Source organism: Somniosus microcephalus, unplaced genomic scaffold (assembly GCF_052327205.1).
Source record: "Somniosus microcephalus isolate GS21.2 unplaced genomic scaffold, FLI_Smic_1.0 unresolved_chr1, whole genome shotgun sequence".
NCBI classification, from domain to species: Eukaryota; Metazoa; Chordata; class Chondrichthyes; order Squaliformes; family Somniosidae; genus Somniosus; species Somniosus microcephalus.
This window is the reverse complement of record NW_028225179.1, coordinates 165,397,234-165,463,111: the sequence shown is the minus strand read 5'-3', so window position 1 is coordinate 165,463,111 and position 65,878 is coordinate 165,397,234. Positions and strand designations below refer to the sequence as shown.

General features: G+C 49.0%; 2 protein-coding genes and 2 long non-coding RNA genes across 4 annotated transcripts in view; 2 read left to right on the top strand and 2 right to left on the bottom strand.

Annotated features, from left to right (window-relative positions):
- Positions 1-2,190, bottom strand: part of LOC147096478 (cytochrome P450 2K1-like) — a 42,837-nt gene extending 40,647 nt beyond the window's left edge. The window contains exon 1 of the mRNA XM_085975268.1: positions 1,978-2,190. Coding sequence (XP_085831394.1) covers positions 1,978-2,175 — 198 coding nt within the window. The 5' untranslated portion in view covers positions 2,176-2,190. The remainder of the gene's footprint in view (positions 1-1,977) is intronic.
- Positions 2,191-10,359: 8,169 nt separating this feature from the next.
- LOC147096477 (uncharacterized) lies at positions 10,360-15,553 on the bottom strand. Its single transcript, XR_015074927.1, has 2 exons — positions 14,859-15,553; positions 10,360-10,396 (listed from the first exon to the last, which is right to left on the bottom strand). It is a non-coding gene; the product is annotated as an uncharacterized LOC147096477 (long non-coding RNA).
- Positions 15,554-30,979: 15,426 nt separating this feature from the next.
- Positions 30,980-42,752, top strand: LOC147096476 (SLAM family member 5-like). The gene is made up of 6 exons (XM_085975274.1): positions 30,980-31,088; positions 32,571-32,696; positions 33,562-33,924; positions 35,491-35,766; positions 36,480-36,593; positions 38,046-42,752. The coding sequence occupies exons 2-6, from the start codon at positions 32,648-32,650 to the stop codon at positions 38,144-38,146; spliced, it is 903 nt and encodes a 300-aa protein (XP_085831400.1). The 5' UTR covers positions 30,980-31,088; positions 32,571-32,647; the 3' UTR covers positions 38,147-42,752.
- Positions 42,753-52,993: 10,241 nt separating this feature from the next.
- On the top strand, positions 52,994-60,136 carry LOC147096475 (uncharacterized). Its single transcript, XR_015074928.1, has 2 exons — positions 52,994-54,580; positions 57,795-60,136. It is a non-coding gene; the product is annotated as an uncharacterized LOC147096475 (long non-coding RNA).
- The last annotated feature ends 5,742 nt before the right edge of the window (positions 60,137-65,878 follow it).

The window sequence follows — 65,878 nt, the reverse complement described above, 5'->3', positions numbered from 1 at the left end:
GCTCTACCAAGGAGGGTATCACAGGCAGACCTGATTGTTCTCACCCAGTGTTGGCCTCCAGCTAGGATTTTGACCTTCCAGGATTGTCCCGGAGTCGCCAGGAATAAAACATAAATCTGGACACTGCTGCGAGCAATTTGGGGCAAAAATCATACGGGCCTTAAAAAAATAGTTTTTTTTTTCATTTTCATTGCACACTTTTGTTTATTAGTTGTGAAAATATTAGACAGGGGGGGGAAAGGCTGTTTGACAGACAATCAAGCAGTGAACCGGGACCGGCTGATGTGCACCGAGCGTGAGATCCTATGCAGGCCGCTCACCATTACTGTCACTGGAAGAGAAATGGCGCAGAAAGGGCCCGCGCAGGGAAACAAGTTAGAGGGAACATTGCGTGGGAGCCAGTATTCTCTGCAGTTCCAGAATGGCAGCAGCAGCAGTAACATAGTGAGTGGGAGCGGCGCCGAGAGAATCTTTATACAGAAAACATACTAGTGTAACAGAGGGTCCGTGGAATTTTATAACATGGGAGGGGGGCCTCTGAAGTAAAAAGGTTGAGAACCCCTGCTCAATGGTACTCAGACTCTCACACCAATCTTCAGTGAATATTATGGGTTATATATTTATTCTGTGTTACTCAGACCAATCTTCAGTGAATATTATGGATTATATATTTATTCTGTTACTCAGACCAATCTTCAGTGAATATTTCATGGATTATATATTTATTCTGTGTTACTCAGACATAGAAACATAGAAGATAGGAGCAGGAGTCGGCCATTCGGCCCCTCGAGCCTGCTCCGCCATTCAATGCGATCATGGCTGATCATCCAAGTTCAGTACCCTGTCCCTGCCTTCCCCCCATACCCCTTGATCCCTTTAGCCTTAAGAAATATATCCAACTCCTTCTTGAATATATTTAATGTATTGGCCTCTACTACCTTCTGTGGTAGAGAATTCCACAGGTTCACCACTCTCTGGGTGAAGAAATTCCTCCTCATCTCTGTCCTAAATGGCTTACCCCTTATCCTTAGACTGTGACCCCTGGTTCTGGACTCCCCGACCATCGGGAACATCCTCCCTGCATCTAGTCTGTCCAGTCCTGTCAGAATTTTATAAGTTTCAATGAGATCCCCTCTCATTCTTCTAAACTCCAGCGAGTACAAGCCCAATCGACCCAATCTCTCCTCATACGTCATTCCTGCCATCCCAGGTATCAGCCTGGTGAATCTTCGCTGAACTCCTTCCATGGCAAGAGCATCCTTCCTCAGATAAGGTGACCAAAGCTGCACACAATACTCAAGCTGTGGTCTCACCAAGGCCCTGTATAACTGCAGCAAGACATCCTTGTTCCTGTACTCAAACCCTCTCGCTACGAAGGCCAACATGCCATTTGCCTTCTTAACCACCTGCTGCACCTGCATGCTTACCTTCAGCGACTGGTGCACAAGGACACCCAGGTCTCGTAGCACTTCCCCTTCTCCCAATCTATTGCCATTCAAATAATAATCTGCCTTCCTGTTATTGACACCAAAGTGGATAACCTCGCATTTATCCACGTTATATTGCATCTGCCATGCTTTTACCCAATCACCCAACCTGTCCAAATCATCCTAGAGTTTCTCGGCATCCTCCTCACAGCACACACGCCCACCCAGCTTTGTGTCGTCTGCAAATTTGGAGATATTACATCTAGTTCCCTTGTCTAGATCATTAATATATATTGTGAATAGCTGGGGTCCAAGGACCGATCCCTGCGGTACCCCACTAGCCACTGCCTGCCACTCGGAAAAAGACCCGTTTATTCCAACTCTTTGCTTTCTGTCTGCCAACCAGTTCTCTATCCAAGTCAATACCTTGCCCCCAATCCCATGTGCCTTAACTTTACCAATCTTCAGTGAACATTATGGATTATATATTTATTCTGTTACTCAGACACTTGCACCAATATTCGGTGAATGATGATCCTTTCAATCTTACCTTCAACAGATATTTGTAAATATTCTTCAGGTCCATTTGGTGCAGGTTGCCGATCAACGGAAGAGGAGTTGGAGAAGGAGGCAAGTTCAATGAAGATTTTGTGTTCGACCCATTGATGAAGACAATCACAAGGAAAGCCAGAACGATTAGCAGTAGCAGTGAGGTGGAGCCCAAAGGGAATATGTTCAACAGATTCATTGTGAACAGACTAACCTGCAACTTCAACAAACCCTGCAACTACCCTTTAGCTCTTTGCCAGCTCAGTTCAGTGGTCACAACTATTTGAAGAGCAGGATCCACCTCCTTCTCCTGCACTGCTCACTTGTTAACTCTTTCACTCACACCTCGCTATACAACTGACAACAACTGAACAATAATTATAGGGCCAATTCTACGAGTCCATGTGGCCGGTGGAAAGCTATTCCCACATGTCGGGAATTTGATTGCGCATTTGATGGTTGGAAAATCACAGGATGTATATGCCAAATTTTCTGAAATTCACAGCTGAGCCTCTCAGTAGCAAAGTAGACTGTTGAAATTACCCTTTCTGTTTGCTATTGACCAGCAGCCGATTTCTGTAGACACATCACTAAATTCAGAAACAGGCAATGTTGTCATTGTTTGTATGTGTGTGTGCGTGTGGGAAGGCCGGAAGATCCCGGGAGTGGGATTTGCACTTTTTCCTCATCATGATCACAGTATTTTTTACACAGTGAGATAGCACTGTTGCTGCTCCAGACTTCAATGGAACCTAAAATCGGAGTGTAAATCAGCGTCCCAACCGAACCTTCTGAGTTAGGTTACAATCAGGGGTACGATCTTAAACAACAACAACAACTTGTATTTATATAGCACTGTTAATGTAGTAAAACATTCCAAGGCGCTTCACAGGGTTACTATCAGACATAACATTTGACACCGAGCCACATGAGGTATTCGGGCAGATGACCAAAAGCTTGGTCAAAGAGATAGGCTTTAAGGAGCGTCTTAAAGGAGGATAGAGAGGCGGAGAGGTTTAGGCAGGGAATTCCAGAGCTTAGGGCCTAGGCAGCTGAAGGCACGGCCACCAGTGGTGGAGCGATTATAATCAGGGATGCTCAAAAGGGCAGGATTAGAGGAGCACAGATATCTCGGGGGTTGTGGGGCTGAAGGAGATTGTAGAGATAGGGAGGGGCGAGGCCATGGAGGGATTTGAAAACAAGGATGAGAATTTTGAAATCGAGGCGTTGCTTAACCGGGAGCCAGTGTAGGTCAGCGAGCACAGGGGTGATGGGCGAACAGGACTTGGTGCGAGTCGGGACACGGGCAGCCGAGTTTTAGATGATCTTAAGTTTACGTAGGGTAGAATGTGAGAGGCCAGCCAGGAGTGCATTGGAATAGTCAAGTCTAGAGGTAACAAAGGCCCGGATGAGGGTTTCAGCAGCGGATGAGCTGAGGCAAGGGCGGAGACAGGTGATGTTACAGAGATGGAAATAGGCAGTCTTAGTTATGCAGAGATGTCTTCACACTACCCACCCCAGCCACAGTCTGTTCGCCCTCCTGCCATCTGGGAGACGCTACAGATGCATTCGCACCCGTACGGCCAGATTTAGGAACAGCTTCTTTCCCAGGGCTGTCATCCTACTGAACTCCACAAATAAACTCTAAAGCCTGCACATCTGCCAATGCACTTTATTATGGTTATGTTTATGTTAATGTATTACAAGACAAATGTATGTGGAATGTTTAAATGTCTTAATCTAAATGTACACTCTCGGGAGCCGCAAGCCTACATTTCGTTGTACTGCACTTGTGCACTAACAATGACAATAAAAGTTGATTTGATTTGATTTGATATGTGCTCGGAAGCTTATTTCAGGGTCAAATGTGACACCAAGGTTGTGAACAGTGTGGTTCAGCCTCAGACAGATGTTAGGGAGAGGGACAGAGTCAGTGGCTAGAGAACGGAGTTTGTGGCGGGATCTGAAAACAATGGCTTTGGTTTCCCAATATTTAATTGGAGAACATTTTTGCTCATCCAGCACTGGATGTCGGAAAAGCAGTCTGACAATTTAGAGACTATGGAGGGGTCGAGAGAAATGGTGGTGAGGTAGAGCTGGGTGTCGTCAGCATACATGTGGAAACTGACACTGTGGCCGCAAATTTAATTCTGGAGGCGGGATAGGGGTGGGTCAGCTGGTTTCCGGGTTCCGGTCCCGCCCCCAGCTGCCTCCGCTCTGCAGATGTGATTTTCCCTTGTCAAACCCGCCCTGCGGGCTTACTGGCCAATTAACAGGAAGCATGTCTGATGAGGCCATTTGATGATGCGTCATCTGCCGGTTCCTTAAAGGGACCATGCACAATTTTATTTTGACAATTGATCTGTCATTGTTTGACAGCATTGAGGTGCTGCAAACAGACAATCACTGCACAAAGGTGAACACTTGCACCCAGGCTCTCCATTGACTCCCTCCATATGCTTATGGTGGGGGGGGGGGGGGGGAGCCACAGCATGCAGAGAGGTTCTCTTCCCTTCCAAGGGTGGAAGAGACCTCCCCAGGACACCAACTTACCTTGAACCTCCACCCAACACTATCTACATTATCAGTTCCTCATCTCACTAGCCACCCCTCACACTCACCCTCATCCTACTGCAAGCCTACCAACTAACAACACACAAGGGTAGGCACTTGAGAGGTTTAGCCAATGTCCATGTGAAGTTTCTGGTAATGTGATATCATACAGTGTAATATCTTTTTCCAAAAGTGCCCCTTATTAGACAGATCAGAGCGCACATTGAGAAGTGTCTTACTGAGTTCCAGTGATTGTTCAGTCATAACTCCACTGCCCTCCCCCCCACCACCCACTATAGTGGTGTGTGTGCATGGAATGGCTTGGACATTAAAGGGATGCTTCACGGTGCTGGTGTGGGATGGTGTCAACCTGGCGCATCATGTGGCAGCCAGGGTTTACAGCAGCCTGTGAAGAAAATCTGGCCATGGTGATGCTATCGCTAGCCTCCCGGCCAGCAATTTTGTCAGGGGCTGATGCCCCGTGTCCAGTACAGCTTCAGGTGGGTGAGGGGGAGGTTGGCGCTCCTGGTGCTGGTGCGGCTGTTGTGGCTGGTTGTGGTGCTGCCGCGGTTGCTCTTCCTCTGAATCTGATGACCAGGATGCGAGGATGTAAATGGTTCCCATCCGGTTGCTTTTGATTTCAGTTGGAGGCAAGAAGCTTACAAGCGCACACTCAAAGTGGCCTGAAATTATTCCAATCAGGTAACACTGCAGATGGGTGTCAGCTTGAACAGTCACAAGGTCAGTAGATTTGCAAAATCTTATCCCAAACCTCCAACAACAAAGTTAGTTGCATTTGAATGTCAGCCATGTTACAGGAGCGCTTTTAAAGTGCTGCACCAATGACTACAAATCATGTCCTCGAGAAACTCGTCTCCTTGCAGCTGACGTGTTTCTGACAAGACGGGAAACAAGAGCCAGAAGCACGAAAATGGGAAACCACTATAAAAATAGGATTAGCAAGGCAGTTAACAGGCTCTTAACTGCCTTAACTACCCCGTCGGGTCAGTTTGGGAGCGGCTGACCCGACACTCACGAAAATCACGTGGGGGCGGGATGGAGGCGGGTTCGCTGTCTGAAGCCATTTTTTCCGATTTTCGCTGCTGACCCACCTCCTCAGTGCTATTAAAATCGAGCCCTGTGTTTTTGGATGATGTCACCAAGGGGCAACATGTAGATGAGAAATAGGAGGGGGCCAAGGATAGATCCTTGGGGGACACCAGAGGTAACGATGCGGGAGCGGGAAGAGAAGCCATTGCAAGTGGTTCTCTGGCTACAATTTGATAGATAAGAATGGAACCAGGCGAATGTAGTCCCACCCAGCTGGACGATGGTGGAGAGGCGTTGGAGAAGTCAACCATGTCAAAGGTTGCAGACAAGTCAAGAAGGACGAGGATGGATAGTTTACCTTTGTCTCATTTGCAAAGGATGTAATTTGTGACTTTGATGAGGGCCGTTTCGGTACTGTGGCAAAGGTGGAAACCTGATTGGAGGGATTCAAACATGGCGTTGCGGGAAAGATGGGCACAGATTTGGGAGGCGACAACACGTTTGAAGGACTTTGGAGAGGAAAGGGAGGTTGGAGATGGGGCAAGGACGGAGGGGTCAAGGGTTGGTTTTTTGAGGAGAGGGGTACAGTTCATGAGAGAGAACCGTTAACAATGTCAGCTAACATGGGAGCCAGAAAAGGAAGTTGGGTGGTCAGCAGCTTGGTGGGACTAGGGTCAAGAGAGCAGGAAGTGGCTCTCATGGACAAGATGAGCGAGTAGAGGCCATAAGGGGAGATCAGTGAGAAACTAGAGAAAAATGCGAGTTGAGGGCTAGCACAAGAGAGAACCTTAGAGAAAGTTTAGCCCAATGGGCTAGGGGAAGGAAGGGAAGTGGCAGAGGCAGCTGGACGGATGGTATCAATCTTAGAGACAAAGAAGTCCATGTGCTCCTCACACTTGTCAGAGGTGAGGGCGGAGGAGACGGGAGAGGGGTTTAAGAAGACAGTTAGCAGTGGAGAATCGAGCCGGGGCTTCTATGAAAAAAGATAAGGAGACAGGAGCTTGCATGGGTGCTGGTGGGTGGGGAACATTGAAGCTTATGGCATTTAATTGCAACATAACTGAATAGAACAGACTCGAGGGACCCTTTTCTTTCCATCTCTTTCATATGTCCATAAATTGAAGTCAGTTCTGAGCACTTGTCCACTGTCCAGCGATAGAATGGGGTTTGTGTGCACCAGTAGTAGGAACAGGCAATGGTTTCTGGGTGCGTTAAGGCATTATTATGGATGCAGCCACAAAATGGAGCTGTACTCTCAGCTGTCTAGCCTCTGAACTCTGGAATTCCCTCCCTAAACTTATCCTCTCTCACCTCCTTCAAGAAGTTCCTTAAACCCTACCTCTTTGACCAAGCTTTTCATCATAACCCTATCTTTTGATTAAAATGAATACCAACTAAAATTTTCTTTTGGCTTCCACTCAACTACTTGAGTCGGGCGGAGGCAGCGCAGCGCAATGAGCAGCAGCAGCAGCCACGACGTCCCGCTGCAGCACGTCGGCCGGCAGCTCCATGGCGGGAAGCTCGCAGTCCGACTGGGAGGAGGGGAACCGAGCATGGCGGCCAGAGGTCGGATCGCGAGCGGGAGAAGCAGGCCACCACTTGGAGCCGGCAACAGTGAGGAGGAGGCCGCGGTGACGAGGCGGACGGAGCGGCTGAGGGACATCGTGCTCCCACTGCCACTGGATGCCATTGAATTGACTTTCTGAACGCGGCGCTGTAAGAATAGCTGACGCGTCCCAACGGGGAGTAAGCATTCCATTGTAATTGTACTTGTACTGGTTACATATGGCAAATAAAAAAATTGAATTGAAATTGATCTTTGGCTGTGTCAATTTTTGTCTGCTAATGCTCCTGTGAAATGCCTTGGGATGTTTTACTATGTTAAAGAGGCTATATCAATGCAAGTTGCTGTTGTTGTACTTTGACCTGATGGTACCCAACAATGGGGCTGTATAGTGGGATGTGAGGTGGGGGAAGAGCTGAGGAATAGTGATCATGGGTCATAGATTTGGAATAAAAAGATAGGGAAAGAAAGGACTAACAATAGGAGCGAGATTTCAGCAGAGTGTGACGTGGGCAGAGTGTGGCAATTTCTAGAGCAAAATACTGCGGATGCTGGAAATCCGAAATAACAACAGGAAACGCTGGAAAAACTCAGCAGGCCAGGGCAGCATCGGCGGAGAAAGAAACGGAGTCAACGGTTCAGGTCGATGACCTTTCGTCAGAACTGGAAAAAAAGCAGGAAATGGAAAGCAAGTTTGGGAGCTGGGAAAAGGGGGAGGGGAGGAAAGAACAAAAGGGAAGGTCGGTGATAGGATAGAAAGCAGGAGAGATTAAGAGACATTAAGAGATATTCAAGGCAAGAGGAGGTGGAAATGGGACAGGTTAAGAAATAAAGGATGGCTCTAGATGGGGTGTGAATTGCGCTGGCAGAATGAAGGACCGCTGAATGGAGGGAAGTAAAAACAGAAAGTGTGGATAAAAAAAAGAAAATATATATACTGTATGTGATAGGGGCCGAGGTTATGATCTGAAATTGTTGAACTCTGTGTTGAGTCCAGAGGGCTGTCGAGTGCCTAATCGAAAGATGAGGTGCTGTTCCTCAAGCTTACGCTGAGCTTCCGTGGAACAATGCAAGAGGCCGAGGACGGTGAGGTCTGAGTGGGAATGGGGCGGAGAATTAAAGTGACAGGCGACCGGAAGCTCGGGGTCCCCCTTACATCCTGAAACATTAACTCTGTTTCTCCCTCCACCGATGCTGCCTGGCCTGCGGAGTTTTTCCAGCGTTTCCTGTTGTTATTGTGGAAGTAGAAACATACATAGAAACATAGAAGATAGGAGCAAGAGTAGGCCATTCGGCCCCTCGAGCCTGCTCCGCCATGCGATGTGATCATGGCTGATCATCCAAATTCAGTACCCTGTCCCTGCCTTCTCCCCATATCCCTTGATCCCTTTAGCCTTAAGAAATATATCTAACTCCTTCTTGAATATATTTAATGAATTGGCCTCTACTGCCTTCTGTGGTAGAGAATTCCACAGGTTCACCACTCTCTGGGTGAAAAAATTCCTCCTCATCTCTGTCCTAAATGGTTTACCCCTTATCCTTAGACTGTGACCCCTGGTTCTGGACTCCCCGGCCATTGGGAATCTCTATCTGGGAGTTGTGGCTTAGGGAGTTAGGACTAGGGGGAGTAAATTGTATTCCTACTTGTTCTGTCTATGTCTTTTTTCCTCTTTCTTCTGAACAGATTTTCAGTACTTAAGGATGGTAAACCCTTCGCCTCTCCCAGGAGATCCCCTGGTATTGGGTTGGGTGGGGAGTGTACGTATTGTGATACACAAGGTATCAGTGTGGGACAGGCTCGATGGACCAGAGGGTCTTTACCTGTCCATCATTATTCTTATTTTCATAATAGAACATTAAACCTTGGGCAGGCAGTCTCACATGAGTAATCAATAGAGCTCTGGCTGGACCGCGTCTCTTGTGCTGTGTTCAGTTCTGGGACTGGCACCACTGGAACGGTATATTGGCCTTGAACGGGGTGCAATGCAGATTCACTAGAATGATCCCGAAGGTTAGAGGGTTGAATTATGAGGACAGGTTGCATAGACTAGGCTTGTATTCCCTTGAGTATAGAACATTAAGGGGTGATCTAATTGAGCTGTTTAATATAATGAAAGACGTTGATCGGGTAGTTAGAGAGAGAAACTATTTCCTCTGGTGGGGGGAGTCCAGAACAAGGGGCCATAACCTTAAAATTAGAGTTAGGCCGTTCAGAGTGATGTCAAGAAGCACTTCTTCACACAAAGGGTAGTGGAATTCTGGAAATTTCTCTCCCAGAAAGCTGGGGTCTCAATTGAAAATTTTAAAACTGAGATTGATAGTTTTATTAGGTAAGGGTATTAAGGGTTCCAGAACAAAGGCGGGTAAATGGAGTTAAGATACAGATTAGCTATGATCTAATTGCATGACAGAACAGGCTCGAGGGGCGGAATGGCCTCCTCCCCTTCCTATGTTCCAATATTCCTATTATCAAAAGGGCAAGGTAGTGGAGTACTTAGAGAGATAGTACATGAATTAAAAATGAAAGTAATTCCAGAACAATTTAATTAGAAATACTTGATAAAGCACTAAAGATGTGGGTAAGGGCGAGACTGTGGATAAAAATCATTATACTGTATTTCATCAATCTAAAGAGAATTCTGTTACACAAGCTACTTGTGAAGATATCTCTCAAGCACACAGTCATGTCTTAGACTGTTGTAACTGTCAGGTGAGGGAGATTGAGCAAGATAGTATAACAGAGTGAAGAACTTTCATTACATAATTCCCTCAGCCCTACAACCTACTGGTCCCCAGTTCTTACCCAAGCTTCAGGCGTAAGACTTACCGATTCCTCGTTCTTATCGAAGCCCTCAGTCATAAGATAGTGTTTGCTTGTTCTTAGCTACGCCTTCATGCTTCCTTTTAGCTTACTCAAGCCCGAGGTTGCTTGACCCAAAGAACAAGTCTTTCTTTGGCCAACATCACTGGCTTCTAGATACAGTGAACTGCCACCTGATCCGAACACTGAAATCACAAAGGGAATGAACCTCTCTTGTCTGGTCTGAAAAGGTCATATTCAAACACCCACCACCCCCCACCCAAAATAATCCTGCCTTGGACACTGTTCTTACAACTGAGCCGTTCACTGCCGTCATCATTTCTCCTTATCTAATCTTTGCGGATGGTGAGAATCCTTCAAAGTGTCTTAGCAACTGGTTGCCTGCAGATCATGTGGAGGGAAAAGTAGACTTTTATTTTTTTTTTAAAGATTCTTGGGCCTAGAAATTCAGTTGGCTGCGCCAGCCGTTAGCGCCTTAGGAGGAGCAGATCTCGAGCGCTAGGCGCTTAGCGCCCGGGCGCAGCGCGATCTGCACCTCGCCCCAACTTCAGTAGACATTTAGCGCCGGCGCAAAGTCATTGCGTGCGCTCATCTGCGCGCGCAGATCATGACGTCATTTCGTCGTGCAACGCCCTTTGTGCGCCCGGAACCGGAACTTCACTCGTGCCGCCCCATTGTGCGCCAGGCGGCCCTAACGACTGTGAAGTGGAACGGTACACAGCCGAGGCGGGCCGCGGGGAGCACAAATTAAAGGGCACTTACCCTGCACTATAAAGGGCAGCCATTTTGCAGCACTCACTCTTGTGCAACGGACTTTTGGAGCGAGACCAAGGAAGAGAGCTTACTGCTTTGGCCCAACACTAGGACAGGTATTTTTGGCTTCAGGCCAGTGCTTTGCAATTCTCTTTGCCTTCATTGAGATCTCAGTGTTTGCCAGCATATTATGGGGGCTGCATTGGGTGCCAACGCTGAGTTCCAGCATTATGTCGGAAGGGCTTACAGACGCCGTGAGAGAGTGGCAGCCCTGGCTAGACGCAGAGGGGGCAACAGGCGTCACCAAGGGAGGCCTTGCCCACCCAGGGTATACTGCCAGCAGTTCTCCTATCTCAACATGTCTGCCGCCGCAGTGTGTTAGGAGGCTGCGATTCAGAAGGGAGGTGGTTGCAGAGATCTGCCAGCTGCTTCACAGAGATCTGCGTCCACAGCTGAGGCGCAGGACGTCTCTGTCGGTGGCAGTGAAGGTGACGGTGGCTCTCAACTTCTATGCCACCGGCTCCTTCCAATCCGCTGCTGGGGACATCGCTAACATCTCCCAGTTCGCCGTCCATTGCTGCATCCGCCAGGTGACCAATGCCCTTTTCAGAAGGAGACGTCAATTCATCTCCTTCCCCATGACCCTGGACAAGCAGCAGCAGCGTGCAGTGGGATTTGCAAGAATAGCGGGCTTCCCCATGGTGCACGGCGCCATTGACCGCACACATGTGGCTTTGCGGGCACCTCTGGAGCATGCCGAGGATTACCGCAACCGGAAGGGCTACCATTCCCTCAACGTACAGCTGGTGTGTGACCACAGGCAGCGCATCCTAGCTGTCAATGCCCGCTTTCCAGGCAGCAGCCACGATGCCTTTATCCTGCGACAGACAACTGTGGCTGACATGTTCCAGGCACAGCCTCACCGAAGAGGATGGCTTATCGGGGACAAAGGCTATCCTTTGTGTACCTGGCTCATGACCCCGCTTCGCGCGCCCAGGACCCCTGCTGAAGAGGCATACAACGAGAGCCATCAAGCGACCAGGAACATCATCGAACAAACAATCGGTGTCCTGAAGCAACGGTTTCGCTGTCTGGATCGCTCCGGTGGAGCCCTCCAGTATTCGCAGGAGCGAGTCTCCCAATTCGTCGTCGTTTGCTGCATGCTGCACAACCTGGCTATCCGCAGGACTCAGGCACTGCCACCTCACGTTGGACCACCACCTCAGGAGGAGGAGCAGGAGGAGCATGAGGAGGAGGAGGAGGACGAGGAGTACCAGCCCAGGAGGGAGGCAGAAGGTCCAAGGGCCGCCCGTCGGCGGCTTATTGAACGTCACTTCTAGGCCCCCTGTCAGGGAATGGCTTGTGCCAATGAAAGAACATGATTGCAGCCGCTCCGCAAGCCCTCAGCCGGTTAAGGCAACAAACACTTCAAAGATCAAACATGGACAATCTGAATAAATAAAATGGTTTATTGTACAAACTCAGGGCCCTTCCCACATGAAAATGAAAAACAGACGAAACCCCCAAAAAACACTCACACACATGACTCACTCCCACAACCTGGGGAGGATTAACAAAAGATGTAAACAAAAATGGCCTTCATCCTCGGCCTTCACAAAACACCCATTCCAAAAAACAAAACATTTGGCCACACCCTCTACTTTGTGGCCCGCGAGGGCGATGCCTTCTGCAAACTTTGGCGGCCCCTGCACGCCCTGCTGCTCCTCCTCAAAGTGAGGCCAGTGGCTGCTGCAAGGCTGGGGGAAGGCTCCTGAGGGGCACATGTCGTGATGGCAGATGCCCTTGGGGGTCGGCCTAGATGAGGTCTGGCCCTCGAGGGGCCGGCTGGTGAATGCTGCAGCTGTGGCTGGGCAGCATCAGTCGCTGCAGCAGCTCGTGGCAGCTCCACTGGGGGAGTGGCAGTGGCGGCTGGAGGAATGGGGGCAAGCTGGCGGATGGCAGGCGCTCGCTGGTCGCGTGAGACACTGGCACTCGCCCGGGCCAGCACTGCAGCATGCGCAGCAATCTGCCGAGGGACAGACCGCTGTGCTGCTGCAGCGCGGCGGGTGCCCTGGCGATGCCTGGCTGACACAGCGAGTGTGGCAGCAGTGAGTGCCCGTGTTGCCCTGTTCTGTGACCGCATCAGAGCAGCCAGTGACTGCACGGCACCACTGATCACCTGGCCAGCCGCTGCCTGAGCTGCCCCGAATTCCGCCCGACTCGCTGCCTGATCTGCCCCGAATTTTGCCAAACTGGTGGCCTGTGAGGCCCCGAATTCGGTCACACTCCGAGACAGGGACTCGATGGCCTCAGGCATCCGTGCCACTACCCCCATGAGCTCCGTGTGCCGGCGCTCCGAGTCCGCGGACATGTCCTCGAGGAGGCGCAGCTCCTCGGCGGTGACCGTCTCCGGACTGGAGGCCGGACTCTCCCTCTGGGGAGAAGGCCGCCGAGCAGCCCGACCCTTCCTGCGTTGCTGGACGCCGCTGGGCCCAGCAATTGGACTCCCCTCCAACCCTTCCCCCCTCTGGGGAGAAGGCCGCTGAGCTTCCACCCCCCTCCCGCGTTTCTGCAGGCCGCTGGTCCCAGGAGCTACACTCCCCTCCGACACTTCCCCCAGGCTCCCCTCCAGGGAAGACGTGTCCCCTACATTGGCATGGCTTGCCGCGGCTGAGGGTTACCCTGATGGGCCGCCTTCCTCTTCCTCCTCCTCCTCCTCCTCCTCCTCTTCTGAGGGGCTGTAACTGGCAACTTCAGGGACCTCCTCCTCACCATCTGAAAGCAGGAAGGCACAAGAGTAGCTTTAGAGTGAGGAGAGGGCGTCAGCGAGGGATGCATGAGTGGTGGCATTCAGAGCATTGGTCGGACAGTGGCAAAGGATGTAGATCTGATGCGCAAGTGGGACGAGAGAGGTCCAAAAGGTGATGTCCTTACCATTGGTGCCCAGATCAGGGTCGGCATCTCCAGATGCAACGGGGCCAATCACCCGGGCACCCATGATGCGCTCCACGCGCTGTTGCAGCTCGGTGAGCTGCTGGATCTGGGGTCCGCCTCCCCCGGTCTCAGTCCGGCTCCTCTTATTATTGGCCAGCTTGGCCTGCAAGAGAAAGGACGGCCTCTAAGTACAGTGTGTAGCCCTGATCTTGTGTGCACTGCCTCCCATGGTGGAATAGCCTGGCCAGTGTGTAGCCCTGATCTTGTGTGCACTGCCACCCATGGTGGAATAGCCTGGCCAGTGTGTAGCCCTGGTCTTGTGTGCACTGCCTCCCATGGTCGAATAGCCTGGCCAGTGTGTAGCCCTGATCTTGTGTGCACTGCCTCCCATGGTGGAATAGCCTGGCCAGTGTGTAGCCCTGATCTTGTGTGCACTGCCTCCCATGGTTGAATAGCTTGGCCAGTGTGTTAAGTGCAGAATGTGCAATTGATGTTCATGACTGTCCCATAGCTGCTGCATGAGGGCTGGCCATTAGGGCTTTCAGGTCCCTTTGCCCATAATGTGAGGTGCACATGCAAGGATGAGGAGGACACTGGAAAGGGTACTCACCCTGACAATCCTGGCGAGGTCATTTAGATTTTTGCGGCATTGTACAGAGCTCCTGGGGACCTCACTGTTGGATGTCACCCTGGTGGCGACATGCCTCCAGGCTTTCCGGTAGACGCGGGCCGCCGGCTTCTTCCCATTGTCCGGAAACAAGATATGGCGTCTCTTCTCCACAGCGCCAACCAGCACCCTCAGATCATGCTCTGAGAAGCGCTGTGCTCGTTCACGGGCCTTCTCCATCCTTTCAGGTGCTATTTGGGTCCAGCAGCAGTGTTCAGGCCTAGCTGGAGGGCTGCAGTGTCCAGGGCGTGGCAGCAGACCAACTCGACCCTTCCCCCTTAAGAGCTGGCTGGCGCCAGGGTGTCTGCTGTCAATCAAGAAATGACCGCACCTGCGCTGCGCCCGGCCTCGGCGGTATCGCTCAGCACCGCCGGCTTAGCGCCTAAAGAGAGTCGTGCATCGCCAGTTTTAGCGCTCGAGCAAACACTTAGGGCGAAGCTACTGAATATCGACGAAGTGGCCTCGACTTTGCGCCTGGCGCAAACTTTAGCGGCCGCCCGACTTTACCGCCCCAAAAGTGGCTATAATGAATTTCTAGGCCTTGTTGCCTGATTTACTTGTTTGAAATTTCTCAACAGCTGACTTAAAAACCGCCAGAGAGAGGGACAGAACAAAAAATAATTGCAAAGGCTGGGCATCTGAAATAAACAGAAAACGACGTCAACATCTTTCTCCTGGACTCTCTCCGACCTCTGGTCTGAGCATTGGCTTTAGTACCTTGAAACTTGACCTATTTCACTCTCCCCTGGCCTGCCGGCCTTCTCCACATAATGTGGGTAATCCGTATCCCTTGATATACATACATAAAAAAAAATCCATCTATCTCAGTCTTCAAAGCTTCAATTGACCCCCAGCATTGACAGCCTCTTGGAGGAGAAAGCACGCTGGAATGCAAGCTAGATCCATGTCGACTACTTGCTCGCCCACTCTCAGCTTGAGGGTGCTTCCTCGGTGCTGGTGCAAGATCTGATGAGGGGTGGGGGAGGAGAGGATTGTCTCTGGTCACCATAGGTTACTGACGTTAAAGCCAGTAGCCAACAAGTATCTTGTGATTGGCACCTCCAGCAAAATCAGAATAGTGAAAGAGAGAGCCAGTATTTACATTATCATGGCCTCTGGACATTCCAACCAATGGATTACTAATAATGCAGTGCTCCAAATAAAACTATCCTTGATTGCACTCGAAAGAATGACTTGACAAAATCTTCCCGCTGTGTTTACAGTGACACTAACACACACACACAGACCAGAGGGAATCTCCCCGCTGTGTTTACAGTGTCACTAACACACACACACAGACCAGAGGGAATCTCCCCGCTGTGTTTACAGTGTCACTAACACACACACACACAGACCAGAGGGAATCTCCCCGCTCTGTTTACAGTGTCACTAACACACACACACACACACAGACCAGAGGGAATCTCACCACGGTGTTTACAGTGTCACTAACACACACACACAGACCAGAGGGAATCTCCCCACTGTGTTTACAGTGTCACTAACACACACACACACAGACCAGAGGGAATCTCCCCGCTCTGTTTACAGTGTCACTAACACACACACACACACAACAGACCAGAGGGAATCCCCCCGCTGTGTTTACAGTGTCACTAACACACACACAGACCAGAGGGAATCCCCCCGCTGTGTTTACAGTGTCACTAACACACACACACAGACCAGAGGGAATCTCCCCGCTGTGTTTACAGTGTCACTAACACACACACACAGACCAGAGGGAATCCCCCCGCTGTGTTTACAGTGTCACTAACACACACACAGACCAGAGGGAATCTCCCCGCTGTGTTTACAGTGTCACTAACACACACACACAGACCAGAGGGAATCTCCCCGCTGTGTTTACAGTGTCACTAACACACACACACACAGACCAGAGGGAATCTCCCCGCTGTGTTTACAGTGTCACTAACACACACACACAGACCAGAGGGAATCTCCCCGCTGTGTTTACAGTGTCACTAACACACACACACAGACCAGAGGGAATCTCCCCGCTGTGTTTACAGTGTCACTAACACACACACACACAGACCAGAGGGAATCTCCCCACTGTGTTTACAGTGTCACTAACACACACACACACAGACCAGAGGGAATCTCCCTGCTGTGTTCACAGCGTCACTAACACACACACACACAGACCAGAGGGAATCTCCCCGCTGTGTTTACAGTGTCACTAACACACACACACAGACCAGAGGGAATCTCCCCGCTGTGTTTACAGTGTCACTAACACACACACACAGACAGACCAGAGGGAATCTCCCCACTGTGTTTACAGTGTCACTAAAACACACACACACAGACCAGAGGGAATCTCCCCGCTGTGTTTACAGTGACACTAACACACACACACAGACCAGAGGGAATCTCCCCGCTGTGTTTACAGTGTCACTAACACACACACACACACACACACACACAGACCAGAGGGAATCTCCCTGCTGTGTTTACAGTGTGACGAACACACACACACAGACCAGAGGGTATCTCCCCGCTGTGTTTACAGTGTCACTAACACACACACACAGACCAGAGGGAATCTCCCCGCTGTGTTTACAGTGTCACTAACACACACACACACACACAGACCAGAGGGAATCTCCCCGCTGTGTTTACAGTGTCACTAACACACACACACAGACCAGAGGGAATCTTCCCGCTGTGTTTACAGTGTCACTAACACACACACACAGACAGACCAGAGGGAATCTCCCCACTGTGTTTACAGTGTCACTAAAACACACACACACAGACCAGAGGGAATCTCCCCGCTGTGTTTACAGTGACACTAACACACACACACAGACCAGAGGGAATCTCCCCGCTGTGTTTACAGTGTCACTAACACACACACACACACACACACACACAGACCAGAGGGAATCTCCCTGCTGTGTTTACAGTGTGACGAACACACACACACAGACCAGAGGGTATCTCCCCGCTGTGTTTACAGTGTCACTAACACACACACACAGACCAGAGGGAATCTCCCCGCTGTGTTTACAGTGTCACTAACACACACACACACACACAGACCAGAGGGAATCTCCCCGCTGTGTTTACAGTGTCACTAACACACACACACAGACCAGAGGGAATCTTCCCGCTGTGTTTACAGTTTCACTAACACATACACACAGACCAGAGGGAATCTCCCCGCTGTGTTTACAGTGTCACTAACACACACACATGGACCAGAGGGAATCTCCCCGCTGTGTTTACAGTGTCACTAACACACACACACCGACCAGAGGGAATCTCCCCGCTGTGTTTACAGTGTCACTAACACACACACACAGACCAGAGGGAATCTCCCCGCTGTGTTTACAGTGTCACTAACACACACACACAGACCAGAGGGAATCTCCCCGCTGTGTTTACAGTGTCACTAACACACACACACACAGACCAGAGGGAATCTCCCCGCTGTGTTTACAGTGTCACTAACACACACACACACAGACCAAAGGGAATCTCCCCGCTGTGATTACAGTGTCACTAACACACACACAGACCAGAGGGAATCTCCCCACTGTGTTTACAGTGTCACTAACACACACACACAGGCCAGAGGGAATCTCCCCGCTGTGTTTACAGTGTCACTAACACACACACACAGACCAGAGGGAATCTCCCCGCTGTGTTTACAGTGTCACTAACACACACACACAGACCAGAGGGAATCTCCCCTCTGTGTTTACAGTGTCACTAACACACACACACAGACCAGAGGGAAGCTCCCCGCTGTGTTTACACTGTCACTAACACACACACACAGACCAGAGGGAATCTCCCCGCTGTGTTTACAGTGTCACTAACACACACACACAGACCAGAGGGAATCACCCCGCTGTGTTTACAGTGTCACTAACACACACACACAGACCAGAGGGAATCTCCCCGCTGTGTTTACAGTGTCACTAACACACACACACACACAGACCAGAGGGAATCTCCCCACTGTGTTTACAGTGTCACTAACACACACACACAGACCAGAGGGAATCTCCCCGCTGTGTTTACAGTGTCACTAACACACACACACAGACCAGAGGGAATCTCCCCACTGTGTTTACAGTGTCACTAAAACACACACACACAGACCAGAGGGAATCTTCCGCTGTGTTTACAGTGTCACTAACACACGCACACACAGACCAGAGGGAATCTCCCCACTGTGTTTACAGTATCACTAACACACACACACACCTAGTGCGAGCAAGCACTGAGTGCGAGTCATCAAAGCGTGCTGTGAGTTTGGGTAAGTGTGAGAGTTCTTAAATTGTTATTTCTCTTTAAATCATTCTTGATAAGATTGCTTAAGCAGTTTAAGTAAAGGGGAAAAGTTAAATATTTGGGATTCTGTTGGTTTAAGAAGAGTAAAACAAGGTTACACTGCAGTAGGAGTAAATTGGCACAGCAGGCAGTGGAAACCAGTTTTCTAACCAATCAGCAGGGGTGACTCATTTGGCTGTAAACAAACAAACAGTATAAAAAGACCAGTCCTAGAGCGAGCAAGCACTGAGTGCGAGTCATCAAAGAGTGCTGTGAGTTTGGGGAAGTGTGAGTTAGGGTAAGTCGGGTGTTAGGTGCTCTTTTCAAACTTTAACTCTGTGGGTTGCAGTTAATAACGCCTTTCTGGTGCAGAGTGACTGTTGGTAAACCATTTAACTGGTGTAACTAGAGGGATTGATTTAATTTAAATCCAATTAATTAAAGGGGATACTAGCATCTAAAATCGGGCAGAGGGTGTCCATAACTAACAATAAAAAATTTAATTAATTGCATAGAATGGAGCAGGTGATGTGTTACTGTTGCGAGATGTGGGAGCCGATGAACCCCATTGAGGCTCACGGTGATTACGTCTGTGACAAGTGCCTGCTGCTACAGGAACTCCAGCTCCGTGTTGATGAGCTGGAGTCTGAGCTTCAGACACTGCGACACATCAGGGAGGGGGAGAAGTACCTGGACTCTGTGTATCAGGAGGTGGTCACACCTATGAAGTTAATTAATTCAGATGTAGCCCATGGTCAGGGACAGGACGGTGTGACTACGAGTGAGGCAGGTACGGGGATCCAGGAGGTAGAGCTGGAGGAGCCGCAGCCCTTGCTCTTGTCCAACAGGTTCGAGGTTCTTACTCCCTGCGGGGACAGGAGCAGGGGCTGCAGGGAGGATGAGCAACCTGGCCACAGCACCGTGGAACGGGGGACCATTCAAGAGGGGGGAGTAAATAGAAATGTTGTAGTGGTAGGGGATAGTATTATTAGGGGGATAGATAGAGTTCTCTGCAGCCGAGAGCGAGATTCCCGAAGGGTGTGTTGCCTACCCGGTGCCAGGGTTAAGGACATCTCCTCTGGGCTGGAAAGAAACTTGCAGTGGGAGGGGGTGGATCCAGTTGTCATGGTCCATGTTGGTACAAACGAAGTAGATAGGACTAGGAAGCCGGTTCTTTTAAAGGAGTATGAGCAGCTAGGGGTCAAATTAAAAAACAGAACCTTAAGGGTAATAATCTCCGGATTATTACCTGAGCCACGAGCGAATTTGGCTAGGACAAATAAAATTAGAGAGTTAAATGTGTGGCCCAAAGACTGGTGTGGGAGAAATGGGTTTTGCTTCCTGGGACACTGGCACCAGTACTGGGGCAGGAGGGAGCTGTTCCGTTGGGATGGGCTTCACTTGGCCAGTGCTGGGACTAGAGTCCTGGCGGATCATAAAACTAGGGCGGTAGAGAGGGCTTTAAACTAACTAGTGGGGGGGAGGTTCCTCGAGAGCAAATAATAAAAATGACAACAGAGAAGGTCATAGACTTAGGTAGCAGTGGGGAAATTAAAAACCAGAGCGTGTCAGGAAGGGACAGAAGGTATGGAGTAAAAGGTAAAGTAATAAAAAGGGCAAAAGCAGGAACTAAGTGTCACAAAACATATTTGAAAGTTCTCTATCTGAATGCACGTAGCATTCGTAACAAAATAGACGAGTTAATGGCACAAATAACTACATATGGGTATGATCTTGTGGCCATTACAGAAACATGGCTGCAGGGTGACAATGCCTGAGAATTAAACATACCAGGTTATTTAACGATCAGGAAGGACAGGCAGGAAGGAAGGGGAGGTGGGGTGGCTATGTTAATAAAGGAAGGAATCACTGTAATACAGAGAAATGATATTGGGTCAAAAGATCAGGATAATGAAACATTTGGGTGGAGGTAAGAAATAATAAGGGGAAAAAAACACTAGTGGGCGTAGTCTATAGGCCTCCGAACAGTTGCAACTCTGTTGGACGGAGTATCAATCAGGAAATAGTTGAGGCTTGTAATAAGGGAACATCTATAATTATGGGGGATTTTAACTATCATATTAATTGGACAAATCAAATTGGGCAGGGCTGCCTTGAAGATGAGTTCATTGAGTGTATTAGGGATGGGTTTCTTGAGCAGTATGTAACTGAACCGACCAGGGGGCAAGCAACCTTAGATCTGGTCCTGTGTAATGAGACAGGATTAATTAAAAATGTCCTAGTAAAGGATCCCCTTGGAATGAGTGACCATAACTGTTAGATCCATGTGTTAATGGAGACACGGAATGCAGGAGTTGATTTAACAAGTGTTTACTGAACAAAGTCTGGAGGTGAACTAACTACACAAGACGCTACACAGGCTTATATACCCGAGTGGTCACTACTGGTACTACAGTATACAGGGGCTTCAAAAACATAGTTCCTCTTAAAGGTACATACACTACAATTCCTCCCCTTTTAGATAAATAGTACATAACATTTTAAGTAATCATTAAATAACATTTTTACAAGAACAATAATCTACACATTTGCTGAAGTTAATCAATTACAAATTCAGTCTCTCTGGAGGCTTCCTGACTCGGTCCGGATAACGCCTCGGTGGTGTAATAGGTTTCGGTGGTGTAGTAGGTTCTTTTGGCAAGGTCGATTCGGCTTCAATGCCAGTGTCGGGTTCATCTGGTTCCAGTATCACCGGATCGGAGGTAGATACTATGGGTATCTCTGCTTCATCACTAGGCGTATAGAGTTGTGGTGTAGGTTGTCCTTTTTCAGATGACTCTATGATCTGGTCAGCATGACGCCTTATTATGCTTTCTCCAATGTCCACGGTATACATCAGCGGTCCTAGTCGTGTGCAAATAGTTCCAGGCTGCCATTTCTCGGTACGGTAGTCCTGGACCAAAACTGGTTGACCTATCTGGAAGGTTCTAGTTGGCCTTTCATTCATGCTTTGAAATTGCCGGTTCTCTACGTCCCTTCTGACGTTTGGCTTGACCAAATCCAGCCGGCATCTTAGTCTTCTATTGAAAAACATCATGGCGGGGGTTTGGTTTGTAACCACGTGTTGCATTCCTGTACGCAAACAAGAAGTTATCTACCTTATGTTGTAGATTTATGTCTTCATTACCCATGGCCTTTATGGCCTTCTTGAAGGTCTGGACAAACGTTTCAGCTAATCCATTGGTGGCGGGATGGTATGGGGCGGACGTGTAGTGCTTAACCCCATTGTTTTTTAAGAACTTCCTGAATTCTTCGGATACAAATTGCGGTCCATTATCAGAACAGATCTGTTCAGGCAGCCCATTCCTGGCGAATATGGTCCTTAATACTGTGATGGTTTTTTCCGTGGTGGTGGAGGACATCTTTATTACCTTCGGCCACTTGGAGTGTGCATCCACCGCGATTAAGAACATTGAGTCCATAAATGGACCAGCAAAGTCGATATGTACCCTTTGCCATGGAGATGAGGGCCACTCCCATGGATGTAGAGGGGCTTGTGGTGGGGCGTTTTGGACCTTCTGGCATCCTAGACAGCTCTTGGTCATTTCTTCAATGTCTCCATCGATACCTGGCCACCACACAAATGCTCTGGCTAAGTTCTTCATTTTCACTCCACCCAGATACCCCTCGTGAAGCTCCTTTAGCACTTTATCCTTGAGTTTGGGTGGAATCACCACTCTGGATCCACACATCAAGGTTCCTTGGCACACTGACAGCTGTTCTCTTCTTTGCGAGAATGCTGGCAACAGTGGTTCACCATGTACTGGCCATCCCTTCACCGTTAAATCGTAGACTCGTGAGAGAGTCGGGTCATTTCTCGTTTCCTTTTCAATGGTAGAATTTGTCACCAGTAGACATTCCACTATGGTCGAGTGGAACATCTCCACTGGGTCCACTGTAGGCGCCTCTTCTACCGTTGGAAACGGTAGGGGCGATAACCCGTCAGCATTCCCATGCTGTTTTGTTCCTTTGTATTCTATGTCATATTGGTGCGCCCCTAGGAAAAGGGACCACCTCTGTAGCCTTTGCGCTGTCATAATGGGAACGCCCTTTTTAGGGTTGAATATGGAGACGAGGGGTTGATGGTCAGTCAACAAGGCCAATTTTTGTCCGTGTAGGTAATGGTTGAATTTCTTCACCCCCCACACCAGGCCGAGTGCCTCCCTGTCGATCTGGGCATAGTTACGCTCAGCTGGGTTCAATGAGCTATCGGCCGCTCCGAGCCATCAGGGAATCTATGCGATAATACCGCTCCCATGCCGTAAGGGGATGCATCGCACGCCAGTCTGATTGGCAGTGATGGGTTGTAATGAGCCAACACTTCTCTGGACGTGAACAAGCCTTTGCATTTATGGAAGGCACGTTTACAGTCTTCGCTCCATTTCCAAACTACTCCCGTTTGTAGCAGTGCGTTAAGAGGGTGCAGAACCGTTGACAAGTTTGGTAAAAATTTATGATAGTAATTTATTAATCCCAGGAACGACCTTAATTGTGAGACATTTTCAGGCGCTGGGGCCTTTATGACCGCTTCAATTTTTTCAGGTGACTTATGCAACCCTTCTTCGTTAATGACATGGCCACAATATGATATTTGTTTCTGGAAAAATTCGCACTTGGGGCGATTTGCTCATAGGCCCCATTCTCTCAGCCTCGTGAGCACCTGCTCCAAGTTGGCAAGGTGCTCGTTGTCGTTTTCTCCTGTTACAAGGATGTCGTCTAGGTAGCATTGAGTCCCCGGAATCCCTTGCAGGTCTTGCTCCATAGCTCTTTGCCAGATAGCCGGAGCTGATGCCACTCCGAAAACCAGTCGATTGCACTGGTACAGGCCTTTGTGTGTGTTTATCGTGAGATACTTTTTAGAGGCCTCCTCAACCTCCATCTGTAGATATGCCTGTGCTAAGTCAATTTTGGTGAAACGTTTCCCTCCGGATAGTGAGGCGAAAATATCTTCTATCCTCGGAAGAGGATACTGTACCGTGTGAAGGACCGGGTTTACAGTCACCTTGAAGTCTCCACAGATGCGAATTTTTCTCTGTTCTTCAGATTTATCATTATTCAACGTTTTCTTCATGACCGGGACGATGGGTGTTGCCCACTCGCTCCAATCTATCTTGGATAATACGCCTGCCTTTTCCAAATTCTCCAGCTCTGCCTCGACTGCTGGACGAATTGATTATGGCACCGGCCTTGCCTTAAAAAACTTGGGAATTGCCGCATCTTCCACTTTTATTGAGGCAGTGATGCCTTTCAAGGTTCCTAGTTTCTCTTGAAACACTTCCTTGGCGTTGGCCAAGATGTCTTTTAATCGTTCAGGTATGACGTCATCATCATTTTTTTTCTTACTGGTCACCGTCAGTGCCTGAATGGAGTGCCAGTCTAAACGTATCTTCCTGATCCATTCACGTCCCAACAGTGGTGGACCACCATCTTGTAGAACGTATAAATACAACTTCTGTATTTCCTTGCCGTTGTATACAACAGGCACCCTTATTTTTCCTTTGGGGTATACTTTCTGCCCCGTATATGTTTTCAAGATAGTGGATGTGTCTTTTAAAGGTATATGCGGAAATAGCCGCTCGTAATCCCGTCGATTTATGACGGTCAGAGCTGATCCTGTATCTAGCTCCATTTTAACTGGGGACCTTGCTATCGTGAGGGTAACCCAAATGGTCTGGTAATCTTCTTTGGCAATTACATTATGTAATTTGAGACAGCTTAGGCTCTTGTTTCCGGAGTCGCTATCGCTCTTCTGGTCTTCGGAGCTACTGTCCATCATCATTTGTACCTTTCTGTAGTTTTCATTATTGATTTTTTTTTTCCTGTCCGTAGATTTTTTTTGTCCAGTTCGGCATACCCGTGCAATGTGTCCAATCTTTCCGCATTGCCTGCATGCTTTGTCCTTGAACCAGCAGTCCCTCTGGTCATGGGTGGATCTGCCGCAGTGATAACATCTCTTGAAACCCTGTGGCATTTCATGGGTGCCGAAGTCCTGTGTCTTTTGCTGTATCTCGGCAGCTCCTCTTGCGGCTGCTTCGTATGATACAGCCATACTGAAAGCCTTGTCCAGTGTCAAATCTTTCTCAGAAAGCAGCCTTTTCTGTGTTCCTTCACTTAGGTGACCGCAGACGAATTTGTCTCGAAGAGAATCTGCCAGTCCTGCCCCGAATTGGCAGTGCTTTGATAGCTTTCTTAATTCGATGAGGTAATCAGCGTTACTTTCATTCTTGTGCTGATTACTCTTGAAGAATTTGAATCGTTCTATAATCAGCAGCGGTGTTGGGTTTAAGCGCTCCTGTAGGGTATCAACAATTTCCTTAAAATTCTTGTCCTTTGGTTTGGCTGGAGTGATTAAGTTTTGTAACAGCCCGTATGTCTTTGCGCCCATTAGATTTAGAAGTACTGACGCCTTTTTATCATTTTCTATTCCATTTGCTGTGCAATATATCTCCACTCTTTCCACATATGTGGTCCAATCCTCTATATCGTTATCAAAAGCATCAATATTGCCAGCCTTAGGCATCCTGGAAAAAAAATGGCACTTCCCGCGCTTTCCCACCGCTGCTGCTGCTGCCATTACCGGCATTACAGTACACAGGGGGCTCTTAAAGGCACATACACTACAGTAGAGAACCGCCAATTTCAAGGCATGAATGAAAGGCCAACTAGAACCTTCCAGATAGGTCAACAAGTTTTGGCCCGGGACTACCGTACCAAGAAATGGCAGCCTGGAACTATTTGCACACGACTAGGACCGCTGATGTATACCGTGGACATTGGTGAAAGCATAATAAGGCGCCATGCTGACCAGATCATAGAGTCATCCGAAAAGGGGCAACCTACACCACAACTCTATACGCCTAATGATGAAGCAGAGATACCCATAGTATCTACCTCCGATCCGGTGATACTGGAACCAGATGAACCCGACACTGGCATTCAAGCCGAATCGACCTTGCCAAAAGAACCTACTACACCACCGAAAACTACTACCCCACCGAGGCGTTATCCGGACCGATTCAGGAAGCCTCCAGAGAGACTGACTTATAATTGATTAACGGCAGCAAATGTGTAGATTATTGTTCTTGTAAACATGTTAATTAATAATTACTTAAAATGTTATGTACTAATTATCTAAAAGGGGAGGAATTGTAGTGTATGTACCTTTAAGAGCCCCTGTGTACTGTAATACCGGTAGTGACCACTCGTGTATATAAGCCTGTATAGCGTCTTGTATCTTTTCGTTCACCTCCAGACTTTGTTCAGTAAACACCTGTTAAACCAACTCCTGCATTCCGTGTCTCCATTAACACACGGATACAACACCTGCCATTCGGAAAAAGACCCGTTTAATCCAACTCTTTGCTTCCTGTCTGCCAACCAGTTCTCTATCCAAGGCAGTACCTTACCCCCAATCCCGTGTGCTTTAACTTTGCATGCTAATCTCTTATGCGACACCTTATCGAAAGCCTTCTGAAAGTCCAAATACACCACATCCACTGGTTCTCCCTTATCTATTCTACCAGCTACATCCTCAAAAAATTCCAGTAGATTAGTCAAGTGTAGGAATTGACGAATTCCTACGAATAACTGAGATCGACACAGGAGAACAATCAAACAGGTCTTTACTCAACGGAGATGCCACGAGGACTGCCTGGGCAGTCACATGGTTTGCGATGTGAGGTCATCGCGTTTATCCACATTTTCCCGCGCTCTTAAAGGGGCCACGCCCCGTACATGCAAACACTATATACAAAACACAGTAATGCCTAACACAATGGTACAGGTTTTGGCTGGTGTTAGAACATCGTTAAAGAGAATTATATACAGTTAGCCAGTCATTCAGTGGTTCTGCCACACAAGCATGATTTACCTTTTGTAAATCCATGTTGACTTTGTCCGATCCTGTCACTGTTTTCCAAGTGCTCTGCTATTACATCTTTTATAATGGACTCTAGCATTTTCCCCACTACCGATGTCAGACTTACCGGTCAATAATTCCCCGTTCTCTCTACCTCCTTTTATAAATAGTGGGGTAACATTAGCTACCCTCCAATCCATGGGAACTGTTCCAGAGCCTATAGAATTTTGGAAGATGACCAGCAATGCATCTACTATTTCTAGGGCCACTTCCTTAAGTACCCTAGGATGTAGATTATCAGGCCCTGGGGAATTATCGGCCTTCAATCGCATCAATTTCCCTAACACCATTTCTCTACAAATACTGATTTCTTTCAGTTCCTCCCTTTCATTAGACCCCATGTTCCCGACATCTCTGGGAGGTTATTTGTGTCCTCCTTTGTGAAGAAAGAACCAAAGTATGTATTTAATTGGTCAGCCATTGCTTTGTTCCCCATTATAAATTCTCCTGATTCTGACTGCAAGGGACCTACGCTTGACTTCACCAATCTTTTTCTCTTCACATATCTATAGAAGCTTTTACAGTCAGTTGTTATGTTCCCTGAAAGCTTTCTCTCATACTCTATTTCCCCCCTCTTAATTAATCCCTTTGTCCTCCTTTGCTGAATCTTAAACTGCTCCCAATCCTCAGGTTTGCTGCTTATTCTGGCCAAATTATATGTCCTCTCCTTGGATCTTATGCTATCCCTAATTTCTCTTGTTAGCCACGGTTTAGTCACCTTTTTTGTTTTATTTTTATGCCAAACTGGGATGAACAAATTCTGTAGTTCATCCATGTGCTCTTTAAATGTTTGCCATTGTCTATCCACCGTCAACCCTTTAAGTAATGTTCCCCTATCCATCCTACTCAACTCATGCCTCAGACCATCATAGTTTCCTTTATTTAAATTCAGGACCCTACTCTGAGTCAACTACTTAATTCTCCATCTTAATGTAGAATTCTACCATATTATGATCGCTCCGACCCAAGGGGCCCCGTACAACAAGATTGCTAATTAGTCCTTTCTCATTACATAATACCCAGTCTAAGATGGCCTGATCTCTGGTTGGTTCCTCGACATATTGGTCCAGGAAACCATCCCATATATACTCCAGGAATTTCTCCTCCACAGTATTGTTACTAATTTGGTTAGCCCAGATAGAATCTATATGTAGATTAAAGTCACCCATGATAACTGCTGTGCCCTTATTGCACACGTCTTTAATTTCCCGTTTAATGCCATCCCCAACCTCAGCATTATGTTTGGGGGTCTGTATACAACTCCCACTAATGTTTTCTGCCCCTTGGTATTTCTCAGCTCTGCCCATACAGATTCTACATCATCAGAGCTAATATCCTTCCTTACTATTGTGTTAGTCTCCTCTTTAACCAGCAATGCTTCCCCACCTCCTTTTCCTTTTTTCCTGTCCTTCCTGAATATTGAATAACCCTGGATGTTGAATTCCCAGTCTTGGTCACCCTGGAGCCATGTCTCCGTAATCCCAATTATATCATATCCATTTACATCTATTTGCACAGCTAATTCATCCACCTTATTACGAATGCTCCTCGCATTAAGACACAAAGCCTTCAGGCTTGATTTTTTAACACTCTTAGCCCTTTTAGAATTATTATTTACTGTGGCCCTGTTTGATTTACACCCTTGATTTCTCTGCCTTCCACTTTTGCTTTTCTCCTTCCTGTCTTTTGTTTCTATCCTTGCTTCACTTTTGTCTGTCTCCCTGCACAGGTTCCCAACCCCCTGCCATTTTAATTTAAACCCTCCCCAACAGCACTAACAAACACTCCCCCTAGGACATCAGTCCCGGTCCTGCCCAGGTGCAAACCGTCCAGTTTGTTCTGGTCCCACCTCCCCCAGAACCGGTTCCAATGTCCCAGGAATTTGAATCCCTCCCCCTTGCACCATTCCTCTAGCCATGTATTCATCTGAAATATCCTTCTATTTCTACTCCTCCTCCTTTTCCAATGCCCTTGTACTTTCTGAAGCCCTCATGACCCTCATAATAGAGAAACAGAATATTTTTTAAATGGTGGGAAACTTTCAAATGTTGGTGTTCAGAGAGATTTGGGTGTCCTTGTGCAAGAAACACAGAAAGCTAGCATCCAGGTACAGCAAGCAATAAGGAAGGCAAATGGTATGTTGGCCTTTATTGCAAGGGGGTTGGAGTATAAGAGTAAGGACGTTTTACTACAACTGAACAGGGCCTTGGTGAGACCACACCTGGAGTACTGTGCACAGTTTTGGTCTCCTTGGCCTTGATTTTAACTGACCCGTGGAGTCGGGATTGGAGGCGTGCGGGGGGTTAAAGCCCCGAATTCGGGGGTCCCGACACCATCCCGCCCAAAACCCACCTCCATGTAAGTTTCAAAGGAGGCGGGTACCCGCCCCGCACTGGGACCCGCCTACCCGAAGCGGGAAGGGATTAGTGACAATTAACTGCTAGTTAACAGGCAGTTTTTACCCTAATCCCTATTTTTAATCTTGAAGTGTGAGATTCCCGACGGCTGCAAACCACGCCAGGTTAGAGGAGTCGGGCCGTCAGGTTGAAGCACTTGGAGGGGTCGAGATGTCGGTGTTCAAGTGAATGATGGGTGCATGAGTGCAAAGGCAAGTGTGTTTGGTGTGTCTAAAGTGTGTAAAAAGTTTAAATTACGTGTACTTACCTTTTTAGCCTTCCGTCCTCTAGGTTTCGGGAGTCCATCATCCAACCGGCACAGGAAGCAGAATGGCTGCGAACTGCCAAAGGTGACAGCCTGCAGCTTTCTGGGCCGGAGAGGTTTCTAACTGAGTCTGTGTAGAAGTAAGACTGTCAGTGTTTGACAGCTTCAAACAGCTGTGAAACACTGATATTTCATCATCATGGGCGGCTCAACAAGGTCAATCAAGTTAAAATCGTGTGGATTGGCCGCATCTCGATGGAGGCGGGACTACAACCCCGAAAGTTGCAGTCCCACCTCCTTCTGAGTGAAAATCACCCCCCTTATCTAAGGAAGGATATACTTGCCTTGGAGGCGGTGCAACAAAGGTTCACTAGATTGATTCCTGGGATGAGAGGGCTGTCCTATGATAAGAGATTGTGTAGACTAGGCCTATACTCTCTGGAGTTTAGAAGAATGAGAGGTGATCTCATTGAAACATGCAAGATTCTGAAAGGGATTGACAGGGTAGATGCTGAGAGGTTGTTTCCCCTGGCTGGAGTGTCCAGAACTAGGGGGTATAGTCTCAGGATAAGGGGTCGGCCATTTAAGACTGAGATCACAGAATCACAGAAACCCCACAGTGCAGATAGAGGCCATTTCGGCCCATCGAGCCTGCACCGACACATATCCCACCTGATCCCTGTAACCCCTACACCAACACATATCCCACCCTATCCTGTAACCCCACGTATTTAATCCCCCTAACACTAAGGGTCAATTTATCATAGCCAATCAACCTAACCTGCACATCTTTGGACTGTGGGAGGAAACCGGAGCACCCGGAGGAAACCCACGCAAACACGGGGAGAATGTGCAAACTCCACACAGACAGTCGCCCGAGGCCGGATTCGAACCCGGGTCCCTGGCGCTGTGAGGCAACAGTGCTAACCACTATGCCACCGAGGAGGAATTTCTTCACTCAGAGGGTTGTGAATCTTTGGAATTCTCTGCCCCAGAGGGCTGTGGATGCTCAGTCTTTGAGTATATTCAAGGATGAGATAGATTTTTGGACTCTAGGGGAATCAAGGGATATGGAGATCAGGCGGGAGAGTGGAGTTGAGGTCGATGATCAGCCATGATCTCATTGAATGGTGGAGCAGTCTCGGGGGGGCCGTATGGCCGACTCCTGCTCTTATTTCTGATGTTCTTAACCTGGAATATCTCCCAGTCAAGCCCAGCTTGTAGCCAGGTCACAGTGATGGTCACTACGCCATGCTGAAGATTTTAGCTGAAGTTGCACTTCGAATTCACTTGTTGTATTTCTTCTTAGTGCATTCGTGTATAGAACTTTTCATTTGGCAATAAACCCTGAGGTTGTTTTTAAACACACGTTTTAGCTTATCACAGTCCTTGGTTTTTATCATTTCTGTTGTATTTTAATCAATGATTTTCTATATTTTTATCTGAACCTGAAGTATTGATATTACCTTTAACATTATTGATGAAAACACTCCTGTTTTGAGGAAAATAAATGAAGAACTTAGCTGAAGTTCTGCTGATTCTACCACCAGTTGCCTGGATCCAGCCCCAGCGATTTTAAATCGACACAGCAGGGCTCAGCCAATCGGGACCGAGGGGCGGGGCATGGGTGACAAATGAAACAATGGGTGGCAGTCACGTGAGTCTCGCACTCACCCAATCAGGTCCCTAATTGTCACTCACCCAATCAGGTCCCGCGTTGTCATGGACCGGTAAACAAGCATTTTTTGAAATTGAAGATCCCGGGGATAAATTCAGTGACTGGGATCAGGCAGTCAGTCAGTGAGCGGGTCGATGCTGAAAGTGTCTGGAAGGAGCGGCTCCCATTGATCCATTATTCCAAGGTAAGGACACTGTCTCCAGCGACTGGCCCTGGGAATCACTCAGTGAGTTACTCTGGGTCCCGCTTGTAGATGTCATTGTCCAGTAACCGCGTCCTTCAATCATCTGGAACTGTTTCCCGCTGTCGCTCTCTTAATGTTAATTGACACAGACTATTGTAATTTGGAACATGCTTCCCATCATTTTAAAACATATCTCCTAAATTCTCGCAGTACCGTGCGGTGCTTTCCAGTTTCTGTGCCCAGGTATTAAATGGTGAATTCTGTTGTATTTTAAGAGTTTTGAAGAAGGGTCAAACCCGAAACGTCAACTCAAATTTCTCTCCACGGATGTTGCCTGACTTGCTGAGTTTTTCCAGCATTTTCTGTTGTTATTTCGGATTTCCAACATCTGCAGTATTTTGCTATCGCATTAAATGGTATCTGAAACAGCACATTTCACAGTCTGCACTGTCCACTGGATCTCTGCAAGGTAAAGCAGTGAGCACTTTACTGTTAACTGATGGCAGCAGCTCACACTTGTTTCATCCACTTGAGGGGTTGTGTTCACTGAAGCTCTTTTATAAAAAGAATCTATAGATATCATCCCCCTTTTAAAAGGTGACATCAAATTGGACTGAACGAAATGATTCCCAGCAGAGTTCTGGGCTAAATGATCTGTACCCTCACTTGGTGAACTCGCTGTCAATGTGTGTTTCTGATCCAGTTCATCAGCAGGGTTGTGCTGTCTTTCCTGTCTGCTCCTTGTTGATGCTTTCTCCTTGTCTGTCTCGAATCTACATTGTTTTCTGCTCTTTGTCTGTGCACCATTCTTTCTCCTGTTTGTCTTGTCCCTGCTCTGCTTTGCGTTTCAGTGCTCATTGTGGACTTCCTTTGTTCTGCGTGTGTATTTTATCCTCTCGTCTAAGCTGCCAGCACCATTACATTTTTCGGGGGTCACTTTGCCTCAAACGGTCGTGGGGTTTGAAAGAGATGAGCCGATAATCCAGGCTGACACTTCAGTGCAGTACTGAGGGAGTGCTGCCCTGTCAGAGGTGCTGATTTTGGATGAGATGTTAAACGGAGGCATCATCTGCTCTCAGGTGGATGTAGAAGATCCCATGGCCACTATTGGAATAAGAGCTGGGGAGATCTCCTGCTGTCCTCAACCAACAGCGCTACAGTGACTACTCTTCAAAAGTACTTCATTCTTTCTTGTGAGCAAATTATTGGGCAACTGATTACATATCAATTTGGGGTGGGACATGATGAGTTGAGCAGGTGTTTAACTGTTGAGCTAAAAGGAGCCAATAAGTTAAAACTGGACAAAAATGTTTTGTTTTTTGTTGTTCTGATGTCCCTCACCTTGATCAGCATAAAACAATCTCTCTCAAGTGAGCATAGAAATGCTTGGCTTTTTTTTAAAGGTGGTTTTAGGCCTGAGTGCAAAATGAATTTGGAAATCTACTGTCATTGCACAGATTGAAGTCTGTTACTTTTCTACAGAATCACTGCTATTTTCAGAATCCACTACAGCAAGGTGTGATTGGAGAGAGGAGACTCTGGATACCTTGCAACAAAGGATGAAATACTCTGATTGGAAAGCAATGGAAATTCTATGGCTGTTTGCAGGTACTTTAATGATCCATTGATAGTAAATATCGCTGAAGTTTCTGTAAGGTCATACTGCTCACTATCTGGTTGGGTGAAATGAACTCCATTTGGACCCCTAGGTGGCCGAGGACATGGATCCAGACCAATCCCCTGGCACTGTTTAGCTTTATATATAACTAGCTGGGGGGGGCCCGGCATTGCCAGGGATTTTTTGGGCCGCGCGTTTTACGGCCGGCCGCTGCCGCTCCCCCACTCTGTGTCTCGGGCCGTGCAGTTGACGGCGGGCCGCTGCCATTCCCCTGCTCTGTGTCTCGGGCCGTGCGGTTTTCAGGCCCGGCCCAAGTGACCCCAACTCACCTGCCGCTCCGGCTGGCCGGGAGCGGGATACTGTGCCGGAGCCACAATGTGGGAGTTTGTTGTGCTGGTGCTGTTGCTGTCGGTATTAAAAAAATGGCGGCGAAGTTTCGGGAGGCTGCAGGATTAGGCCAGCCCACACACGGAATGAAACGCGCCCCCCGTGATGCACCGATTGGTCAACCATCAGGTCACTGAAGTGTAGGATTGGTCAACCATCATGTCACTCAATGCTAATGAGCGGTAGGATTGGTCAACCGCTAATGAGCGGATTTTTGAACGTTTTTTGTATACTGTCCGAACAATTTTTGTCTGACCAAAAAGTAAATATGCCTATGACACTCCCCTGATCATCAGCTTTCTTTTGGTATAACATGTGTAGGTACGCTCTATAACTTTTGAGTGTATAGCGGACAGACAAACATACAGATGGACAGACAGACAGACAAACCAACTGCTTTATATATGTAGAAAGATATATATATACTCATTGTTCAGTCCCTCTGTGATCTGTTCCTTTCCATTCCAGCCCTTCACTGTATTACACTGTGCAGAGCAGCAATATCTGCCTCCCCGAGCTCTGTCGCTAATCTCTCCATTGGAGAAGACATCAGGTTTCCAATCAATCGCCGTAGTGATGAGAAGTATGAAGTGACATTTAGATGCAGATCGCCGGTCAGTCTTAAAATCATGGCTTGGAATTCTGACCAGCCAGACAGGCCATATGTGACTCACCCTTACTACAAACACCGGGTTCAGTTCCACCGAGATGGCTTTTTTGAACTGCAGAACGTCCAACTTGATGACGATGGATTGTATGAGATACAGACGGACTACCTTGGAAAAGAACTGAGGAACAATGACCGGGATATGTTTAAACTATCTGTGTTTGGTGAGTACTGAGAGACCAGTCAGAATGCTACGTGCTCACATGATATAGCAACGGGAACAGTCCAATGTTCCCAGTAATTTTCATTTGGCACCATGCGGCCTCTTTATTAAGGGGTTGCGCGGGCCATTCAAAATACAAAGCAGGCCTGGTTTTTGCATTCAAAAGCCGACAAGCCAGCTGAGCAGGATCCCTGATTTTGCAACTTAATTTAACCCTTTAAGTTTTGGAATCCTTCTGGTGAATCTGAGTTGCTCCCTCTAATAGCTCCTTCTTGAGGTGGGGTGCCCAGCACTGAACGCAGTGCTCCTGATGGGGTCTAACCAAGGCTCTGTACAACAGAAGAATCACGTCCTCACTTTTGTGTTCCAACCCCAGAGACAAAGGCCAACATCCCATTAGCCTTTGATTACATGTTGTACTTGTTCACCAGCTTTCAGCAATGTGTACTTCGACACCCAAATCCCTTTGCTCCTCCACAGCTCCTAGTTTCTCACCATTCAGAATATATTCTGTCTATTTCAGTATATTAAATATCCAGCTTATATCTGGTATTTCCCCTTATTGATGGAGATCACTCAGCAAGTTTAGGTTGAGTATGTAAAAAGATTAAAAGAGTAGTGAAGACAAATGTAGGTCCCTTAGTCAGAGACGGGAGAATTTATAATGGGGTACAAAGAAATGGCAGAGCAATTAAGCAAATACTTTGGTTCTGTCTTCACGGAAGAGCACACAAATAACTTCCCAGAAATGCTAGGGAACCAATGGTCTAATGAGCAGGAGGAATAAAAGAAAATTAGTAATAGTAAAAAAATAGTGCTGGTGAAATTAATGGGACTGAAAGCCGATAAATCCCCAGGGCCTGATAATCCACACCCCAGAGTACTAAAAAAGGTAGCCATGAAAATAGTGGATGCATTGCTTGTCATCTTCCCAAATTCTATAGATTATGGAACATTTCCTGCAGTTCCTGCAGACAGAAAAGAGTAGGGATAAACAGGTCTTTTTCAGGATGGCAGGCTGTGGCTAGTGGGGTACCGCAAGGATTGGTGCTTGGGCTGAATATATTTAAGAAGGAGATAGATAGATTTCTAGACACAAAAGGCATCAAGGGGAATGGGGAGAGAGCGGGAATATGGCATTGAGATAGAGGATCAGCCATGATATTGAATGGCGGAGCAGGTTGGAAGGGCCGAATGGCCTGCTCCTGCCCCTATTTTTCTATGTTTCTATGTTTATATTTCTGTGTAGCATCCAAGATCAGAAATATAAAAATCTGATCGGCTTCAAGTCAAAGTTTGACATTAAAGATATTTAATCGACTATTTTTGTGAAGGAAGGCTTCCTGCCCTCATTTGGGCTGGTCCCCATAGCGATTATGATCCATGTTATGATGAATCTTCTATAATTGCAATTCTGATGGGGGGGGGGTAAATGCAATCAAGGCATTGGCGGAGGTGGTGAATATCTCATCTGAAAGACGGCTCCTCCGACAGTGCGGCGTTCCCTCGGTCAGTCTGGATTATCTCCTGCCGCTGAAGTTATTTAAGGGATTTTCCTGTCTTTCAGAGCCTGTGTCCCAGCCGATGGTTGTGATCACTGGGAACTGCTCATCAAACCGCAAACTGAAGTGTTCAACTGCCAGAGGAACAAAGGTCACCTGTCGGTGGGAAAGGCAATCAGCTGGTGGTGTTGGCAATTCCACGTTTCACGGAGCCGTGCTACAGCTCGAGGACACTAGTGAGCAGGAGAGTCACACCTACACGTGCATCGCGGAGAACCCAGTCAGTGAAAAAACCAGCGACCCAGTCACAGCAGAGCTGTGTGATGGGGACCGAGCCAGGGGTGAGTGAGTGAAAGACCCGGGTAATATTGTCCCAGTTCAGATGTCCCAATATTGTCAGGGTCCCTCAGTCCCCTGGAGGTGGCGGGGGGAGGGTGGGGGTGTCCCATCATGTCGTTTATCTTTTTGTACACGTTAAATCGCAGTTTCATTGCTCACTGAGCATCATCCTGAACCGAACCAGAAGTGTAACAAACTAGGCTCCCGTAACAGTTTGAGAATGAGAGGACAAATTCAGCGATCTGTGGTCCCAGGACTTTGCTGGAGGGCAGGGCTGGAACACAAAGGCCGATTCTCCAACCTGTGCTCCAGTCTGGGGAGGCTCTGTGGAGGGAGCACAGAATTGAAGAACAAGGCTTGAAAATGAGTGACTGGGGTCGGTGGAGGGAATCTGGTCTGAGGGTCTCTGGGCGAGGGCCGACAGTAAAATCAACCTGTTGGTTCCTGGTCGCTGTAAAGCGTCGCTCTCTGGAGGAGGAGAGCAAGGAGCTTCGGTGTGGTGCCCCCCCACAGTGGAGTAACCCACTGATGCTGACAGGTGAAGGTGGTACTGGACACCCTGTAACAGCCCCCTGGGACTGAGGGTGGTGGGGAGGGGTGAATGAAGTTGTGTGTACAGATCCTGATTCTGGGAGAATAGTCCGAGGGTTTGTAAATAATAATGGAGCATTAAATGGAAGTTAGAGGTTCAACGCAATGACTTTATTTCTTCCAGGGCCCAGGAATCATTGGATTGCTGTCCTTGTCCTCGTTCCTGCAATCTCCCTCGTGATACTAGTTTCTGTTATTGTGTTGGGGAGGGAACGAATCAGAAATTCTACACTGAGCCGTGAGTCTCATCTTCTGTCTCTTCATTCCTCTTCCTTCTCCTCCACTAATATATAGAACTGAGGTGAAGTCACATGGGTCGATGTGGAATGTTGGTGAGGAAATGGCGATGGGCGGAGAGAATTGTCTGTAACTGAGAGACCGATTCCGTCAATTCTGCTTGTCCTGGACTGTGGGCCTGTTCCGCAGTCATTGACTCAAACTTGGGGCCTTGCAGTCAGAACACTTTCACCCATTCACGTGGCTTGGCTTCGAGCCCAGGCCTGTGAGGTGAAGGGCCAGTGTGGGGGCCTCACTGTGATTCCCCACTCACCCCCGTCCCACAACATTCAGTGCTTCATGTTCAGGAATGTCAGACAGTCCTAGAACATTCGAGTCTGAATTGTCCTGTGTTTCTCCACCAGTGCTGACCACCCACTGGAGGGGGCCCTTCATGGGGAGAGAAACAGTGGTGGCCTCACTTGCCTGGAGTTCAGTGTGACAGCACCCCCCACACTTAAACTCTTCACACTGACTCTGAGATTCTCCACTCCCCCACCCCCTGCTTGGCTTTCAGGTATTTTCTGCAGTGGGTAACCTGCCCACTGCCCCACACAATGCACAATCCCAGCTACCAGTTAAAATGTCGATCAGTGACTCCCAGCATATTCTGTGTTGCAGTCACTTCAGACATAAGCCTGGATCTGTCACTTCTACTGGAACACAGCACAGTACCTGCAGGGTATAGGTTGAGAGAATTCTCCCATTGACATCCAGTGGGCTCCTGCTCTGTTATAACACACGGCCTGGCCTGGACAGTACAGTCTGCACTCTGACCTGGTTCAGTGTAGCTCCGATTCCAGTCAGCTCCTGAACATGAGCTGTAAACTGGGGAACCTGACTGGCCTGGATCAAGAGCTGATGTTTCAGAGCAGCACAGACAGTCTGTGCAGGACAGTACAGTACACAGCTCCTTGATGTATTAATGGGGTGTGTGGCCTGTACAGTACACGGCTCCTTGATGTATTAATGGGGTGTGTCCTGTACAGTACACGGCTCCTTGATGTATTAATGGTGTGTGGCCTGTACAGTACACGGCTCCTTGATGTATTAATGGGGTGTGTCCTGTACAGTACACGGCTCCTTGATGTATTAATGGGGTGTGTGTCCTGTACAGTACATGGCTCCTTGATGTATTAAGGGGGGGTGTGTGTGCCTCTTTTGTACAGCTACCCCCTGTATAAGATGGAGCCCAGAATCCCTCTTGTTGCTATACTGACAGCGTGATTGTGTCTGAAGATTTCCTTTGTTCACTATTTCTAGTGAATGGCGAACACGCTCTCACTGTCACTGCACAGCCCAGAGAAACCTGTCCCCCAGTGTGTGTCCCGTGTCCCCAGTAATCCAAGGGAAGGATTCGATCCTGGTTTATCAGCAAGTGTTAATATTTATTGTGACATTCTCTTTATTTTAGGTGGAGGAAAACAAGAAATTGAGGAGTCGAGAGGTTCCCTGCGAGGAAGAGAGCCTGAGCCTCGCTGTGTGGGTCCTGGAGATCTGCCTAGCGCTGTGTGAGCTGGAACTTGTGCAGTGTTACACACTCGCTGCATCAGCTACCTCACCTCCTGCCTTCATTACACCCTGGTGTCTGCACTTCCCATTCATACTCCCGTATTCCTGCAGTCTGCCTCCAGCCTGAATAGACTGTGTGGGACGGTGGAGATCTGGGAGAAGTCAAACTACTTGGGAAGCATCCCTGCGGGAACAGGGGGGCCTTGTGTTGAAGGCAATTTTTGACTGTATGCGTCTGGTTTTTGTACTTTTTGCTGTGTATTTCTTTACCTGTCTTTTCCCTTTTGTCTTTTTCTGTTTTGTGCTTTTGCTAATTTTTTTCAAACTGTCTGAGTGAGAATGAAATGGAGGTGAGTGGGAGTAAGAGAATTTTGCCTGCACTTTCCGGGTTGCCTGTGTGATCCCAAGATGGACACGGATAATGTACTGAGTGTAAGCATCGGCGCAGGCCCCAAGGATTTTTTTTTGTATCCGACATTTTGTCTGATTGTTGCTGCTGATTGACCAGCAGCCTGTTTGGCCCAGTGGTGGGGGTGCGGTGCACTCACAGAATCACACAGAAACCCCACAGTGCAGATAGAGGCCATTTCGGCCCATCGAGCCTGCACCGACACATATCCCACCCGATCCCCGTAACCCCTACACCAACACATATCCCACCCTATCCCTGTAACCCCACGTATTTAATCCCCCTAACACTAAGGGTCAATTTATCATAGCCAATCAACCTAACCCGCACATCTTTGGACTGTGGGAGGAAACCGGAGCACCCGGAGAAAACCCACGCAAACACGGGGAGAATGTGCAAACTCCACACAGACAGTCGCCCGAGGCCGGATTCGAACCCGGGTCTCTGGCGCTGTGAGGCAACAGTGCTAACCACTATGTCACCGTGCAGTCGGACCTAGAAGCACAGACACACCTGTGAGTTTCAGCTTAACTATGGAGAAGACATTTGCTTTGGACAATGAGCATCTCGATAGGTGATTTAAGTGTGAATAGATGATTTAACTTTGGACAGTGAGACTTCGTGTTTTCATGGGTTTTGATGGATCTTCAATTGGATAAGACAACGATGTCAGTTTCGCTGGAACAATGGACTTCCTGACAATGAAAAACGCTTTAACCTTGGGCAAAACACATCAGCAGTAAGACTAAATCACATCAAATGTGTACCACAGGGAGGGGGAGACAAGAATAAGGAATTGTTTTCCATCCCCCAGCCCTGTACATGTCCTGTGGTTTAGATTGTACAGGGCCTTGGTGAGACCGCACCTTGAGTATTGTGTGCAGTTTTGGTCACCTTATCTGAGGAAGGATGTTCTTGCCATGGAGGGAGTGCAGCGAAGATTCACCAGGCTGATACCTGGGATGGTAGGAATGACGTATGAGGAGAGATTGGGTCGATTGGGCTTATACTCACTGGAGTTTAGAAGATTGAGAGGGGATCTCATCGAAACCTATAAAATTCTGTCAGGTCTGGACAGACTAGATGCAGGAAGGATGTTTCTGATGGCCGGGGAGTCCAGAACCAGGGGTCATAGTCTAAGGATAAGGGGTAAGCCATTTAGGACTGAAATGGGGAGGAATTTCTTCACCCAGAGTGGTGAACCTGTGGAATTCTCTGCCACAGAGGGCGGTGGAGGACAGTTCATTAAATATATTCAAGAAAAAGTTGCATATGTTTCTTGAGGCTAAAGGGATCAAGGGATATGGGGAGAAGGCAGGGACAGGGTACTGAATTTGGATGATCAGCCATGATCTCATTGAATGGCGGAGCAGGCTCGAAGGGCCAAATGGCCTACTCCTGCTCCTATCTTCTATGTTTCTATTACTGGGTGTGTATTGGAATACAAGATTTGGGGGAAGGCCAAGACTCTCAAAGGCGGGAGCCAGACAAAGAAGGGTGATTTAAAAGACATCACTGCAATACACAGACCTTAATGAACTTTTATTGTATACAGAGAAGGCAGCTTTGGCCATTCTCTCTCTTGCTTGCTCTCGCCTTCGTCTCTGAACCAAGAACCGAGCACTCCGTCCGAGACAGAGAGAAGAAACCACCACGAGCGACAAGAGCCTCGCCTTGCTCTTTGACTGTAGCAACGAACCTCGAAACTGGGACTTGGATAATGCATCGGCGATACGGGACCAGGTGACACGCTCTACCCAGGGAAGCAGCGAGCAAGGAAACGGACAATCGGGGTGAGCATTGTCCAAGCCCACACATCCTTAAGACCACCGGTACTGTGTGAGGGGGGTGTTGTGTGTCCCAATCAATCCAGAGGGGCTTAGTGGGGAGGTTCTGTGTATTATATAGTGTATGTTCCGGGGTTTGTGGGACGAGTCCATGTTATACTCTGTGTAGCAACACCGTGTGATTTTAGGCTTCTTACTACGAGACAGGGGCCTGTTCGACGGGCCAAGTTGTATTGTTGTGATAGAAGTGGGCTTTTTCCCCCTCCCACATGGCAGCTGTCCTCCATTCTGCCAGCGCAATTCACACCCCATCTAGAGCCATCCTTTGTTCCTTAACCTGTCCCATTACCACCTCCTCTTGCCTTTAATGTCTCTTAATCTCTCCTGTTTTCTATCCTATCACTGACCTTCCCTTTTTTGTTCTTTCATCCCCTTTTCCCAGCCCCTAAACTTGCTTTAAAACCTATTCCATTTCCTGCTTTTTTTCCAGTTCTGACGAAAGGTCTTCGACCTGAAACATTAACTCTGTTTCTCTCTCCACGGATGCTGCCTGGCCTGTTGAGTTTTTCCAGCATTTTCTGTTGTTATTTCGGATTTCCAGCATCTGCAGTATTTTGCTATTGTATTGTTATCTCTAAGGATAAGGGGTAAGCCATTTAGGACAGAGATGAGGAGGAATTTCTTCACCCAGAGAGTGGTGAACCTGTGGAATTCTCTACCACAGAAGGCAGTAGAGGCCAATTCATTAAATATATTCAAGAAGGAGTTGGATATATTTCTTAAGGCTAAAGGGGAGAAAGCAGGGACAGGGTACTGAATTTGGATGATCGGCCATGATCTCATTGAATGGCGGAACAGGCTCGAGGGGCCGAATGGCCTACTCCTGCTCCTATCTTCTATGTTTCTATGTTGTACTGTTTGTTTTACACCACCAGGCATTTTACGTACTGGAGGCGGGTGTGTGTGTGTTAACTGTAGGAAGGGGTTATCAACTGGGGTTATTGTCTCTGGCCAGTCAGAAGTATCTGAGCTGCTCCAGAACCCCGTGCGGGTTCGAATCGCTCCCCTTTTCTGGTTCTGAGCGCCGGACTTATTCAGTAGCGATGTAGACAAAACGAGACTCATGGTTGGGTGTAAAGAAGACCAGTATTTATTGAAGTAAAAAGAAATAAATTGAAAATAATCAATACATCACACCTATGCTGAACACAGCACTTTTAGTTAACACAATACACTTTTGCTCACTACAGCACTTTTTTTTGCTTAGTAGCAACACTTTTTTTATGTAATACAGCACTTTTACCTAGTGGAGCACTTTTACTTAACACAGTACACTGTGCCTCCTACAGCACTCTTTTGCTTAGCAGGACACTCTTTTTTACTTAATAGGGGAGGAGAAAACGGACACAATGAGGGAAAATTGACTAAAATCACAATTTAACAAAAATTCCCCTTAATTCCGACCCCCTAATACCTATCTAGGTTGCCTTGTGATGGGCCAGAAAAATGTATGCTCACCAATGAACGCCTGCTCCGTGCCCTTGCGGTCTGTAGATTCTTCACTGCCCCGAAGTGGAGATACCCCAGTATTTAAAAGTAACTGCTGGTATTCCACTCCTTTAGGCGGGCTACTGAGCTGTACTTCTGTAGGCAGGGCACGGAGGCGAGGCTGCAGAGAGAGAGCGAGATAGCTTCCTGAGAAGCTATCTTTATACCCCATTTGGAGCTGAAATCTTCGCGCTCAAATCCAGATGTATCTGGGCTGTACAAAAGGGAATTGATCTGTCCCCATTCATTGTGATGGGTTTTTGAATGTATCCCCATTCATTGACTGGTTCGAATAAAGCTGTCTGTTTGAAAAAAACATGTCTGTTTCTTTAAGTGCTGAGTAAACAGCCCTTGGATGTTAGTGTAAATAAATCCTTTGTCCTGCGGTCACGCCCAACCACAATTGATTGACAGTCTCAAGTACATAATCTCTTGAGTCAACATTGTAACAGTTCTGTAAACAAACAACCATTGTCCTGCGGTGAAACTCCCTAAACTGCATTTGATTGACAGTTTAAATACCTCATTGCTTCAGAGGCTGGTTTTTTTTTTTCAAACCCTTTGTCAGCCATCTTTGATTTTCCTTTCCACATGTACACAGGCTGTGTTGTGTCTTTTGCCACGAGGCCAGACAGCCATCTTTGATTTTCCTTTTTCACAGACCCACAGGCTGCCCTTTTCTTCTGCCATGAGATCTGATGGCCATTTTGATGCCCTGGATTTTTAAAGATATATTCTACCCAGGTTTTCTTTACTCAAAATATAGTCTTTGGAGCTGTAGAGATTTATGAAATTCTTGTGAAACCCTACATAACCTTAATAAACACCGTACGGTTGAGTCCGAAAAACTTGTCAGTGTTCCAATCCTGTTCACCATAATTCCTGTCGTCGAGAACTAAGTAGGTGAGGTGATTCGAACCACCAACGCAAACCACCTACATGAAAAATATAGCATGCTGTAAATCTGTGCTTATAAATATTAGAATCATTGAAACTGAAATGGTCGATGCCGCGACCTGATCTAATGCACTCATTAAACCAGAAATGCCAACAGAAAATGAAAATAGCGCCTTTCATAACTGCTCGATATCCGAAAGCGTTCAGTGCCAATGAAGTACTTTTTGAAGCGTAGTCACTGCTTTTACTTAGGTCACACAGTAGCCAATTTGCACACACCAAGGTCTCACAAAAGACAAATGTGATAATGATCAGATAATTGGTTTTTTAAAAGTGATGTTGGTTGAGGGACAAATATTGGCCAGGACTTGGAGAGAACTCTCCTGCTCTTCTTCCAGCTGTGGCGTGGGACCTTTTACATCCAGCTGAGAGGGCAGGCAGAGTCATGGTTTAACGACTCATCTGTATTATGGCACCACGGGCATTGCAGCGCTCCCTGAGTAAGTCCCACTCCAGCCAATTACCTGGGCCGACCCTCCAGTGCAGTACTGAGTGAGCACCGTGCTGTCGGAGGGGCAGTACTGAGTGAGCACCGTGCTGTCGGAGGGGCAGTACTGAGGGAGTGCCGTGCTGTCGGAAGACGGTACTGAAGGAGTGCAGCACTGTCGGCGGGGTAGTACTGAGGGAGTGCCATGCTGTTGGAGGGGCAGTACTGAAGGAACGCTGCACTGTTGGGGCAGTACTGAGGGAGCGCCGTGCTGGCGGAGGGACAGTACTGAGGGAGCGCCACACTGTCGGAGGGTGAGTCCTGAGAGAGTGCTGCACTGTTGGAGAGCCAGTACCGAGGGAGCGCCACACTGTCGGAGGGACAGTACCGAGGGAGCGCCACACTGTCGGAGGGACAGTACTAAGGGAGCGCCACACTGTCGGAGGGACAGTACCGAGGGAGCGCCACACTGTTGGAGGGACAGTACCGAGGGAGTACCACACTGTCGGAGGGTGAGTCCGGAGAGAGCGCCGCACTGTCCAAGGGACAGTACTGAGGGAGCGCCGCACTGTCAGAGGGGCAGTACTGAGGGAGCACTGCACTGTCAGAGGGGATGCACAGACAGAGTGCTGTACTGTCGGAGGGTAAGTCCTGAGGGAGTGCTGCACTGTCAGAGGGGCAGTACTGAGGGAGGGCTGCACTGTTGGAGGGGCAGTACTGAGGGATCGCCGCATTGTCGGAGGGGCAGTACTGAGGGAGCGCCGCACTGTCAGAGGGGCTACACTGTCGGAGGGGCAGTACTGAGGGAGCGCCGCACTGTCGGAGGGGCAGTACTGAGGGAGCGCCGCACTGTCGGAGGGACAGTACCGAGGGAGCGCCACACTGTCGGAGGGACAGTACTAAGGGAGCGCCACACTGTCGGAGGGACAGTACCGAGGGAGCGCCACACTGTTGGAGGGACAGTACCGAGGGAGTGCCACACTGTTGGAGGGACAGTACCGAGGGAGTACCACACTGTCGGAGGGTGAGTCCGGAGAGAGCGCCGCACTGTCCAAGGGACAGTACTGAGGGAGCGCCGTGCTGGCGGAGGGACAGTACTGAGGGAGCGCCGCACTGTCCGAGGGGCAGCACTGAGGGAGCACTGCACTGTCAGAGGGGCAGTACTGAGGGAGCACTGCACTGTCAGAGGGGATGCACAGACAGAGTGCTGTACTGTCGGAGGGTAAGTCCTGAGGGAGTGCTGCACTGTCAGAGGGGCAGTACTGAGGGAGGGCTGCACTGTTGGAGGGGCAGTACTGAGGGATCGCCGCATTGTCGGAGGGGCAGTACTGAGGGAGCGCCGCACTGTCAGAGGGGCTACACTGTCGGAGGGGCAGTACTGAGGGAGCGCCGCACTGTCGGAGGGGCAGTACTGAGGGAGCGCCGCACTGTCGGGGGGACAGTACTGAGGGAGCACCGCACTGTCAGAGGGTGAGTCCTGAGGGAGTGCCGCACTGTCGGAGGGTCAGTACTGAGGGAACGCCGCACAGTCGGAGGGGCAGTACTGAGGGAGCACCGCACTGTCAGAGGGGCAGCACTGAGGGAGCACTGCACTATCAGAGGGGCAGTACTGAGGGAGCGCTGCACTGTCGGAGAGATGGTACTGAGGGAGCACCGCACTGTCAGAGGGTGAGTCCTGAGGGAGTGCCGCACTGTCGGAGGGTCAGTACTGAGGGAACGCCGCACAGTCGGAGGGGCAGTACTGAGGGAGCACCGCACTATCAGAGGGGCAGTACTGAGGGAGCGCTGCACTGTCGGAGAGACGGTACTGAGTGAGCGCCGCACTGTCGGAGGGGCAGTACTGAGGGAGCGCTGCACTGTCGGAGGGGCAGTACTGAGGGAGCACCGCACTGTCGGAGGGTGAGTCCTGAGGGAGCACCGCACTGTCCGAGGGGCAGCACTGAGGGAGCACTGCACTGTCGGAGGGGATGCACAGACGGAGTGCTGTACTGTCGGAGGGTAAGTCCTGAGGGAGCGCCGCACTGTCGGAGGGGCAGTAATGAGGGAGCGCTGCACTGTCGGAGACATGGTACTGAGGGAGCGTTGCACTGTCGGAGAGATGGTACTGAGGGAGTGCTGCACTGTCGGAGGGGCAGTACTGAGAGAGCACTGCAATGTTGGAGGGGCAGTCCTGAGAGAGCGCAGCACTGTCGGAGACACGGTACTGAGGGAGCGTTGCACTGTCGGAGAGATGGTACTGAGGGAGTGCTGCACTGTCGGAGGGACAGTACTGAGGGAGCACCGCACTGTCAGAGGGTGACCCGAGCGAACGCTGCACTGTCGGAGGGACAGTACTGAGAGAGCACCGCACTGTCGGAGGGTGACTCCTGAGAGAGTGCTGCACTGTCGGAGAGACGGTACTGAGAGAGCGCTGCACTGTCGGAGGGGCAGTACTGAGGGAGCGCAGTACTGTCAGAGGGTGGCTACTGAAAGAGCACTGCACTGTCGGAGGGTCAGTACAGAGAGAGCGCTGAACTGTCGGAGAGACAGTACTGAGGGAGCGCTGCGCTGTCGGAGAGACGGTACTGAGAAAAACACAATAAGGCCAGAACAACACCAAATATGCAAAAAACTGGAAAAGCTCGAAATGGCCATAAAAGATAACCAAAACCCGCTAGATCCATAATAACAGAAAAAGAACTTTTTGAAAAACTCAAGGACCTGCGACCAGGAAAAGCTTGCGGGGCAGACGGCATACTAAGCGAGATGATTAAACACACAGACGATAAAATGAAACTGGCTATCCTAAAACTCTTCAACTTGGTTCTGAGTGTCGGTTATTTCCCTGATATCTGGAACAAAGGACTCATAATGCCCATATACAAAAGTGGGGACAAAGTCGATCCAAATAACTATCGAGGCATCTGTGTAAGCAGTAACCTGGGGAAGGTATTCTGTAGCATCATAAACAAAAGACTTATAAACTTCCTTGAGGAGCACAATGTCTTGAGTAAAAGCCAAATTAGATTCCTGCCAAACTACAGAACATCAGATCATATCTTTACCCTACAGACCCTAATTGACAAACACGTTCATCAAAACAAAAGCAAAATCTACGCGTGCTTTATAGATTTCCAGAAGGCTTTCAACTCCATCTGGCATGACGGTTTATTCCTGAAACTTATCGAAAGTGGGATAGGGGGAAAAACATATGATGTAATTAAATCAATGTATACAAACAACAAATGTGCAGTTAAAATTGGAGACAAACAAACAAAATACTTCCCACAGGGGCGGGGGGTGACGCAGGGCTCGCCAATCTCACTGACACTCTTCAATATTTACATAAATGAACTGGCAAAACTTCTTGAACAATCTACAGCACCCGGCCTCACCCTATATGAATCCAAAGTTAAATTCCTCCTCTATGCAGATGACCTGGTTCTGCTGTCACCAACTAAGGAGGGTCTACAGCAGAACTTGGATCTGCTGGAGTCGTACTGCCAGACTTGGGCCCTGACAATAAATCCCCAAAAAACCAAAGTCCTTGTGTTCCAGCAAAGATCCAGACATCAGGGACCCAAAATAAATTTCACACTAGGAACAACCAAAATTGAACAAACCACTAACTACACATACTTGGGCTTAAAAATCAGCTCTACGGGAAATTTCAAACTGGCTGTGAATGAACTGAAAGAGAAAGCAAGAAGGGCTTTCTATGCCATTAAAAAATCAATCCAAATAGAAATCCCAATTAGCATTTGGCTCAAAATTTTCAAATCAGTAATTGAACCAATTGCACTCTATGGCAGTGAGGTGTGGGGACCGCTAACACAACAAGAATTTGCAAAATGGGACAAACACCCAATTGAGATCCTACATGCAGAATTCTGTAAAAGTATCCTCCGGACTCAAAGGAAAACCATAAACAATGCATGCAGGGCAGAACTAGGCCAATATCCATTAATAATCACTATCCAAAAAAGAGCCACCAAATTTTGGAAACACCTAGAAATGAGCAACCCCTAATGCTATCATTACGAAGCCCTGAAATGCCAAGAGAGGACCATAAAGAAGAATACCCTCAGTCAACTAGTCCTGGGACTCAGTGAAGTAACTACTAACACTACTAACAATAACCAGCTCCAGGACAGTGACAGCGTAATACAAAGAATTCGACCCAACACAATCGTCGCTAAGCAAAAGGAAAAATATCTGTCATACTGGGCAGAAACAACAAAAACCCAAAGCAAACTCAATTGCTACTTGGCCCTAAACAGACAATACAACATAGCTGATTACCTGACCATGGGAAAAGATAGCAAACTGAGAAAAACCTTGACAATGTACAGACTTAGTGAACATAGCCTGGCGATCGAAAAAGGTAGACACAGGCAGACCCGGCTACCAAGAGAGGACAGGATATGCTCTCACTGCAGTCAGGGAGTGGTGGAGACAGAGATGCACTTCCTCACAGCTTGTAGAAAATATCAGGGCATAAGGGAGAATTTCTACCCAAAATTCACAAAAATATGCCCGGAATTCAGATATTTGAACGACGACCAAAAACTCCCATACCTACTAGGGGAAGAGAGAAATTGCGTAACACTAGCGGCACACTATGTTACAGCTTGCCATAAACAGAGGGACAACCAATAAATATAAGAAAAGGGTATATATAAATTATATGAAAATATATTTATACACTCAAGGATATATCTGTTTATACACTGTATGGATAGATCTGTATTTTTGTGAACAAACATGAATGTTTTCCGATGCTTTGGCAACATAAGATGTAACTTGTCATGCCAATAAAGCGATTTGAATTGAATTGAATTGAATTGACTCCTGAGAGAGCGCTGCACTGTCGGAGGGGCGGTACTGAGGGAGCGCTGCACTGTTGGAGGGGCAGCACTTTCAGAGGGTGACTCCTGGGAGAGCGCTGCACTGTTGGAGGGGCAGTACTGAGGGAGTGCTGCACTGTCGGAGAGACGGTACTGAGGGAGCGCCGCACTGTCGGAGGGGCAGTACTGAGGGAGCGCCGCACTGTCGGAGGGTGAGTCCTGAGGGAGCACCGCGCTGTCTGAGGGGCAGCACTGAGGGAGCACTGCACTGTCGGAGGGGTTGCACAGACGGAGTGCTGTACTGTCGGAGGGTAAGTCCTGAGGGAGCGCCGCACTGTCGGAGGGGCAGTACTGAGGGAGCGCTGCACTGTCGGAGGGGCAGTACTGAGGGAGCGCTGCACTGTCAGTGGGACAGTACTGAGGGAGCGCTGCACTGTCGGAGGGACAGTACTGAGGGAGCACCCCACTGTTGGAGGGGCAGTACTGAGGGAGCGCTGCACTGTCTGAGAGGCAGTACTGAGGGAGCGCTGCACTGTCGGAGAGACGGTACTGAGGGAGCACGGCAGTGTCGGAGGGACAGTACTGAGGGAGTGCCACACACTGTCGGAGGGGCAGTACTGAGAGAGCGCTGCAGTGTTGGAGGGGCAGTCCTGAGAGAGCGCTGCACTGTCGGAGAGACGGTACTGAGGGATCGCTGCACTGTCGGAGAGATGGTACAGAGGGAGCGCTGCACTGTCAGAGGGACAGTACTGAGGGAGCGCTGCACTGTCGGAGGGGAAGTACTGAGAGAGCACTGCAGTGTTGGAGGGGCAGTCCTGAGAGAGCGCAGCACTGTCGGAGACACGGTACTGAGGGAGCGTTGTACTGTCGGAGAGATGGTACTGAGGGAGCGCTGCACTGTCGGAGGGACAGTACTGAGGGAGCGCCGCACTGTCGGAGGGGCAGTACTGAGGGAGCGCTGCATTGTCTGAGGGGCAGTACTGAGGGAGCGCCGCACTGTCGGAGGGTGAGTCCTGAGTGAGCGCTGCACTGTCGGAGGGACAATACTGAGGGAGCGCCGCACTGTCTGAGGGACAGTACTGAGAGAGCACTGCACTGTCAGAGGGGCAGTACTGAGGGAGCGCTGCACTGATGGAGGGGCAGTACTGAGGGAGTGCCGCACTGTCGGAGGGGCAGTACCGAGGGAGTGCTGCACTGTCGGAGGGGCAGTACTGAGGGAGTGCTGCACTGTCAGAGGGGCAGTACTGAGGGAGTGCCGCACTGTCGGAGGGCAGTACTGAGGGAGTGCCGCACTGTCGGAGGGACAGTACTGAGAGAGCGCTGCACTGTCGGAGGGACAGTACTGAGAGAGCACTGCACTGTCGGAGGGACAGTACTGAGAGAGCGCTGCACTGTCGGAGAGACGGTACTGAGGGAGCGCTGCACTGTCGGAGGGACAGTACTGAGAGAGTGCTGTACTGTCGGAGGGACAGTACTGAGAGAGCACCGCACTTTCGGAGGGTGACTCCTGAGAGAGTGCTGCACTGTCGGAGAGACGGTACTGAGAGAGCGCTGCACTGTCGGAGGGGCAGTACTGAGGGAGTGCCGCAACGTCGGAGTGGCAGTACTGAGGGAGCGCCGCACTGTCGGAGGGGCAGTACTGAGGGAGTGCTACACTGTCGGAGGGGCAGTACTGAGGGAGCACCGTACTGTCGTAGGGGCAGTACTGAGGGAGTGCTGCACTGTCGGAGGGGCAGTACTGAGGGAGTGCTGCACTGTCAGAGGGGCAGTACTGAGGGAGTGCCGCACTGTCGGAGGGCAGTACTGAGGGAGTGCCGCATTGTCGGAGGGACAGTACTGAGAGAGCGCTGCACTGTCGGAGGGACAGTACTGAGAGAGCACTGCACTGTCGGAGAGACAGTACTGACAGAGCGGTGCACTGTCGGAGGGGCAGCACTGAGGGAGCGCTGCACTGTCGGAGGGGCAGTACTGAGGGAGTGCCGCACTGTCGGAGGGACAGTATTGAGTGAGTGCCACACTGTCGGAGGGGCAGTACTGAGGGAGCGCTGCACTGTCAGAGGGTCAGTACTGAGTGAGTGCCACACTGTCGGAGGGGCAGTACTGAGTGAGCACTGCACTGTCGGAGGGGCAGTGCTGAGTGAGCGCCGCACTGTTGGAGAGGCCGTACTGAGGGGTGGCCACACTGTCGGAGGGGCAGTACTGAGAGAGCGCTGCACTGTCGGTGGGACAGTACTGAGGGAGCACCGCATTGTCGGAGGGTGACTCCTGAGAGAGTGCTGCACTGTCGGAGAGACGGTACTGAGAGAGCGCTGCACTGTCGGAGGGGCAGTACTGAGGGAGTGCTGCACTGTCGGAGGGGCAGTACTGAGGGAGTGCTGCACTGTCGGAGGGACAGTACTGAGGGAGCGCCAGACTGTCGGAGGGTGAGCCCTGAGGGAGCGCTGCACTGTCGGAGGGACAATACTGAGGGAGCGCCGCACTGTCTGAGGGACAGTACTGAGAGAGCACCGCACTGTCAGAGGGTGACTCCTGAGTGAGTGCTGCACTGTCGGAGGGTCAGTACTGAGAGAGCGCTGCACGGTCGGAGAGACAGTCCTGAGGGAGCGCTGCACTGTTGAAGAGACGGTACTGAGAGAGCGCTGCACTGTCGGAGGGGCAGTACTTAGGGAGCGCTGCACTGTTGGAGGGGCAGCACTGAGGGAGCGCAGCACTGTCAGAGAGTGACTCCTGGGAGAGCGCCGCACTGTCAGAGGGACAGTACTGAGGGAGTGCTGCACTGTCGGAGGGACAGTACTGAGGGAGCACTGCACTGTTGGAGGGGCAGTACTGAGGGAGTGCTGCACCGTCGGAGGGGCAGTACCGAGGGAGTGCTGCACTGTCAGAGGGGCAGTACTGAGGGAGTGCCGCACTGTCAGAGGGCCATACTGAGGGAGTGCCGCACTGTCGGAGGGACAGTACTGAGAGAGCGCTGCACTGTCGGAGGGACAGTACTGAGAGAGCACGGCACTGTCGGAGGGACAGTACTGAGAGAGCGGTGCACTGTCAGAGGGACAGCACTGAGGGAGCGCTGCACTGTCGGAGGGGCAGTACTGAGGGAGTGCCGAACTGTCGGAGGGGCAGTACTGAGGGAGAGCCGCACTGTCGGAGGGACAGTACTGAGTGAGTGCCACACTGTCGGAGGGGCAGTACTGAGGGAGCGCTGCACTGTCAGAGGGTCAGTACTGAGTGAGTGCCACACTGTCGGTGGGGCAGTACTGAGTGAGCACCGCACTGTCGGAGGGGCAGTGCTGAGTGAGCGCCGCACTGTTGGAGGGGCAGTACTGAGAGAGTGCTGTACTGTCGGAGGGACAGTACTGAGAGAATGCTGCACTGTCGGAGGGATAGTACTGAGGGAGCACCGCACTTTTGGAGGGTGACTCCTGAGAGAGTGCTGCACTGTCGGAGGGACAGTACTGAGAGAGCGCTGCACTGTCGGAGGGACAGTACTGAGGGTTGCTGCACTGTCGGAGGGGCAGTACTGAGGGAGCGCAGCACTGTCGGAGGGGCAGCACTGAGGGAGCGCAGCACTGTCAGAGGGCGACTCCTCTGGGAGCGCTGCACTGTCGGAGGGCCAGTACTGAGGGTCGCTGCACTGTCGGAGGGGCAGCACTGAGGTAGCGCAGCAGTGTCGGAGGGCCAGCACTGAGGGAGTGCTGCACTGTCGGAGGGGCAGTACTGAGGGAGTGCTGCACGGTCGGAGGGACAGTACTGAGTGAGCGCCGCACTGTCGGAGGGGCAGTACTGAGGGAGTGCCGCAACGTCAGAGTGGCAGTACTGAGGGAGCACCGCACTGTCGGAGGGGCAGTACTGAGGGAGTGCTACACTGTCGGAGGGGCAGTACTGAGGGAGTGCTGCACTGTCGGAGGGGCAGTACTGAGGGAGCGCCGCACTGTCGTAGGGGCTGTACTGAGGGAGTGCTGCACTGTCGGAGGGGCAGTACTGAGGGAGCGCCGCACTGTCGGAGGGTGAGTCCTGAGGGAGCGCTACACTGTCGGAGGGACAATACTGAGGGAGCGCCGCTCTGTCGGAGGGACAGTACTGAAGGAGCGCCGCACTGTCGGAGGGTGACTCCTGAGAGAGCGCTGCACTGTCGGAGGGTCAGTACTGAGAGAGCGCTGCACTGTCGGAGGGGCAGCACTGAGGGAACGCAGAACTGTTGGAGGGGCAGCATTGAGGGAGCGCAGCACTGTCAGAGAGTGACTCCTGAGAGAGCGCTGCACTTTCTGAGGGGCAGTACTGAGGGAGTGCTGCACTGTTGGAGGGACAGTACTGAGGGAGTGCTGCACTGTCGGAGGGGCAGTACTGAGGGAGCGCTGCACTGTCGGAGGATCAGTACTGAGGGAGCGCTGCACTGTCGGAGGATCAGTACTGAGGGAGCGCTGCACTCTCGGAGGATCAGTACTGAGGGAGCGCTGCACTGTCGGAGGGGCAGTACTGAGGGAGCACCGCACTGTTGGAGGGACAGTACTGAGTGAGTGCCACACTGTCGGAGGGGCAGTACTGAGTGAGTGCCGCACTGTCGGAGGGACTGTACTGAGGGAGCACTGCACTGTCGGAGGGGCAGTACTGAGGGAGCGCCGCACTGTCGGAGGGGCAGTACTGAGGGAGCGCCGCACTGTCGGAGGGGCAGTACTGAGGGAGCGCTGCACTGTCGGAGGGGCAGTACTGAGGGAGCACCGCACTGTTGGAGGGACAGTACTGAGTGAGTGCCACACTGTCGGAGGGGCAGTACTGAGTGAGTGCCGCACTGTCGGAGGGGCAGTACTGAGTGAGCGCCGCACTGTTGGAGGGACTGTACTGAGGGAGCACTGCACTGTCGGAGGGTGAGTCCTGAGGGAGTGCTGCACTGTCGGAGGGGCAGTACTGAGGGAGTGCTGCACTGTCGGAGGGGCAGTACTGAGGGAGTGCTGCACTGTCGGAGGGTAAGTACTGAGGGAGTGCTGCAATGTGGATTCCTGATTCTATTCCGACAAGCTCCAATTCTCAGCGTCTCGCTGTTTGTTGACAAGGATCGGCTGGGATTTTCTCTCTTGCTCCTGCCACTTTTGGCGCCACTTCTCCCAGAGTCCTGCCGCTACCTGGAGCGATTCCGACTTCTGCATGTTCATAGAATAGTGCAGCATGGAAGGAGGCCATTCTGCTCGTCGGGATGAGCAAATGTGAAATAAAAGACCAGTATCGGGAATGGTGACCGTTGAAAGGGTTAAAAGCAAATCCTCTCAGTGTTTGAAATGCAAAGCAAACAAATTACAAAGGAAAGAGAAAGGGGTTATGTGTGAAATCACTAAGAGCTGAGGAGAAGCCAGGTGGCTAGATAAAATGTCTGCCCAGCTCAAGGACTTTATACAATGGAACCTTACAAGAATAAGGTAAGGCATAGCCACCAAGCTACACACAGCTAATGCTGAACTGTGAGAAAGATTTAATAAAATCAGCTAAACTTAAAGTAGTAACATAAAGAAACAAAATGGCTTGCGTAGATTATTAAAGAAACCTCAGCCTAGCAACTGTAGAACCAGACGTCATAACACAGGTGGCAGAGATAAGGAACAGAACAGAAAGAATGGGCTCAGTTACAAACGAGTTGTTGATACTGTAACCTATGACCTGCAGCCCAGTATTGCAGACCAAGAAGGGTCACGAGGGCCTAACCGCCAGAATCATTGCAGGGGAGGATTAATTAGCTATTGTATTGAAGGGGTTAAATTGAACCCTCTCAGAATTCGGACAGCCGAGGTGACCACTAATTAAGTGATGCCAGCAAAATTAAACTCAGAACAAAGGAGTGGGGTCATGTGAAAGTGAATAAGATAAGAAATATCACAATAAAAATTGACTTACGTAAAAAGGTGAAACTAAACAAAGAACAATGTGAGAAGCTTCTAAAAACCAAGATAGGACGCAGTTGTGGGACCAGACAGAATATGTGCGTTTTGCGTAAGCAATAAGGAATATGCTGCTTTAGCTAAAAATTGTAGACACTGCAGAATATAGGGGTCATGGGAATTTGACCTGTGACCAAAGGCATAGTAAGATGTAACTAACCTTTTTTAATACTGAACAGAATCCATATGTGATCAGGTGATTATTGTAATACAATGTGATCAGGTGATTATTGTAATACAATGTGATTGGATGAAAATAGAATAAAAAGCTGTACCAACCAAGAGAGAACGAGAAGGTGCTCGCACAGACCGCGGGGTCTAAGGCGCTTCTCCCAGAGCTCTGATAATAAACTGCATCTTTTTACTTTTACATGGTTTAGATGTGAATTTATTTTCACCACAACAAATTGGCGCTGCGAGCAGGGTACTTCGGAGCGGGAAGACCGCCTGCACCAGTGAACGGGGCGAGTAGTCAAATCTTGACCGTCCAGAAATTGGATCACTTGGAAGGGCGGTGTGACAGCGACGCAGTACCAAAAGAATCTGGTATCCGTGACGGGTGAGAGATGCAGTTTAAATAGTGGATAAGTTTAAATAGTGGATAAGTTCAAATAGTGGATAAGTTGATTGAAATCTGATGTGTTATTTCGGAATGTAAATGTCGCGAGGACCCATACTGAGCCGGAATTAAGAGGGCAATTGGGCCCCACATGAAGGCCAGAGTTAGTTGGGAATCCGAGACAGACTAAAAGTCTCTGTTGTGTTGCGTGACGTGACGTATGGTAATAATGTATTAACGGCTGCAAGTGAAATCACCTCTGAGAGCGAAATTAATGTGTTAATGGCTACAAGTGAGAAAAATAATTACCTCTGACAGCAGAATAGTTACAAGTCAGAACCGACATCACTGGTGGTGGATGAACGGTAGACCTCTGAGAATCAGATACTAGGGGAGGGCCGGAACGCGGTAAACTAGTATCAAAAAATAATACATTATTATGGCAGAAGGCGGAGGCCCAGAGTGGGGACCGCCGGGATCATTGAGTTGGCTCTATGCTGACGATCAGAAAGGTTTGATAGATAAAATGACAAAAGACGGATGGGATCCTTTGGGAAAACCAATAACACAACGAGAATGGTGGGAGAAGCAAAAGCAAAAGAAAATCAAAAAGGCAGGAATAATCCTAGTGCATCAATTAATGGTATTGACAAAAAAGGTTAAAACACAAGATTTGCTGAGTGAAAGGAACCTTAAAAAAATGCTGGAATTTCAGTTTGTGTGAAAGTTTTCCTGACTATGAATGTTTAAGAAGTTACAGTATTTCTTTTGTCTGATTAGATGTTCTTTAAAAGAAAGATTCTGTTAGGTGTGGTTTAGCTCCACCCACTTCTCTGTGTTAAAAGCATTTAAAAACTTTTGTCTTGTCTTGGATTTTGGAAGTTTTAAGAATGTGCGAATAAGATTGTGCCCCAAGAATTGAAAAAAAAACCTTTGAACTAATTTAAGTTAAGCTGGTGTGTAAAAACTGAGAAGAGCAACAAAAAGTTTGTTTAATAAAAGATTAAGTTTCAGTCTAAGATTTAACCTTGGAGTCACGGTTGCTATGGTGAAATCTTCTAAAGCAGTTTGATTTGATAAGAAAATATGACGTAATTTACTGTTTTCTGCAAGAATGTGCTATTTTGTTTTGTTTGTCTGTCCATAGTTTTACAAAAGATAAGCTTCTGCCTTAAAGTTACAGTTGCCAATGTGCTTGGAAGAAAATTAATTTGAATATTTACAAGATCTGGATTAAATTGGAGTTATGAGGTTAATTAACCTATTAAAACCAGACTTTCATTGTGGCCACGGTGAAATTTTGGTTGGTGTAAATTTGTGTAGACCGCATTGAATAAGATAACTCCGCTCCGCAAGAACATCCGATAGTTGCAGAGTTCCTTACAAAGACTTACTTAGCTTGTGAACTTTGCTCAATCCTGTCTTTCTTCACTGTCCATATTACCTCCGTGTTCGTGTTTAGTTAAAGTGTGAAAACACAACTGTCTTTCGATCAGGAAAGTGTTTTTTTTATTATTTACGTGAATTGACGCAGTTGCGTGCATTTGATAATGTTTTGCTCCACCTTCTTAAAAACCTGCAAAGGAGTTAACCCTTTCCACTGACAGCTGTTTAAGTTCACCAAGCAACAACTTTAGTATGAAATCTAAAGATATTGGACATTATTAAATTTAAGTTTCTTAATTTTAAGTTATTATTTCACCACAGTGACAGAGGGAAAATTAAGATTTGATAAATTAACCCCTTGGGCTCTAAGCAGAGTCACAATGGATTCCCTTCTTTCTTCTGTTATATGGAAGTTACCTTGTAAACTAATTGCAGCACTTCTGTCTCTAATGTTAAAAACATTGTGTAAGCTACCTAGCCTGAGAATCACTTGTTTCTGAAATTGGAAATGGAAGATAAATTGATAGAGATGAAATTGACATTGATAAAACCTGTCAGTTCAACTGTACTGCTATTTGGATTTTGGGATAATTTTGAAATGACAAAATGGACTCAAGCACAATATATTTGGTTACTTTTGGGAAAATAAAAGATCCTCTAAAAATAATGATAATAAAATGTGTTAATAACTTGGATCAAGTGAGAACATTTGATCTATGTTTTCTATCTTAAATATTGTGCTGGACAGTAAAGTTTTTCCAGGACTCGTGAATGAGATATGAATGGTAATTAAAGGAAAGTGATTAAGGGTGTACGATTGAAACAGGAGAATTTCACTACTGAGTGAGAACTTGCAAAATGCTCTCAGGCAGTTTAAAAGAGCAGAATGAAAATTCTCTTGCCTCCCTTCTAGCTGAGAAGGAAGATGCTTTACTTGAAAAAGTTGACAGGTTAAAGCAGTTTTCGGAAAACATTGAGAAAAGTCAGGCAACAATAGAGACCGTGGAAAAAGAAAAGTTGAATCTTGAGAATAACTTTAAGCAACAGATTATGCTTTTAGAGAGCCTAATAGCTGAGAAAACTGCATTAGTGAAAGCACAACTACAGGAAAGAGCACTTCAGGAGAAAGAAATGGAAGAGATTAATGTAGGGCTAGTTACTACCAAAAATCAGCTTGAAATCAAGCAGGCTGAAGTGGCCAGATTACAGGCAGAGGGCCAAGAGCTCAGGTCAAAGCTTAAATAGCAGCAAGTAAGACCTTGAAGAAGTATTCAGCCATTAGATGACTACAATCTTTCGATAAGATACCTGAAAGCCCGAGAAAGGCTTGTATCGGATGGCATGGGTGGCATGATATTGAGATACCGATATGAGTGTGCAACTGTGATTTGTTACATATGAGGTAATTGCCATCCAGGAATGTATGGTGAATTTGCACTGAAGAATGGGTCTCAGGCATGCTCAGTTACTTGACAACAGCAAAACATGAAATGGTTAATGTGGCTCAGGAGAGCGAGACAACTTTTAAAGCATATACTCCATCGAGAAACTATCTAATTAATGAAACAATCAGAATAGAGTTAAATACCTGTTAGAGGGATTGAAATTGAAGTTGAAGTGGAGAGTTACATGGAATCTGGATTGGGACAATTGAGGGCCAAGGAGAAATCATGTTTAGTAAGAATTATCCACAAGATGGATACGAGCAAAAAAGAGATCTGGAGAATCTTTTAAATCCATGATTTGTTGATTAGATGTTGAACTGTAATGTATTTGATATGATCGTAAGACTGAATTTAACTGTGACTGTAATAATTGTGTTTTGTAGGTAACAGAGCGTGGGGAAAAACCAGTACGAACCCAGTATGAGGTGATTTTAGTGGTGCTTCCTGTGTCACTACTACTGCAATTACCATGCTTTACGGGTCTAACAGGACCTGTCCCATCAACCAACACATTTTTAAGTATGAGCTACACAATTATGTGGCACAATTCAGATACTCGGATACGACATTCCCCTGTTGTTTGTGGGTTTCAGTGAGCTCATGATGCGACTGAACTCCTCCCTAAAGCATTTTTATGTTTTGGAGCAAGACAACTCGAGAATAGATATTGAAATTGACAGCATAAGGGACAACTCACATTGATGGGATATTGGGCTTAATACATCAGCACACCCTTAGGTTTGTATTATTTCACATGCTCTGGTAGTTATCCAACTTGTAATGATAGTGTATTTGATATATGTAACGTGTGTAGTAAGACTTTGATACATAAACCAATTGGGTACTCATGCCCATGACTGACAAGCACTAACAAATTAATTGAGCACACCAAAAGAGAAGATCCGAAGCGATGTAGAGGAGACCCCAGGCGGGGTAACATCATGAAAGATAGAAGAAACAGAGGATTTCCCAGGCGGGGCAGAATTGGAACACCGGAACAGTGAATTGAATTTGAGTAAGGGGTCAGAGGTTGCTCCTTCTCCTCAATGGAATGGACTGTAAGGAAGGGAGAAATCTTCAAGACTCCCTACTAACTAACGCCCAAGTTGAGAGAGCAATAAGAGCTGGCTAGATTAGTCAAGAGCCGATTGTGAGAAGTCAATAAAGAAATAGCTATTAGATTCAAAGATGGGTTTTAATTCTTAGACCAGGGACCGACAACAGGCAAGCGGAAAAAGATAGCATAAATGCCAGCAAGGTCGAATATCAAGCATCAAAAGACAAATAGAAATGATAAGGACTTATAATTGTCATTATAGTCGTAGTATTATTTTGTGTTATAATGACGGTTCTGAAAGCATGCTGTAGGGCAGCTGCGTCCCGAATAGTGCCGGTTGCTACAGTTGATATAATCAATATTGAGCCAGAAACCGAACAGCTAATGCTGGATAATGAACTGATAGCGATAGGAACATACATGTAATGTTCTTTGTTCATTTTCACAGACTACCACACCTAGCACAACAAGATAGACAGAGGGGAAAGACGAGCTTAGGTACTAAGTTTAAGCCATCAGTATAGGAGTAATCCCGGGGATGGTAAAAGTGGAAGAGAAGTTGGTATCCCGAGCCAAAGTTTAAATTTGGTGCGGGACCAACAGGAGGGATTGAAAGGGTTAAAAGCAAATCCTCTCAGTGTTTAAAATGCAAAGCAAACAAATTACAAAGGAAAGAGAAAGGGGTTATGTGCGAAATCACTAAGAGCTGAGGAGAAGCCAGGTGATGATAAAATGTCGGCCCAGCTCAAGGACTTTATACAATGGAACCTTACAAGAATAAGGTAAGGCATAGCCACCAAGCTACACACAGCTAATGCTGAACTGTGAGAAAGATTTAATAAAATCAGCTAAACTTAAAGTAGTAACATAAAGAAACAAAATGGCTTGCGTAGATTATTAAAGAAACCTCAGCCTAGCAACTGTAGAACCAGACGTCATAACACAGGTGGCAGAGATAAGGAACAGAACAGAAAGAATGGGCTCAGTTACAAACGAGTTGTTGATACTGTAACCTATGACCTGCAGCCCAGTATTGCAGACCAAGAAGGGTCACGAGGGCCTAACCGCCAGAATCATTGCAGGGGAGGATTAATTAGCTATTGTATTGAAGGGGTTAAATTGAACGCTCTCAGAATTCGGACAACCGAGGTGACCACTAATTAAGTGATGCCAGCAAAATTAAACTCAGAACAAAGGAGTGGGGTCATGTGAAAGTGAATAAGATAAGAAATATCACAATAAAAATTGACTTACGTAAAAAGGTGAAACTAAACAAAGAACAATGTGAGAAGCTTCTAAAAACCAAGATAGGACGCAGTTGTGGGACCAGACAGAATATGTGCGTTTTGCGTAAGCAATAAGGAATATGCTGCTTTAGCTAAAAATTGTAGACACAGCAGAATATAGGGGTCATGGGAATTTGACCTGTAACCAAAGGCATAGTAAGATGTAACTAACCTTTTTTAATACTGAACAGAATCCATATGTGATCAGGTGATTATTGTAATACAATATGATCAGGTGATTATTGTAATGCAATGTGATTGGATGAAAATAGAATAAAAAGCTGTACCAACCAAGAGAGAACGAGAAGGTGCTCACACAGACCGCGGGGTCTAAGGCGCTTCTCCCAGAGCTCTGATAATAAACTGCATCTTTTTACTTTTACATGGTTTAGATGTGAATTTATTTTCACCACAACACCGTGAAACTATCGCATTGTCGTAAAAGCCCATCTGGTTCATTATTGACCTGTAGGGAAGGAAATCTGCCGTCCTTACCCGGTCTGGCCTACATGTGACTCCAGACACACAGCAACGAGGTTGACAATTAACTGCCCTCTGAAATCGCCTAGCAAGCCACTCAAATCAAGGCAATTAGGAATGGGCAATAAATGCTGGCCTCGCCAGCGGCGCCGACATCCTGAGATTGTATGAAGAAAAGGAACCCACAGCTGGTCCCCGGATAGGAACCCACAGCTGACCCCGGATAGGAACACACAGCAGGTCCCCGGATAGGAACACACAGCAGGTCCCCGGATAGGAACACACAGCTGGTCCCGGATAGGAACACACAGCTGGTCCCCGGATAGGAACACACAGCTGGTCCCTGATAGGAACACACAGCTGGTCCCGGATAGGAACACACAGCTGGTCCCCGGATAGGAACACACAGCTGGTCCCTGGATAGGAACACACAGCTGGTCCCCGGATAGGAACACACAGCTGGTCCCTGGATAGGAACACACAGCTGGTCCCCGGATAGGAACACACAGCTGGTCCCTGGATAGGAACACACAGCTGACCCCGGATAGGAACACACAGCAGGTCCCCGGATAGGAACACACAGCTGACCCCGGATAGGAACACACAGCTGGTCCCCGGATAGGAACACACAGCTGGTCCCCGGATAGGAACACACAGCTGGTCGCCGGATAGGAACACACAGCTGACCCCGGATAGGAACACACAGCTGACCCCGGATAGGAACACACAGCTGACCCCGGATAGGAACACACAGCTGACCCCGGATAGGAACACACAGCTGGTCCCCGGATAGGAACACACAGCTGGTCCCCGGATAGGAACACACAGCTGGTCCCTGATAGGAACACACAGCTGGTCCCGGATAGGAACACACAGCTGGTCCCGGATAGGAACACACAGCTGGTCCCTGATAGGAACACACAGCTGGTCCCGGATAGGAACACACAGCTGGTCCCGGGTAGGAACACACAGCTGGTCCCTGATAGGAACACACAGCTGGTCCCTGATAGGAACACACAGCTGGTCCCGGATAGGAACCCACAGCTGGTCCCTGATAGGAACACACAGCTGGTCCCGGATAGGAACACACAGCTGGTCCCGGATAGGAACACACAGCTGGTCCTGGATAGGAACACACAGCTGGTCCCTGATAGGAACACACAGCTGGTCCCCGGATAGGAACACACAGCTGGTCCCTGATAGGAACACACAGCTGGCCCTGGATAGGAACACACAGCTGGTCCCTGATAGGAACACACAGCTGGTCCCCGGATAGGAACACACAGCTGGTCCCGGATAGGAACACACAGCTGGTCCCCAGATAGGAACACACAGCTGGTCCCCAGATAGGAACACACAGCTGGTCCCGGATAGGAACACACAGCTGGTCCCCAGATAGGAACACACAGCTGGTCCCGGATAGGAACCCACAGCTGGTCCCTGATAGGAACACACAGCTGGTCCCGGATAGGAACACACAGCTGGTCCCGGATAGGAACACACAGCTGGTCCCTGATAGGAACACACAGCTGGCCCTGGATAGGAACACACAGCTGGTCCCTGATAGGAACACACAGCTGGTCCCTGATAGGAACACACAGCTGGTCCCGGATAGGAACACACAGCTGGTCCCCGGATAGGAACACACAGCTGGTCCCGGATAGGAACACACAGCTGGTCCCTGATAGGAACACACAGCTGGTCCCCAGATAGGAACACACAGCTGGTCCCGGATAGGAACACACAGCTGGTCCCTGATAGGAACACACAGCTGGTCCCGGATAGGAACACACAGCTGGTCCCTGATAGGAACACACAGCTGGTCCCCAGATAGGAACACACAGCTGGTCCCGGATAGGAACACACAGCTGGTCCCGCATAGGAACACACAGCTGGTCCCCGGATAGGTACACACAGCTGGTCCCCGGATAGGAACACACAGCTGGTCCCTGATAGGAACACACAGCTGGTCCCTGATAGGAACACACAGCTGGTCCCCGGATAGGAACACACAGCTGGTCCCTGGATAGGAACACACAGCTGGCCCCGGATAGGAACACACAGCTGGTCCCTGATAGGAACACACAGCTGGTCCCTGATAGGAACACACAGCTGGTCCCGGATAGGAACACACAGCTGGTCCCGGATAGGAACACACAGCAGGTCCCCGGATAGGAACACACAGCTGGTCCCGGATAGGAACACACAGCTGGTCCCCGGATAGGAACACACAGCTGGTCCCCGGATAGGAACACACAGCTGGTCCCTGATAGGAACACACAGCTGGTCCCTGATAGGAACACACAGCTGGTCCCGGATAGGAACACACAGCTGGTCCCTGATAGGAACACACAGCTGGTCCCAGATAGGAACACACAGCTGGTCCCGGATAGGAACACACAGCTGGTCCCTGATAGGAACACACAGCTGGTCCCGCATAGGAACACACAGCTGGTCCCCGGATAGGTACACACAGCTGGTCCCGGATAGGAACACACAGCTGGTCCCCGGATAGGTACACACAGCTGGTCCCGGATAGGAACACACAGCTGGTCCCGCATAGGAACACACAGCTGGTCCCCGGATAGGTACACACAGCTGGTCCCGGATAGGAACCCACAGCTGGTCCCCGGATAGGAACACACAGCTGGCCCCGGATAGGAACACACAGCTGGTCCCGGATAGGAACACACAGCTGGTCCCGGATAGGAACACACAGCTGGTCCCCGGATAGGAACACACAGCTGGTCCCTGATAGGAACACACAGCTGGTCCCCGGATAGGAACACACAGCTGGTCCCCGGATAGGAACACACAGCTGGTCCCCGGATAGGAACACACAGCTGGTCCCCGGATAGGAACACACAGCTGGCCCTGGATAGGAACACACAGCTGGCCCCCGGATAGGAACACACAGCTGGTCCCGGATAGGAACCCACAGCAGGTCCTGGAGAGGAACACACAGCTGGTACCAGATAGGAACACACAGCTGGTCCCCGGATAGGAACACACAGCTGGTCCCCGGATAGGAACACACAGCTGGTCCCCGGATAGGAACACACAGCTGGCCCCGGATAGGAACACACAGCTGGTCCCGGATAGGAACACACAGCTGGTCCCCGGATAGGAACACACAGCTGGTCCCGGATAGGAACACACAGCTGGTCCCGGATAGGAACACACAGCTGGTCCCCGGATAGGAAAACACAGCTGGTCCCCGGATAGGAACACACAGCTGGTCCCTGGATAGGAACACACAGCTGGTCCCCGGATAGGAACACACAGCTGGTCCCCAGATAGGAACACACAGCTGGTCCCCGGATAGGAACACACAGCTGGTCCCCGGATAGGAACACACAGCTGGTCCCCGGATAGGAACACACAGCTGGTCCCTGATAGGAACACACAGCTGGTCCCCGGATAGGAACACACAGCTGGTCCCCGGATAGGAACACACAGCTGGTCCCCGGATAGGAACACACAGCTGGTCCCTGATAGGAACACACAGCTGGTCCCCGGATAGGAACACACAGCTGGTCCCCGATAGGAACACACAGCTGGTCCCCGGATAGGAACACACAGCTGGTCCCGGGTAGGAACACACAGCTGGCCCCGGATAGGAACACACAGCTGGTCCCGGATAGGAACACACAGCTGGTCCCCGGGTAGGAACACACAGCTGGTCCCGGATAGGAACCCACAGCTGGTCCCCGGATAGGAACACACAGCTGGTCCCTGATAGGAACACACAGCTGGTCCCCGGATAGGAACACACAGCTGGTCCCCGATAGGAACACACAGCTGGTCCCCGGATAGGAACACACAGCTGGTCCCGGGTAGGAACACACAGCTGGCCCCGGATAGGAACACACAGCTGGTCCCGGATAGGAACACACAGCTGGTCCCCGGGTAGGAACACACAGCTGGTCCCGGATAGGAACCCACAGCTGGTCCCCGGATAGGAACACACAGCTGGTCCCGGATAGGAACACACAGCTGGTCCCCGGATAGGAACACACAGCTGGTCCCTGATAGGAACACACAGCTGGTCCCGGATAGGAACACACAGCTGGTCCCCGGATAGGAACCCACAGCTGGTCCCTGGATAGGAACACACAGCTGGTCCCTGGATAGGAACACACAGCTGGCCCCGGATAGGAACCCACAGCTGGTCCCCGGATAGGAACACACAGCTGGTCCCTGGATAGGAACACACAGCTGGTCCCTGGATAGGAACACACAGCTGGTCCCGGATAGGAACACACAGCTGGTCCCCGGATAGGAACCCACAGCTGGTCCCTGGATAGGAACACACAGCTGGCCCCGGATAGGAACCCACAGCTGGTCCCCGGATAGGAACACACAGCTGGTCCCTGGATAGGAACACACAGCTGGTCCCGGATAGGAACCTACAGCTGGTCCCGGATAGGAACACACAGCTGGTCCAGGATAGGAGCCCACAGCTGGTCCCCGGATAGGAACACACAGCTGGTCCCTGGATAGGAACACACAGCTGGTCCCGGATCAGAACACACATAGAAACATTGAAACATAGAAGATAGGAGCAGGAGTAGGCCATTCGGCCCTTCGAGCCTGCTCCGCCATTCAATGAGATCATGGCTGATCATCCAAATTCAGTACCCTGTCCCTGCCTTCTCCCCATATCCCTTGATCCCTTTAGCATTAAGAAATATATCCAACTCTTTCTTGAATATACTTAATGAACTGGCCTCCACCGCCCTCTGTGGCAGAGAATTCCACAGGTTCACCACTCTCTGGGTGAAGAAATTCCTCCTCATTTCAGTCCTAAATGGCTTACCCCTTATCCTTAGACTGTGACCCCTGGTTCTGGACTCCCTGGCCATCAGAAACATCCTTCCTGCATCTAGTCTGTGCAGTCTTGACAGAATTTTATAGGTTTCGATGAGATCCCCTCTCAATCTTCTAAACTCAAGTGAGTATAAGCCCAATCGACACAATCTCTCCTCATACGTCATTCCTGTTATCCCAGGTATCAGCCTGATGAATCTTCGCTGCACTCCTTCCATGGCAAGAACGTCCTTCCTCAGGTAAGGCGACCAAAACTGCACACAATACTCAAGGTGTGGTCTCACCAAGGCCCTGTACAACTGCAGCAAGACATCCTTGTTCTTGTACTCGAACCCTCTTGCTACGAAGGCCAACATACCATTTGCCTTCTTAACCGCCTGCTGCACCTGCATGCTTACCTTCAGCGACTGGTGCACAAGAACACCCAGGTCTCTTTGCACTTCCCCTTCTCTCAATCTATTGCCATTCAAATAATAATCTGCCTTCCTGTTTTTGCCCCCAAAGTGGATAACCTCACATTTATCCACATTATAGTGCATTTGCCATGTTTCTGCCCAATCACCCAACCTGGTCCCGGATAGGAACCCACAGCTGGTCCCGGATAGGAACCCACAGCTGGTCCCCGGATAGGAACCTACAGCTGGCCCTATGTCTGAAATTACAGCTTCAGGATAAGAGACCAGGATGGATCTGATGGGCTCAAAAAAACCTACAGTGAAGCAAAATACACCGGTTTGGATGTGGTAAAGATTTGTGCTGTACAAGGCAGAATCGACAGTTCCTTCATCAGGTGCTGTTCCATTTATTTACATTG

What these genes read in the sequence shown, in the direction of transcription:
- LOC147096476 (XM_085975274.1), top strand. Translation starts at nt 32,648, where the DNA reads ATGAAATACTCTGATTGGAAAGCAATGGAAATTCTATGGCTGTTTGCA. An exon ending in AATTCTATGGCTGTTTGCAG is followed by an intron (nt 32,697 to 33,561) that starts GTACTTTAATGA and finishes TTTCCATTCCAG; the next exon opens with CCCTTCACTGTATTACACTG. An exon ending in GTTTAAACTATCTGTGTTTG is followed by an intron (nt 33,925 to 35,490) that starts GTGAGTACTGAG and finishes CCTGTCTTTCAG; the next exon opens with AGCCTGTGTCCCAGCCGATG.